Source organism: Taurulus bubalis, assembly GCF_910589615.1.
Source record: "Taurulus bubalis genome assembly, chromosome: 17".
Taxonomy (NCBI): Eukaryota; Metazoa; Chordata; class Actinopteri; order Perciformes; family Cottidae; genus Taurulus; species Taurulus bubalis.
The window spans coordinates 9,280,002-9,332,839 of record NC_136605.1 but is presented as its reverse complement, the minus strand read 5'-3'; the positions used below and the strand labels follow the sequence as shown (position 1 = coordinate 9,332,839).

The 52,838-nt window shown below is 42.0% G+C and overlaps 4 protein-coding genes across 4 annotated transcripts; 1 reads left to right on the top strand and 3 right to left on the bottom strand.

The window, feature by feature from the left end:
* Positions 1-1,865: 1,865 nt before the first annotated feature.
* On the bottom strand, positions 1,866-3,772 carry LOC306749449 (melanoregulin; the record flags this gene model as incomplete). The annotated part of the gene is made up of 5 exons (XM_079232744.1): positions 1,866-2,073; positions 2,484-2,647; positions 2,732-2,822; positions 3,288-3,450; positions 3,684-3,772. 5 exons carry the CDS (start codon positions 3,770-3,772, stop codon positions 1,888-1,890), a joined length of 693 nt encoding a protein of 230 aa, XP_079088870.1. The 3' UTR covers positions 1,866-1,887.
* Positions 3,773-7,135: 3,363 nt separating this feature from the next.
* stard3 (StAR related lipid transfer domain containing 3) lies at positions 7,136-13,839 on the bottom strand. The gene is made up of 15 exons (XM_079233385.1): positions 13,787-13,839; positions 12,674-12,914; positions 12,507-12,584; positions 12,101-12,178; positions 11,935-11,988; positions 11,476-11,593; positions 11,281-11,382; positions 11,070-11,125; positions 10,900-10,992; positions 9,602-9,664; positions 8,769-8,864; positions 8,598-8,677; positions 8,362-8,466; positions 8,164-8,257; positions 7,136-7,560 (listed from the first exon to the last, which is right to left on the bottom strand). Exons 2-15 carry the CDS (start codon positions 12,884-12,886, stop codon positions 7,438-7,440), a joined length of 1,353 nt encoding a protein of 450 aa, XP_079089511.1. The 5' UTR covers positions 12,887-12,914; positions 13,787-13,839; the 3' UTR covers positions 7,136-7,437.
* A 3,527-nt stretch (positions 13,840-17,366) lies between these two features.
* On the bottom strand, positions 17,367-33,733 carry ppp1r1b (protein phosphatase 1, regulatory (inhibitor) subunit 1B). Its single transcript, XM_079233029.1, has 5 exons — positions 33,616-33,733; positions 22,467-22,550; positions 21,654-21,729; positions 20,128-20,262; positions 17,367-18,105 (listed from the first exon to the last, which is right to left on the bottom strand). Exons 1-5 carry the CDS (start codon positions 33,727-33,729, stop codon positions 17,885-17,887), a joined length of 630 nt encoding a protein of 209 aa, XP_079089155.1. The 5' UTR covers positions 33,730-33,733; the 3' UTR covers positions 17,367-17,884.
* A 12,575-nt stretch (positions 33,734-46,308) lies between these two features.
* Positions 46,309-47,379, top strand: neurod2 (neuronal differentiation 2; the record flags this gene model as incomplete). The annotated part of the gene is made up of 1 exon (XM_079232719.1): positions 46,309-47,379. The coding sequence occupies one exon, from the start codon at positions 46,309-46,311 to the stop codon at positions 47,377-47,379; it is 1,071 nt and encodes a 356-aa protein (XP_079088845.1).
* Between the last annotated feature and the right edge of the window lie 5,459 nt (positions 47,380-52,838).

The following is a 52,838-nucleotide window of genomic DNA, read 5'->3' as shown; positions in this document are numbered from 1 at the left end:
TTATTGCTCAGTGTCAGAGAGGGGAAAGAGCAAGAGCACCGTCGGCATCCTTGTGGCCATGCCTTCGGTCATGTTTTGACACCATGGCAACCATGGAATGAAACCTAAGTCACTATACAAGGTCCCTCAATGTTAAGATAGTAAACTTGAGTAGATAGTACACAGTGTTTTTGTTAGAATTTAAGTATTCACCTGCTAAAACTGCAAGAGGACATCAAATGGCTGCACCCCCTTGCTGTTTTTGGGTGAGTCATACTATGCTAATGAAGCCAGGGGCGTGGAGGGTTTGTTTGTCCTCATCCCTCACTCTAATCGCACCAGGCCACGCCGGGCTGAGAAGAACTTTGTGTTGCATAACAGCATTGCCTCAGCTGCTGGGAAGTGACATTTAAATGAGATGTCTCCAAGACAGAGATGGGGAGTGGGAGAGAGCGGGGAGGAAGAGGAGGAGGAGGAGGAGGGCAATGAAGCCCAGCCCTGTCAGGAGGTGGTAAATAGGGCAAAATGTTGTGGAAGTGCAAGTTTGAGTAAGTCACATTTATTTTGTGACGGAAGAATACATTTGAGAGAATAAAGAGGCCTAAACAGCTCAGCAGTTACAAGGACCTGAGGCCAAAGTGAACGTTTTATTGTTTCCTGCACACAATCTTCAACTTGACACTTGTGCTTCATACTGAAAACTCAGAGTCGGGAGAGAGGGAGAGAGACACAGAGAGACACATAGAGAGAGAGAGAGAGAGAGAGAGAGAGAGAGAGAGAGAGAGAGAGAGAGAGAGACACACACACACACACACACACACACACACACACACACACACACAGACAGACAGTGTGCCAGCAAGTTGCTCGCAGCAGTGTCTCTCTTACATAACCACAGCATCAACAACATCAACTCCAACTTGCAACCCGGTCTGGTCCCAGCGGGACGCTCAGATGCCGTACAGGCAGCACCAGGCCAGGATTCAAGGTATCTCTGTTGATCAGACTGTAAGCCATGCGCTGATGACATGTCACATGAGGGCACATAAGACCAGACTGAAGACCCCCCTTGTTTCCACTGCAAAAGAATGTTGCTCTCATGCCACAGTTTCCGTGGAATCACTGCTCGGATTGCAGATAGTTATGCAATTTTTTTATGGAAGCTTGTAGAGCCCAGGAAATCCATCATAACGTGACACTCAACAGGCTTTAGAACTTTATTTCATCATTCACTGGACAACAGAACAAATACCCAAACTTCCAAATGAGATTAGAAATCTTTCACATTTTCAGTAAATTCCTGGAGGGGAAAAAACATCCTCACGCTTCACCTAAAAGTCATTCAGTCACATCCACCACCAATTTTAAGAGTTCAGCATACTGTACTAACTACCTTGTTTTTCCATCTGCTATTTTCCGAAATGTTTGAAGCCGGACTATAAAGCAGACTTCAACAAGTTAAAAGTATCATTTATAGAAACACACATTCTTGTGAAGAAAAATCTGACATACTGGATTATACTGTGATTAAATAATATAAGTGCTGATAATCATAGGACAAAACATACAGAGTCTTTACTCAAAAGAACACCCTGAAGGTTTTGCAACAGCTGAACAATGAAAAGGCTAAGAAATTGATACATTTATGTGGTGTACACCACATTTACCAGAAGATCTGCAAAGCCCTTTTAGATTTTGACCAGAGAAAACAGAATAGGACTCAAGCTGAGTAGTTGGGGTAGAACAAATAAATTGTTCAGCCTAAAGCTTCCAAGAAGCAGCAACAGACACTAGAATAAAGAGCTATGCATTTATGTCATCCAGGTCTCCAGGGTAGATAAGTACTGCCCCCTGTCTCTTGTCTGTTCCTATTGCAGCCAGTCGGTCTTCAGGTCTGTCGCTCAAGTTTCAATCGTCTCTCTCGCTCTCATCTTCTTCAGTGGCTCTTCCGTTCATGGCCTCCACCCGGGCCATCAGCAGTGGCAGGTTTATGGCAAGGCCCGGCACATCCTCGTCAGAATCCTCCTTTGGAGGATAGAAGCGCTTTGCCTTTGCCAAAAAATCTTCAGCTACATCTAGATACAGGAGACGATCCTATGAGGAGGGAGAGGAAGAAGTGGTTGCAGTTAAACTGAATGTGCTTATCGATGCAATATGGGTGTTAAAGTGGCAGTGTCCTCTACTGCACCACAGTATGTCAACCTATGTCAACCTATGTCCTCCGGTGGCTGGGATCTGAACCACTGGTAGAATCGACTGCACAAAGATAATCAGACTACATTAATAAGGCAGATAAGATAAGATAATGCCCTGACAGATACACAACTCAATAGATTTTGGGATACTTAAGTTAGTTGCACATAGACCTACTTGACATAACTGATGTTAAGGAAAGGACTCCTCATTGTGGCCTGGAGCGCAGGGACCACCCAGGATGCTTTTTTTATTTTTTTAAACCTATGCTCCAACTCACAGTGAGAGATTGGTATGAGTTCAAAGTTCACCAGGATTAGCAGATATCTTTCTGGAGGTGGCTCTCTGCTGTAAAAGAGGGACGTCTCACTGTGGAGCGTATGCAGCATGTCACGTGCTGCCGGGGCATTGCGCATACGGTCATGTGAGGCTCCAGCAGACACATTCAGCAGTGAGTCTGCCTCTGCCATGAAACCTGAAAGAAAAAAAAGAAGCCATTTCTGGTTACTCTGTATGAAGAAGCAAATATCTGTCACAGTCCTCCTCTGTCCAGCATTACCCAAGTTCTCCAGGATTATCTTCCATTTCTCTCTGACTTCTCGACGGGTATCTCTCATGGCCTCAATGTCAACACTTAGTCGGCGATAACCCTAAACAAGAAGAGGACAAAGCTTTTAACAAAACAATTTCTTTTTTGGTGTAATTTCTCTCATAGGACAGGCTCACCATTGTACTACTGCCCCAAATCTGGTTTGAATAACTGATCATAATGATTATTCACAGCTTTAGATGACTTAGCTTTAGATTGCTGTTGTTTGCACTCATTTGACTCTTATCCACCATATATGAATAGATTTTAGAATTGTTTTGCACCAGTTGGAGTCCCTTGGAGTTATTTTTCACTATGGTGCAAGTTGTTAATGGTTTCTTTTTTCATCTTCAGCTGAACATAAGTGAAAGAAGCTTTAGCTATTATATATATATATATATATATATATATATATATATATATATATATATATATATATATATATATATATATATATATATATATATATATATATATATATATATATATATCTTTAGTTATTCTGTCTACATCTTCCCTCACATACCGTGGATCCCATGCGGGTCTTGGTCCTGGCCTGCAGCAGGCCAAAAAGGACCCGGTCGTCTGGTCTCTCAGAGTGGCTCCGGTCGCCTGGCTCACTCCACAGGTTGGTCTCCTCATCACGGCGCTTCCGGACTTCCTGGTTAAAATACTCCAACGGATCCTGGCTGTGTGGTCAGCCAATACACAAGCACAGTTATCACACTTCCACACATATATAATCAGTTGTGATACACTTGACAATCACTTATTGAAACTATAAAATGCATTTCTGGGTGATTTTCTTATCTATTCCCCAGGTGAGAAGTCTAACTGATATGTGTATGATAACATTACTCATGCATTAAATGGTATGTGGTTAAGCACTTCTTTGTTTCTGGCCTGTCTAATGTCTTCTTACGGTAATAAAGGCTGCTTTTCATCATCATCGTCGTCGCTGTCCCCAGCGCAGCAGCAGCAGCAGCAGAGCTTCTTAAAGACTGAACCCATCGAGAGTCAGTGGGGAGTAGATGTTCACAACGGTTGATAATCCAGGCGTAAATCTTTGTTTCAGTTCTTTAAAATGGCAGAACAACTTCCTTTGTTCTTCAAGCGATAGTCAAGCTGATTCCAGTGGTGAGTGATATGCATAAACTCCAAAACAACTTTGTTTAAAAAAAGATTTGGCAAAGCTGTCACAACATGCGGTCCACGAGAATGAATATTATTAATCTGATTTGATTCTCAGAAGAAGAGGGTTTGGTAAAAATGCCCAAAGAAAGAGCAGCAGTTCTAAAAAGTTACAAAAACAAACGTCACTGATCCCCAAACTCTACCTAATTTTCATCTTCCCACGTCCAGGGCCCGGCCACGGCTCCACATCCAGCAGAGGTTTGCCCTTCAGATCATAAGCAAGAGTCCGGTTAGAGACAATCAGGCAGATGGCAGCCCTAGGACCGGTGCTTCTCTTCAGCCTTACATGGAGAACAATGAGACCAGTGAGACACTCGCTGGATTGATCAAAAAAAAAAAAAAAAACATATTTACAGACCCACAGCCTCAGAAGACAGTCACAACATAATCATGTGAGCTGCTCCACATCGTGTCTTTAGCATTGTGTTTCGCCTCAAGGACAACACGTGTCCTCTTCAACAGTAGCTCTGATTACACACTCTGCATCCAATATACGATGGCTTAATTGATTTAAAGATTGTTTAGTATTATTTTATTTGTATTTATTCTGTATTGCTGTGTCTCCCAGCACAGTCTCAAGAGCGTGCAACAACCCAGCAGCGGGGCCGGCATCTGCCCATTTGTGCGAGGAGGGACAGGAGGAGCAGGGCCAGAGCCACACAAAAGGACCCCAGCGTGCTCCTCGTGCTCATGTTTCTGACCAAACTGTCAGAAACAGACTGCGTAAGGATGGAATGATGACGTCCTCATGTCTAGTGAGACTGAGCTCACAGCCCAGCACCGTGCAGCTCAATTGGCATTTCCTAGAGAACATCAGAATTTTCCATTAGCGTCTCGGTCTCTTCACAGAGGAGAGCAGGTTCACAATGAGCACATGTGACAGACATGAAAGAGTCTGGAGACGCCGAGGCCAACGTTATGCTGACTGTGACGTCATTGGTTTGGCGGTGGGTCAGTGATGGTCTGGGGATGCATAACCTCCACGTGCTAGCCAACGCCTTGACTGCGGTTAGGTATGACGTTATCAGCCCCATTGTCAGACTTTATGCTTGTGCGAACAGTCCTGGGCTCCTCCTGGTGCAGGACAATGCCCAGCCTCATGTGGCCTTACTGTGTATAGGCAGTCACTGGACGATGGAAGCCATTGTACTGGCCTTCACCTTCCCCAGACCTCAATCCAGTTCAGAACCTATGGGACGTTTTGTATCGTAGCACCCAACGCCGCCAAGTAGCGCTACATACTGTCCAGGAGCTGGAGTGCATACAGGAACGATGGAGTGACAATTTGACATTCACTTAGATTTTCGGTGTGATTTAGAATCCAGCTCTTGATGGGTTGATCATTTTAGCTTTCATTGACCGTTCTTGCGGCACTTTGTTTGACGAATTACACAATGAAGATATCAATAAAGATTTTCAACTTTGAGATCGAGGTGTGATTTCAGAGTTCCCTTCATTTGTAAGTAAGACATTCTGTATCACCTGCTTTAATTCAGTCACAATTGGGGAACAATTAAATAATCTCATCGCTCATATTCATACAAATAAATAAAGAAAGAGTTCTATATTAACAAATTGGTTTGTCTGCAAGTTAAATGAAGTTTGGAAGTTGGAACACGGCCATGAGTTCATATATTTTATTAGAAATAAGACACTGGTTAAGACTAAAAAACAGTTGGTCAGTATTCCTGTGATGGATTTAAATTAACATGTGTGATGAACGATCCATAGATAGATTTAAAGTATTATAAAAAAATAGGATCAAAGAAAACAGGTACTCTATGCAGGTGTCATATACATACAGTGTAATGTGAAGGTATTATGTATGGATTTAACAGTATAAAATAAATGCAAAAAAAGAGAAAAGGCTGACATGTAATGTTACTGTGAATAAGGCATCAAATTTCTTTCATTTTAAATTATCTCAGTACAGTATGTAGCTAAAAATAATCCTCAAAGGTTATCCAGTTAAACCTCAATAGCCACTTGTTTTGGACTTCATAATCAAGAATACTAATCAGACTGTGATCACAGCATTCCCAAATACCTGGGCTTTCAAAGTAAAATGCCTCAAAGCCATGTTGTGATTGTGATGTGGTGAATGACCACGTCATAGTCACAACCTCACAATTACACACATAGTTATGCTCCTTCAGCGTGTGAACAGTTCAACAGAGTTGTTTCGTCACGCTCTTTAGCTCAACTCTTAGTAGTTTGAACCAACAGCCAGACCTCAGTCTTCTGCCAGTTTAAAACATTTGCAACAGGAAGGGCACTTGGAGCGTGATTCTTGTTGCAATGTTGAATGTGAGAAATAATGTGCGTCTGCCCTGTGATTCGCATCCGCTCCAAGAAGTACTGGATTCATCCTTGGCGTATGCTACCCTTCCACCGAGTTTCATGTCAATTCTGTAATCCTGATGACAAACAAACCGAACAGAAAACACAACCTCCTTGGCAGATGTAATGATACATCTTGATTTTCTGGGAGGTACAGACTTTGAAACAAAGCCAACTCTTAAGAGAGAAGCGGCATTTCTAATTGTCTAAAAACAACATCATGCTGCATGATGTAAGAAATGGTCGAAAAAACGTATTCAGGATAAAAAAAAAACGGCCTGAGTCAATGTAAATCATATCAGTATATGAATAACTTTTGATGACAAATAAAGAGGCATCTATTTTACCATAAGGCCACTGAAGGTCATCAGCACCAAAGACAACAAAGTACACGGCAACCTAAATAATGAACACCATCATCTTCAGTCGTCTTCATGAGTTTGATAATTCATTTGCAACACAGATTAAGTAACAGCTACCTGGTCTAATGCTCATTAGACTGCAGGTGACTTCTTTCCCCATCAATCACAGTGGAGTAAAGAAGAATAAAGTGTGTCTACTTAGTAAATATGGCAGTGATGTGTGGATTTGTTATAGGGCCGGTGCACCGGAGAAACCTAATAAGATGGTGTAGTAAAAACATACAAAATAATCTCAACAATAAACAAAAGCAGCAAATCAATGGCTAACAATGTGTGCAGTAAGATACGTCTCAGAGCGATAGCTGCTTCATGCCATCGCAGCAATTCTTTTGGAACAACTGATACCAAAACAGTGAGAAATGACATCCTCAGTCAGGTCTTCTTGTTTCTGAAATGTCCACCCAGCCACAAGATGACTTGGCAGGCTCAGCTAACACAGTTCTCTCTGCACAGCGAGGGACACGGCAAAACTATTACAGGGCCACACAATATGTACGTGATCACGGCTGAAAAACAAAAAAACTGAATTTTTGTCTTTGAAATCTGAAAAACCTATTCTTCCCTTGTGACTGAAATGTGTGTTCACATGTTTCCCGCCTCCTGTGATTAGAAGTCACGGTGGCACATCCCTTCAGCCGAGGGTACCGCTACGCCCGTTTTTAGGGTCCACTTGAAGAAAACGGTCGTGACACCTCTCCACAGTGAGACGTCTCTCCTGTTTTAAGTGTGCTGGTGGGAGCGGAGGGAGGGCCGCAGCTCAGTGATGCGTTGGCGTAAATGAGACATGAATTCAAACATGGTGGCCGCCAGACTCTGATGGATGAGGTAGCGAGGCAGTCGGCCCTGACGAGACACAAAATGTGAATGTTAATTATTTACTTCGGTCACATTTTTTGAATATAATTTGATGCCTTTTTGTTTATTTGGTGTACTTTTTAGCCACGTTAGCGGCATAAATCAGTGTTTCTACACACCCATTTGACAATTATATCTTTGATAAATTTCTAGATTTCAAATAGATACCAGATTTCTATTCTGTAAATAACAGGTTTTAAAATGCAACTCTGTGACTGATGAGCATGAATGGCTTTGTAGAACTTATGTCCATTGACTTTGCGTCGCATTCCATACTTCAATTATTGTCAGGTCAAAATTTCCGTTTGCTCAGTCACATTCACATCAGCTGTTCAGCAGCTCAAAGATGCATTTGTCTCAGTGTGCGCTATAATTCAAGTGTCCATACTTGTCTTTGATATAATTCTGTTATTAGATTCTTCTGTACTTACTAATTGAGATGAGAGCAAATAGGGGGTTTAAAACATGACTGCATACGGTCACTATTTTGTGAACAACAACCTTTTTTCTAAATATACTAATCTTCAAGGCAGAAGTGATCTCATCGTGCCTCGAATGACAGAAAGTGGCAGACTGACTGCATCTTCTCACCTTCAAATCTGTGTTCAGGACCCAGATGAAGGTGCAGACGGACGGGTTGCTGCTGGATTTGAGGACCACAAAGCCTCCGGGACCGTTCTCTCCCCTGAGGCCGACAACACAAGGCCGAGCAGCAGAAAGAGGAGTTAAAGAAATTAAACTAACACAACTGCACTTTTGTCTAAATCAATACGCTGGTCATGGTCTGACCTGACGTAACGACCGATTGGAGGTTTGGTGTCGTGGTCGGTTGCCATGCCAGCAGACAGGTAGCAGTCTCGTTTGCGCTCCACTCGCCGAACATTAACAAAGTCCCTAAAGAACGAAAAATCAATCGGTCAATCAATTCCCTTTGTTTCAGATATGCATGAGAACCAGATAACAAGCCAGAATAGATAGGACAGATAAGAAACAGCCACAGCTTGGAGCCTGCGGTGCTGATGTACCTCGCAGACACGACTCCTCCTGCTGCTCCAGATGAGACGTCATATGACACCAGAGTGTTGTCGTCAACCCTCTGGAGGATCTGAGGAGAAGGCAGAAAGCACCGTCAGACTTCGGCACAATACAAAGAAAGATATTCAGAAAGACGAGTAAAAACACGTCAAAGTTGTCACCTGGCAGCCAGAGATAGTTCTGTTCCACTGGACCATCTTCTCTGGTTGCAGGATCACCTCCTGATACACCAGCTCAGCAGGACACTGCATGAAGGCCTGAGCAAAAACAAGAATACACTTAAGGTTTCTAAATGCTCCCTCTAACTTATTTTACAGAGGGATTTTGCCCCAGTTACACTTTTATTGTATAATGCCACTTGTTATGACAGTGGGAGTCACACGCCCGCAGCCTTTCTGAGCTAACTAGCTAGCTGCTGTTGGCTACGTTTACCAAAGAGGACAGTCTGTGTAGTCTTCAGAGTTTCTATCTCTGAGGAACATTTTTAGAATCAACACACTGTTCCAGAAAATAAAAATAAAGACCCAGAATCAACACACAGGTCATTTTAACACAGCAGATGTGTGTCTACGAGTAAAATTAATATCAAGCTGTGTTGTTTATCATTTACAATAATAACATCACAAGTTACAGTGGTTTAGCCGTGGGAAAACAGAACCACTTGAATACCCCTCAGCTAATGAACATGTTGTAAATAGCATTCTTACTCTGAATTCCTCTCTAGGAAATTAACCACGCTAAAGGAACACTTTCCCAGGATCTCTTGAAGCACCAGGGAGTTTCTTTAATATCAGCAGCCTCGATTATTGCATCACTCTGCCCTCTAGAGGATGTGCGAGTACAAGCGTGCCCATGAGCTACAAAGTGCACCTGATACAGTTATGGCAGAGACAGGACTGTGAGCGCTTCACTGCCATACAAGTACAGTATTGATGCTCTAAATATGATTCATTTGGACACATCTTCACAATGGAGACACAAAGTGCTGATGTACCTTCAGAATGAAAGTCTTTCCATGGAAGGGGATCTCCAGAGAGTAGACCGAGTCTCCCATATCCTGACATGAAACAAAATACGGTTAGTATCGTGATGCTAGTAAAATATTTTTTCTGGGGCAGAATATAGATCACCCTTTTTTCCAATTTCACAATTCCAAATTCATAAAAAGAAATGAGAGTTGAACAAGAAATGACCTGAACCCAGTCCTGCAGTGACCAATGTGGTGTGGTGAGAGTTTGAAATGTGTATCTCCTTCTGAGTTGCTAAAATATGGGGTTCAGTCTCCCAAATAACTCACTGAATCTTCCATCTGCTTTCTTATAATTAAACACTGTATACAAAATAGTGAATTAACTACATCACAAATATGTATGATACAACTGTCTGTAAGTTATAGTTTTAGTACTCTGAATGTACATCTTTGACTATTTCTCTCCAAACACGCTACTTAAAACTGGATCGATAAGGATTTATAACGTACATTTTAAATATATAGTATAGCTGATCGAGGATGCTAGATTTGAGAAACTATCCACTCGTATAACAAGCCCAGTGTTTCCAACTGTTTTCCAATACAGCACTAGATTCAAAAGTTGCTAAATCAAATCAGTCGGCACAGATAAAAATGATTGAACAGACGTATCACAGCCCTGAGACAGAGTGCTTTGTTTTTTTGTCCTGATATTAATCTTGATTCTGCTTAGAAGTCTGATTCGTCGCCTCAAAAAATCACCTCGTCTGGTGTAGATTGTGAACCAAGAAGGAGTCCCTTCTCATCAAGAATAGACAGACGTTAAAATATTTCTTTGCAGAGTGCTTATACTTATTGGCCCAAAAAAAAGGAAGATAAAATCATGAGATTTTGAGTTTGACGTAATGTAATCAACAAATAGAACATCAAATGTTTCTAAAACACATTACCAACCCTAGCGTGAACATATGACCTCAAACAGCAATCTTGAAACGGAACCCCTAAAATTATATATATATATATATATATATATATAAGTTTTTTTTTTGGAACCAAGATACATACAAAACAGGACATTAGGTGGACGACTATGTAAATACTATGAAATTGTAATCAAACCACTTATGTTTGGGATTTTGGTGGCTTGAACTCTTTGGGAGTCTGACACTTTGTCTCCACTGGATGAATAGACAAAGCAGCACATCATTTAGCACCGTGGTTGTGTAGTTGTGTAGTTGTGTGTGTGACCCAAACCAAAAGGGGAAGAGGAGCCACTTCTCTATTGGAAAGTCACACTTGCTGAAGCCAACTAAAACACTCACATTGTTTTTTTCAAACTTCCAGTTGTCCTCTTGGGCCAGGATCTGCTCGACCACCGACATGGCCTCCCGACCCTGACTCACGTACTCCTTCTCCTGCAACGAGAGGAGGAAAGAGATGATCACCATGATCCGGTGAGAAGTAGCACAACCCATCAGACTGATGCAGGTACCTGTGCAGTGACAGCTCTGCGTCCAAGACCCTCCTCATCCAGATCCTCTTCCGAGCCTGCAGGCACAAGTTCGGAGCCAAAAGTCAAATTGAGGCTCGAATGAGAACTGTTCCAAAGATATTGTAAAGAAGGAACCCACTGAGGGCATTGCAGAGTCTGTGCTCGAGTCGGGTCTAACAAGAACCGATCGATGGAGACGAGCAAACATCACCTGCGATGGATTCAGGCGGAGAGTAAAACTGTCCGTCTGAAACAGCACGGGGGTAGATCATCGGGGCTCGTTCACAGGCTGCGTGCACCGCTGCCAGGTAGGCTGATGGCGAAGGAGAACAATTGTTTAAAAAAAAAAAAGAGAAACATATGTTTGTGGCGTCGTGCTCAAACTCGTCAGGAATCTGTCTCTCACCTCTCTCATCATCGGCCTCCTGAGTGAGCACCTTGAAGTCAAGGAACCAGGTCTCCAGCCAGGCCACCACGAACGAAGTGATGGGTATCACATAGCCAAAGGCATTCTGGGAAAGGAGCTGCGAGGCGACAGAAACCATGTCATATAGAAGGAAGTGGTAGTTGAATTTAATGTTGGTTTACTTCCAATTGATGGATATAAAAAAGGTGAGAGTGCTTTAAAAAGGCCGTTGATACTCTGTGCGACATAAACCAATAAAGTCATAAAGCAGCTCATCGTCCAGACAGACAGCATTTATTACTGGCATATAAGCAGAAGTGAAACGGCCTTTGTGGTTTTGACGGATTTGCTCGCACCACACCCCCGCACACACGCACACACGCACACACACACACACACACACACACACACACACACACACACACACACACACCATTGTATCTGGAGGGGGACACTCACAGTAGATACGATGACCTTAACAACGAGGAAGACGCTGGTCACTAGAGTGGTAACCTGAGGAGGAAGGAACATTTACATTTGTGTTGTAATTCATGTCCAGACCTGCTGATAAAACGTATGACATTGCTTCACTGGTGTGTGGTTCACTGTGGCTGGTCTCACTTACAGCAATAACCCACCAGTGCTTCAACCGAAATACAGCGTAGCCCACTTGTAGACACAGGAAACGAAACAAGGCGAGCAGCTGAGACGAGGAAGATGAAGGAACAGAAAAGTCAAATGACCTCCGGCACTTTGCATTGTGTGGTTCAAGCATGTTGACTTATGTTAACGTTCGCTCCTCTCATGTCAATAAATGCAGACATGTAACCTCATTCAGATACTATAAATCAGGCTATACAACAACATTAGCCTATGACGCTACAAGAGCAGGTTTAAAATGAGTATCTGCTCATTAATGACATTGAGAGGTCAATCTTTCGACACATTATCAGGATTAAACACCAACACAATGCCACTGTTCTACATTGAAACTAACTGAAATGTACACAGACTTGGATTGACCCACTTACAAAGATGTCAAAGAAGGAAGACTTGTAGTTATAAAGGACAACCTCAGTTTTCAAGCTGTCCCAGATTGAGCTGGAGATCTGCAGGAAAACAGAGCAGAGTCCACGTCAGAGTCATCACTGCTGTGTGTCGAACACCTGTCGTCTGTCGAGCCCAAACGAGAACTCACGTTCAGCTCAATAATCCACAGAAGGGAGATGAAGAGCAGGTCGAACGTCACGAAGAGACAGAAGGTGCGTCGGACGTCAGAGATGGCCTTGCGCTCTGCGGGTGGCACGAACAGGTACGGGGAAGGGAGGGACATCGACGTGGAGTAGGACGCGTTCAGGGAGGCGATGGCATGGAGGCTGCCCCCGAGCTCCCCGTAGTCTACACCTGGCATCCTGCCGTGAGACAGGAAACTCCCGCTGCTAAAGAGGGAGAAAGTTATTTTGTATTCACCAGAAAATGTGGAGAATGTGCAAGAAAAAGGGTTATTACTCATACATTGTTCACCAGATATGGATGAAAAATCCCCTTAAAAGCAGAGTATAATAGTAGTTACTCAGTTACTTCTTCATTTCCATTGTGTGCTAAACAATAACACGTGACACGTTTGAGGATTGCTCAAAACACTTATATCATCTTCATCAGAGCAACATCGTCATGAAAATGTTGGGTTTGTTTTCATTTTGAAGCTGATTTTAAATACATTTTGATGTAAAACTTCTATTCTGTTTGCCGCTACATCATCTTGACAGATGTGGTTAAAATAAACAGCTCAAGGTGTCATTGTTAGTTTAATTATCTCTATATAGAGCAGCACAGTACAAGTCTTTTTGACTCTTGAACTATTTCTCCACGATGAACTTAAAGCTAACAAGCATCATGAATTGCATGCTGTTTCAGACACAAACACTCTTCCTCCTCTCTCTTCTGTTGAATAAACAAACAACTGTCTGTACTTCAGTGTCTGTCTGACGAGCTAACAAGCTAACTCACTGCTGTCAGCCGGCGTTTCCCAGTAAAACGACACAGACAGACCACAATAACCAGGACCGCTGGTTCACTGTTGTAAACAAACACTGATCAAACGAATAATAGCTAACTGGTCCAAGATGTTAGCTGTGACGATTAGCTTCACGTCACACCGGCTAACTTACGTTCCTTTCAAGCAAGTTACACCGAGAAGTAAACAAGTGAACAGCTACAGAAAGTGTAACTATGAAACAAGGGAATGACGTCAACGCAAGCACGCATTTAATTATTTAACGAAAAGCTAAATTGAAAGCATTAAACTTACTTGATTTAGCGCATCATCATCATCGCCTCGCGATACCAGTCTTCCGGGCTGACCTTACAGAGAGTAAATGTGGCCCAAGATGAACACGTCCTTCGTTTCAACACGCCAAAGAAAATTCAATCACGTGCAGAACTACGTCCGTCTGCGCCAAACGTAATTTGGGAAAATAAAATAATTTAAAAAAAGCAACAGAAAAGTCACCATTTAAAGTCACCATTTAAAAAATCGATATATTGCCTAAAAAGCAGCAAATCTTAGTGTGTGTGTAGGAGAAACCACGTGAACAGCACACCAGTCAGTGGTTATCAACATATTAAGTACATTACATTGCATACATGTGTATAGTATTGTGTCAGTTGTCATTTAAAGATTATTACGTTGTATACCCATATACAGCCTGTGTTGGTGATATTGCATTTAATGTGGTCCTACGAATATAGCGAAGAAGAAGATTTCATGTTACATCTGCCTTTGAGCCTGTAGTTTTAATCGTGAGTACACACTGCCCTCTGGTGGATACAGTCCATAACTACGTGGCGATTGCAAGTTTTATTTTTGAATGTCTAACCGGAAGTAGTACCATATTATTACGTCTAGCTTGATGCAAATAAAGCTGTAGCTACTCGATGCGACCGCTAGAGGGCAGACAAACACATTATTCAATTGTGGATTGAAGGCTGGAACACGGACGGTTCTCTTCAACAGTAACCAGTAGAAAACATTTTAATCTGTCAAATAAAGTACATTTTTTGTTTCTTTGCAATCGATTCAGATTGGTTACTTACTCTGAAAATATGCACTGGAAATGTAAGTATTCCTGCACTAACGTATATTTGACGTATGTATGTATTGCAGTTCCCTACTGTGACCACTGGAGGGCAGTGAATAATTCTAAGTAAATAAGTCAACATAGTCTCGACCGAATTGTCTACACTACAACTAGCATCCAAGCAGATAGCGTTGTATATATAACGAACGCCGGAAACAATTTAAAATATTTTATTATTTTTGAGTCAGTCACTAGAAGTAGGTTTATTCTCTCATAGAATTCCAAACTATAGGACTTCTTTTTGCATCCGGAGGAGACGCCCCCTGCTGGTCAGTCGAGAGAACGCAGGTTTTAGGACACGCAAAGACATAAAAAATAAAAGACACAGCTTCCGGTGAGGACATTCAAAATAAAGCTTTCAAAACATACAGTTGTAGATAACGGTATGCACGGTTTTAAGGGAAATGTTACGCTCCAAAAAGACAACTCGAAACACTATCGTCGTTTGAAAGGCGAACTACCGAAGCAAGTTGGACGTATCAATACCTCAAAGCAACACGCCAAACATCACAAGACAGGACCAACACTCACGCTGTCAAGAAATGCAAGATAGTACCCTGTCTTGTACTTCCGCCTTCGTAAAAAAAAGAATATGGAATTTTGTTTTAAAAAGAAGAAGCCTAAAACAAGTTCTTAGCCAGATGTATCATATTGTAAATATAATGTTGTATTATATATCACCTGTGAACCTCAAAACTATAATCATTGGCCTACTTTGAGTTATTGTATAGGTCCTTTTGAAAGCTTTTGAACGAGTTTGAAGTTTTATAGGGGTTGATTTAATTTAGTAGAATACAATAGTGACTATATATACTGTATGTGCATTAAGATAAAGAAAGAAGAAGAATATTTTCGTGGTTAAACACATATTTTGATGACATCTTTAGACCTAACAGACCTAACTAATACATATGAGTTTATCTTCCTCTGTAGAGGGTAGAGTTATTAACTACTTTCTGGTTATTTTGCACTGGAAATTTATATTTTTAACACTGATTTGGCATGAGAATGAACTTAAGTTAAAAACCAAGTGACCGAGTGTGATAAAGTCACACAACATATCTTCCTATATATATATAAATATATATTTTATTTTTTGTTAAATGTAAAATAAACAGTTGGGTTTTTACAGTAGGAATAGAGCTAGTTTATGTCTTAATAAACAGCACCAGAGCAGTTTCAGTGTTTGTGTTTTATGGAGGACGATGTGTGCAGCAGACGTATGAATAAAAAGTCGTAGTTTCTTAATTTCGGATCAGCTTAAAGGAGAAAAGGAAAAACGTTTTATTTTGATATCATATTGTTGCACACTTTAAAACAACCACATTACATTGAGAAACAAGAGAATAGAGAAAAATGAAATAAAAATAAAGACAGACTAAGCATTAGAGTTCATATAGTCGCTTCCAGTCATCTCACTATTTGGGCCGGTCAGGGATCAAAGATTCACAGTTTTTATATACAAACTGCAGCCCAGAGGATACAAACAGGGAGGTTTATTCATCCTGTGTCACAACTGGAAACCTTCTTATACATCAAACCCTGTATATTTAGTTAAACTGGATATTAAATTAATTAGATGCTGACTAAAATTGTTGTTGACTCGAAGAAAAGAGAGACCAAGTGAACATCTGTGGCTCAAACGTCAGTAACCGTAGACAGTAGGCAGTAGAAACATTGACAACGCTCTATACTCAAACACTGGACATTAGATTAGAAAAATAGCTCTTACAACAGATCTATGTATACAATTAAAAAGATGACAATAGAAAATTGTTAACATACAAAAGGGAATGCATAAGCACGAACAAATCCGAAATAAGTCAACAGTATTGGATTTTAAATCACATTTCTTGATTCCTTAACATGTTGTCAGTTCACAATGAATCCAGTTCAAATGTGTGATGCATGGAGGCAACGATTGGGTTCTGTATTTCAAACTAATTAGAGGTAGCTTTGCCCTTTAAAGATGTATTTATAAGCATACTGTGGTATGAAATATCCACATACAAACACTCACTTGCTCATGGATTTAACACAATTACAGATAAAAAAAAAAGGCTTCATTAAAGTGATACTCCAAATATGTCTGGTATCTATCTTTTTAATTATTATTCACCTTTAGAAAATGCAACTAACCGGCAGACTAGAAGCAGATTATGATACAGAAATGGTCTGACAAATCAATTAATACTTTAATTAAAGTCGATTACGTCTGCAGATCTCCCTCAAGCAATCAAGAGGTTAAAGTTATAATCCATAAGACTTCAGTGTGTGGTAACATAACACACAGATCTGATACAGTGTTAGGAGAGTGAAAAGTAAACAGTTAGGCTGGTACCAATCAGACACAATTAAAACACAGTAATACAGGATCACACGGCATGTGTCCTGTGAGTCCTTAGTTTTTCATTGTAATCCCTCATGAGAGGCAGACTACGCCACTAACAACGAGAACTGCTGTATAGAGAAACAATTACAGAATCAAAATACATTGAAAAATGTTGACCATAACAAACTAACATAACACTGGATTTCACTTCATGAAAATATTAAGGATTACAATTTGAAAGCTTGATTGGTTGGAGTATCACTTTAAATTGTGATCAAACCTCTACCACGAGATGGCAGTGCATGTGCATTTCATCTCCACATGGAATATGCTGCAAATCAGAACAGAGACGTTTCAAAATAAAGTGTAGAATGTATCGCACACATTTAAAGACCTTCAAGTTCTTTAGAAAAGGTTGTATAATGTGTCCGAGAGAGTTTATATGTGTGCGAGTATGATTATTGTGGAACTAATACCCTCTTTAAAGGAACACGTAGCTCTGTGCAGAAGCATTAAGGTGGAGGGAGGACTGGTCTGACAGGGTATTCGGTCACGCTGACCTCTTGGCCCCTGCCTCCTCTCGGTCAAACAGAGGGACGTTGGGGCCAAAGAGGCGTCTGTAGATCATTCCTCACCTGCTCATACGGCCAAATCCTGACACGCACACTGCCTCTCTGTGCTCTCTCTTTACCTCTTTCTCTCTTTACCTTCAACCTTTAGAGGTGAAGTAGTGCAGACATCTTTGCTCACTCTCATGTTGGATTTCATGGAAGTATCTTCCTCATCCTCACTCGTCTTCACACGTCCACAAAGCAGCACAAACCCATTTGATTACCTCTTCTGAGTTCTTCAGATTTTAACCACTTGACAAAACACCTTCACTCTCCCAAGTTTACCCAACCCAACCTCTCTCTCTCTCTCTCTCTCCCTCTCTCTCTCAGTTACTCCCCCGACGGAGCTCCTCTGTTGTTTCTTTGATTCTGTTTCCCACTTCTTCTTCTTCTTCTTCTTCTTCTTCCTCTTCTTCCTCCTCTTCTTCCTCTTCCTCCTCCGGTGCTGCTTGGATCTGTTTGGCTGTCTCTCTCACGCTGGAAAACTTGACTGAGTGCTCAGTGGAAAACTTGACTGAGTGCTCAGTGGTCGCCGTCTCTTGGTGATCTGAGGAGACAAAGAATGATGTCAAAGGAAGCAGTAAAATCACCAAGTTTAACTTTTGGTAATCAACCCATATCAATATGGAGGGTCTCTAGTGGGGTAACTCTGGTGACAGATGACTGGAGGCAGGAACACATGTAGTTACAGTGGAGCTGGAACAATTAGTTCATTCATTGATTAGTTGCTTGACTAAAAAGGCAACTATTTCGAAAATGTATTAGTCATTTTTTAAAGCAAAAATGACTAAATTTTCCTGCTTTTTTAGTTTTCTATGATAATAAACAGAATATCTTTGAGTTTTGGACTGTGGGTCTGACACTGATACTTTTTTATAGACTAAACGATTCATTGAATAATGGAGAAAATGATTGGCAGATAATTGGTAATGAAAATAATCGTTAATTAGCTGAAGACCTAATCGATAGACATTCTCTCTGTCCAGGAAGATAAAGGGCCTACAATATATACAATACTTTTGTTTCTAATCATAACTGCTTATTTTGTGTTATTGAGAAAAATATAGATTGATGCAAAATCAATTCAAGAATGGGCTGTAATATATAAAACATGTAAAACAAGTAACATTTCTAAGCTGCAAACCCACTTCAGAAACCCACTGGCTGACACTGAGAAGGAGACTGTGCAAGATTACTTTTAAAGTTTATACTTCTCATAAGACTTCAATCTGACGTACAAATAAATAACTTGTTTTTCCTGTTTACAGATGAACTGTAATCAAAGCACCCGATCAGGATCTTTCAACATCATGTGTATGTACGTTGTGTTTCAGCAGGCTTCCACAAAGCAATTCATTGAGAGAAGATTGTTCTCTTGTGATACTCTGTGTTTATGCAAAAAAAAAGTGAGTACTATTTTTTGTTTTGATAGAGATGAAACTCTCACTGTTGCAGCGTATCGCCCAATCTCAGTTAAAAGGTTTTATTCTCTAAATAAAAGATAATAGAAGATGAGTCGAGGCTGCAGAACACAGAACAGAAGGAGCGAGGGCAGCTGGCTCTGTGGGCTGGGTCGTCCCGTCTGGCCTCTGACTGGCCCGTGTTGTGTCCCGGCCTTTAGTCGGCTGCAGTGTGCTCTCGGACAGATTGGGGCTTGAGACAGAGCGCTATTTGACACTGAGGATGTCTTCCAACGCTCACAGCTTCATCTGTGCAGCTGCTCCGCCCTCAGAGGATCTTACCTTACCCCGAAAACTGCAGAAGTCTTTGAGAAAAGCGTCTCTGCTCGACTAGGAGCTAATAGAGTTTTATATTACATTTGTTATGGCAGTACACCATGTCAGAGCATGTTGTGCACGGGCTACATTACTTTTGCTTTTTCAGACACCTCACGTTCAGTGGTTTTTTCATTTTTATAAAATAAAAACTTGATGGTTAGACTTTGGGACATGTGGCTGTCTCACATACCGCCTCAAAGACACCGAAATAATTAGAACATACGTCTGGTGAAGGTTTTCTCAAGTGAGAGGCAGAGAGTAATGTACCTTAATGGAAACACTCAACTTGGGCGGAGTGAAACAATTATAAAGACAGAAACTTTGACTCAAGTTTGTGGTGACATGTTATCTATCCAAAGTGTTTTTCTCACTGAGGAAGATTATCATCGAAGGGAGAAACATTTGACAAGAAGATCCTTCACATGTTCTTGAGACTCGAGGGATACTTTACAACCTGCAGCTAAAATATTTAGATGTGCGCACACCTCCTTTTAAATAAATGAATCCTGGAATCTTAATGTGAAGTGTTTGCAGACGCCACAGTTAAATAAAAAAGCGCAGACTGAAGGAACAATCTTTAGATACTCTTACACTGCATCCATCAACAGCATGTGCAGCATAAAGATGATCACTTTCATATTTAGGAAACCAATTCCCCCATATCTTCTCTTTTATTTTTTGATTTGTTTGTGTTAAAGTGCGACAGGGTGATCTTTTCTTGTGTTGTCCTTGCTGCTTTCTGTGTGCAGTGTGGCGGCTGCACCCTGTTGACAGAGAGCCCTCTCTCTCACCAGCAGCGTGGGTGGGAGATGTGTCCTCTCTCTCCTCTCCCCAGTGGTCCCCATCCTCCTCCCCTTCACAAGGGTCTTCCAAAGGGGGGTAGATACCTAGGTTCTGCATATGTGCTTCGGCCATCTTCTGCACAGCTACACACAGGTAAAAACAGCACACACACACACACACACACACACACACACACACACACACACGGGGAGACAGCCACACAAACACATGGATACAGGGATAGAGGGATCTATTGTTTTGGTTTTACCACGCTTCCACACTGTCAGTTTTTATCAAGCCTCACAGTGGTTTTTGAATACATGCCAGACAGGACGCCAATTAAACACATGCACTGACAGACAGACAGGCAGGCAGGCAACAGCATAAAAGGTATCCCACACTGATTCTTTTTTTGAGCCTCCGTTGTTTTCTATCCCTTCTCTCACCTTGTTCTCCCATCTGTTTGTTTGCACCCTCGTCTTCCCTCGACTGCCTGCCCTCCTCAGCGCTCTCGCTCGGCAGTGCTGACTCACACTCTTCTCTCTCCCTTTACACTCTCCTCTTGTTTGTGATGTTACCTCAACTCCCCCTCCCACTTCCACTGGGTCACCTTGACTTCTCTCTCTCTCACTCACACACACACACACACACACACACACACACACACACACACACACACACACACACACACACACACACACACACACACACACACACACACACACACACACACACACACACACAGTGCGGCACTGAGGGAGGTCACTTATTCTGGTTCACGGTAGGTTATGCAATTAGAAATTATTCTGAGGTAGCCCTCTCTCTTCCTCTCTCTCTCTCTCTGCGTAGGAGCTGATGAAGGACAGATTTCTGATGCAGGAACTTCCTGGCTCATTATATCATCACTCCACATGCATCACATACGCATAAATCCCCATTAAATGAAGCTGTGCTGACAAGCACTGTAATGCAGATTTTTGCTTCTTTAACGACCACATGCAACAAGCCACAGGCATAAAGTCACAAAAGAAAGTACATGTTTGTGTTCATGTATGTATTTCTATCCTGCCTATACGTGTGTGTTCCTGTGTGTGTGTGTGTGTGTGTGTGTGTGTGTGTGTGTGTGTGTGTGTGTGTTTCACAGCTGTATACACAACTAACTGTAATCCAGGATGATCCAGACTTTCCTAGACTCACACTCAGTGTCTCACAGCTGTCACGCTCTAATCTCCCTCTTTCTCCCGTTCTCTGTCAGACACAAATATACAGATCCTGTTGTTGAGTGTACAGTAAGAGCAGAAACACACCGAGACCTGCCTATGCGTATCACACATGCATGCACGGGGAATAAAATACAGGCTTTTAGTGCATATCAACCCTTTTTTTTTTTTTTATAGTTGTACGCTATCATAAGCATTGGAAAGCTAGAAGGAAATTGACTGCAGCGAAGCACGGTAAAACACAAAGCACTTAAACACAAGGATGAAGCACAACACACAACCACCACCTGTTGTAGCGAAACGGCTCACTATACCTTTGAGTGATGGAGGCTGATACACGTTTGGATTGACACGTTTTGGTTTGAGCACTCCGTTCTCTCCTACGACCCACTGTGAACAAAGAGAGAGAAACTTGACATCATTCATGTATCAGAAAAAAAAGATAACTGAAATGGATTAAACTTCACAGAAGAAGGCAAGGTGTGGCATTTTAATCCATTATACAGCGCATGTCATACATAGTTGCATAAAAGATGCCAACATTAAGAGACATGTTCAAACCCAAAATTGCCAAGTTTTTCATGGCTGCACCTTTACATCATGTAAAAACCTTCATTATTTCACACACTCCCTTTATCTCTAAGGTATATTAGCGATATGTTCGTCAGCCAGTACGTCAGTCAGTATTTGCAGGTTACTTATTTAGATGCAGCCAAAACTTTATTTTGAGTGTCTTTCAGCCACATCTTGTGGCTTTCCTCATTAGATAAGATGTATTATCCAGCTATTTCTAGGTGAAGAATGCACCTTCAGGCTCAGGGAATTTTAAATGTTTAAAAGTTTGAAATAAGATGTCTTGGGTTTGAACATGGACACAGCATGAGTTTGTGATGATTTACACATCAGAGGATCCAGAAGTGTGAAACACGTTATAGCATTAGAAAGGAAATTGCCAATTGACAGATGATATCATAGAGAAACACAGCATTCTGTTGGTAAACACTCACATTATGAACTCTAAAATTAGGGTGGGTGACGTTTTAGTTACCGGAATGGAGTGGAGGAGGACGGATGAGAATGCACAGATACCTGTGAGTGAGAGAAAAGTGTTGTGACTTCACCTTTACCTGATGGGTGGACTGATCATCATCAGGAGATGATTGGTCGGCTACTCTAAACAGTGTGGCAGGCGTTGGCCTCCTGCGTCGGATCTATAAACAAACACACACACATACACAACAGCCATTAATAAATAAATAATTCAACTAGAAAACGCTGTGTTATTAATAATGCCCAGCAGGAAGCCGTATCAATCAAGTGGAAATCATTGACAGTTCACGCTGGTGAAGCGCATGCTGGGGGCCTCGCTGACTTCGATACTGGTCAGGTCAGAGCACATGGCTCGGTCAGTAGAGTAGAGGAAGACTCATTATGTAACGTTCTGATTACAGACACAGATCCAGTCAAAAGGCATGTCGTGGAGAACAGAGGCTGAATTCATGCTTGTTGCTCAAGTTTGAAAATATCCAGCATTTCAGAAGTGTAAACACTTTTGATACAGGATTTTAAGTGAATGACCTCTTCATACAACACACAAGTGTGTGTATATATGTGTGTGTGTGTGTGTGTGAGTGTGAGTGTGAGAGTGAGAGTGAGCTCCATTTACCATCATATACACCCCCCCAAACAGACGGACCATGCAAAAGTGGATTTTAGACTCAATGAGCCCCAGCAACAGGCCCAGACACTCCCTTCCCCTGCGCTGTCCAGGCTCCCTCTCAAACACACACTTTTCCCTGGAGGCTCAAGCTCAAGCCAGTTCGCTGTTGACGGACGGACTGCAGGTCGACTTCACCTCGATAAGAAGTCACTGCGTACAGCACCTCCAACACCGGGCCCTGCCTATTGGACTGCACGCATACAGTTTGGCATTTATCTTGGCAACACTTCTGATACTGAAATCAGTTTAAGTCATACTCCACCTATACTTTGAGTATTAAACACTCACTCTCTGTAGAGTTGAAAGGAATTTAAAAAGCTTATCGCACTAACATACTAAACAGGGTTGTGCATAAGGACTGGGATTCAAGTTGTGTATTTAGCAGTATTTTGATGAAAAAAAATAACATCCTAAAATGTTTTGGCGCCTTAAAACTTGTTTTGAGAAGTCTGAATTCATTTTCTGATTATTTTCTGACATTGTATAGATTAAATTAACCAATTAATAAGATATATAGTGTAGAATAAGATAATACTTTTTAGTTGTCACTTGCTCCCCTTTACAGGTTTGTAGCAGTGGTTTGAGACATTTCTCTGGATGTGGTGCTATATATATTTATTTATTAACTGTGAAAACCGCCTCTGTTCACAATAAAGAAGCAAACTGAAAACGCTTTACACGCCACCTTTTAAGCAATGGGGTGGCATATCACTTTAATAACAACATTGAACACTGAGCAGAATGTGTGAGGCCTTTGCTTCCTTCATAAAGAACGATGTACATGCAGAAAGTTTTACCCAATTTTCAACAATTCTAAAGGATTAATAGCTGACATCTGTAAAAAAAAATACTTTTTGGAGAAAAAAAGTGTGCTGAGAGTGAAAGCAGTGCAGCTAAGTGGGCTTGGCAAGTCAGACAAGTGAGGTATTGAGAAGTGTCCTCTGTGCAGGAAGCCAACCTTGGCCATGGCATGAACCCCTGGCTGCTGTTTACGGCACAGAGAGCCTGGCTCTATTTTGCGTTAAACTGCTCCATGCAGAGAGACGTGTTTGTGTTCGGTTTCCCTCAAGGTGTGCGTCATTGCAGTGATGCACATGTTGCCAAAGCAGAGGCTTCCTGGGCCGCATGGTGGAAAGCTGCCGCTTTCAAACACGACAACACAGAGTAATCGAGCGTGGATTTCATCCTTATTTATGACACCAGACACACATTTTAATCTTGTCACGCAACTTCCAGCTGTCCCGTCTCCCCTGGATCTCTCACACTATCTGTCTTTCTCTCATTCACCTCTCATTTCCATCTCACTTGATCCTCTGCTTCCTCCATCCTGTTTACTTCCATATCCATCCTTCATTCCTTGACAGTGACATTTCCCTCGCTTCTCTCCCCCCCTCTCCTTCCATCACCAGAATCCATCGTAACTGAAATCATGTTATTATTCCTTTGTTTGCTGACTTTTCTGTCCTTTCCTTACCCCAACTGATCTCTCCCTTTCTGTCTGCACTGGCAGGGAGCATCCACAGGGCTCCCCACCTCTCCCCCTGGCAAGGTGTGGCGGCCTGGGGCTCCATGCTGCTGTGACCCCTGTTGCCTCGGCCTGCCTGACACCTGCTACCAGCCTTGCAGGGAAGCCTGAGGTGTCGCACTCAGAGACCCACAGGCGAGAGCAGACACCAGATGTTGCCATGACTAAGCCTATGCCCAAGTCCTGCAGCATTGCAGCCATTAAACTGGGAAAACCACTGGACTGGTCCTCTATAAGTTCCACATATGATATGGGGGGGTCATTCAGACAGGTGTATGTGTATTTATAAGGTTATGGTGATTAAGATATAAGAGACAGGCCAACAGATTCTTAAAAGTTCTACATTCATTTGTAGACCTGTAAAAAAGTCTCTTTTTTTTTCAAGCAAAATGCCCCCAAAACATTTTTGGGGAATCAATTGGGAATATTTGATTTCTTTTGTTTGTTTGCAAATTCCATTCCATTTCTCATTCTATCTAAAGTCCATGTCATGACCCCTGACAATTACATCTAGTAAGGTGTCAGTGAAAGAGAATGCAGAATGAAATCAGGAAAAGATTCAGAACAAGATTTCAATTTATTCATTCAATAAATAATAAATATGCGATAAATAATACATTAAAAAAATAGAAACGTGAGATAAATGGAAATTAAAATGCTGTGTGGGATAATTGAGGTCACTGAGAAGCATAATCTGTAAATCTGTTGATCCATTTACCTTAATGTGTGTGCTCACCTCCAGTGTGTCTGTGTGTGGGCGCGCGTGTGAGGATGCGTCTTCCTAATGTCATCATGTAATCATCCTGGTGGTCTTGTGAAATGCCAAGTCATGGTCTCCTAACCCAGGAAAAATAATTCAGTCCGCTTCCAGGGTAAATTGTAAAACGGGTTGTAAATTAAATGACAATAAAACTCTAAATTCAATATACATAAATGCATTTGTCTCTTTCTTTTATGTACACACAACGTGCTGGTGACAGTGATGAGGGCGGTGACGTGCTATGACTTTGGCAACGCCAGATGACATGAACACACATCGTGACCAGTAATTTTCCAGCCTTAAAACCAAGCCCACTCTCCCCGAGTTACGTAATACATATGTGACTTCCTCATTTACGCCAACACTAGGGCACAGCGTGTGAGATTACTCCCGCTACGCATTATCTCTTACCCCCTCCCTCCTCCACTTCTCTAAACCCCCTGCCCCCAATCCCCCAAACCCCCTCCTCTGCTGCCAGCCATTGTTTTTGTCCCAAGATCAGTCGAGCTGCTGTGGACTTAGCAGGCTGCTGCCGTGGCCTTTCAGCGGCTCCACAGGTGTGCGCCTGTGGGCATCCCTGAGAGGTAGCCGCCCCTCGGTAGGCATCACACAGAGATTTGGTCTCAATAAAAACATTGGCCGATGGATCATACCATAGAATGGAAATGCATCAGTTTATCTGAAGCAGATGAGTGAATTTGAATTATGCCAAACTCTGCATTGTGTGACAGATTGGGAGAGGTAGACAGAAACCTCTAGATTCATCGTGGCGTGACGTTTGGCTGGACTGAAATAGTTAACTACTTGTTTTTTTATGTAATCCCCACTTATCAAGTTATTATCAAACAGCATGCTTTAATATTCCTTCTGTCATTGGTGTGTTGATGATTTCTTTAAACCTGCATAAAGCCATTAGGAGATATGTTTTCAGACGTGCCATATTAATACAAATCTCATTATCTAAGAGTTGTATTTCTACAAGTCTGTCAAGAGTAAATGGGTGCAAGTAGCCAGGAGGGACTCTAATACTATGTGCTGTGTGGGGACATGAGTCATGAGCAAATGTTGACTTTGCACATGTGTGTATCTGTGCACAGGCATGTGTGTGTTGGCTCAGCAGTCTTGCGTAGCAGCCTGGGTGCAGATCTGCTGATGTGGGTCTGCTCCTCAGAGGCCGTCCTCTAAGCTGGTGCTCTCGTGGCCGGGCCTATAAAAAGCAGCAGCAGTAGGACAGCATAAACTAGATCGGGGGGGGTCCCTGGTGGGAGAAAGATTGGCTCTAAAACTCTGCCCCGCACCAGCGCTAACACTCGAGCATCTCAAGGGGAGTCAGCTGTGCAGACGGCCTCAACGAAAAGACAACACAGAAAGAAAAATACCTCAGATCTCCGTTCGCGCCCAGCCTAAATCTCTCGTGTCCAACAGCATGGGCCATCCTATTGAGCAGTGTGTGCCAACTCTCGCAGATAAGAGTGTGAGCATCACTCAGATCCATATGAATTCATTTCTGAGTCTCTCCCTGTTGTACCACAGGTCCGGATGGATAGATATGGATTTGTACAAGATTGATTTGTAGTTGTGGCATCTGCCCTCAGGCACATGGCACTACATCACTCAGCAATAAGCACTTGTGTATGTGCATGGCATACAGTACACTCATAAAGTTCAGCCAGGAACAAAGGGGAGGCATATGGAGTACATTTGTACAAGGAATGTAGGTCTTGTGTTGAAGTCTGTTTCTGAGTGGTGTAGCTCTGGTTTGTAAGCCTTAATATATTTTGCATTTATGTTATTGTTGGGGCAACACATACATCATTCTTCCTGATTTATGTTCGTCACCTACAGTTTTTCCATCTGAAAACTTCTCCTCCTTACAACCTCATACGTCTACTGAATACAAAGTTCCCTCTTTTTCCTTTTGAGACCATCTCTGTCCATCTCTGGCTGAGTGAAGCTCTGCTGTAGGTTTATTCCCATTCTCTGCTGTCATGATTTTTAGCTGGTTTGACCTCTGAAGAGCAACTCAATTAAAGGCATGCCCCCCTCCAGCCTTTTAAAAGGAAGAGGCAGAAGCCCATGTGGTGCTCTAAGTGCAATCTCGCAATGAGCTCAATAACACAATAAGGTGAAAAATGATCCCTCTCAGTATGAGCCCAGTGTATTTTTCTGTTTCGACATTTTTAATGCAGATAGATATTTGACAAATAAAACATATATTGTATGGACATGCTTGTTTTGTAAGTTCAATGAATGATGGAAACATTTGCACCGACCTCAAGTTCTCAAATCTCTAAAACCGTGAATGCATTTTTGCTAATAATGCAAGAGGGTGGTAGTTAATTTGAAATTCAAAAACAAATACAAAGAGAAAGATGTTGCTGCCTGTATCTTATCTGCTTCGTGTGATTGGTGGCATGTCTATATATTTAGATTGTGTTGTGGGAGGCTAAACGATAACACAAACAGTTTTTGAGCTCCAAGATGCAAAATAGTTGTATAGTTATTTATCACAATCATGCATGATCTGCCTGCTATTTTGTTTATGAGCATATCCACAATGACATTTTAGGTATTAGATGTTTTCTTTTATATGTTTTATGTTTTGCTCAAGCAATTGGACACACTGTTGGCTGTTGTCAGGATTGATCTCAATACCAGCCCACCATGCCCCTTCCTGACAAAGCTGGTAGACTAAATGTTTCCGTAACAGATACACCACCAAAGGATCAGATATATCATATATGACAAACAGCTCCGTCACACACATTCAGACTATAGTCAGTTATCCCTACCAGACAGTGGTGTCAGGCAGCTTCAACAAGGCTTCACGGAGTAACGCGCTCTTGTCGAGTTTCAAGCTGTTCCAAAGAGGGTCAAGGACGCGGCAACACAAAGTACAACCACAACTGCAGCTCAATGAGGTTGGATGTTTGTCAAATATGCACGGCGCTCTTGTTCCTATTTAAATGAACAGCATCTTTGAATTCCCATAAGTCAGAGAGTCTGCTGCTGCATGTTGCTTCTCAAAATTCTCGTAACACTCGAGCGGTGACCTTTGGCCCTACCACTCTAACTGAATAAACAGATGGGCTGGAGATAGCATCTGGAGGGGCTCTCCAATGACCCTAAAATATTAAATGTAATTACACTGCACCCACTGGCAGAATATCACACTGAGACAACCATCTCTCTTTCTCTCCTTCGCCTCAGTCTCGCTGTACCCTCAACCATTTACGTAATTAGCTGCTGGTAGCTTTTTGGTCTGTTGTTCCAGTGACTGTTTGAAGGAAGGTCTACCATCACAACACGATGGAGATGATGTGCCAATGTCTGATGAGTGACAGGAAGCCACCTGCCAGGTCGCAGTGCACACTGGAGCAACACACAGGGCGAGGTGACAACAGGGGAGATGTCAATCAAAGATTTCACAGACACAACGCCACCTCTAAAAGCCTGCAAACACTGCAGGATAATTCTGCTTTCATTGTTCATGTACTCAAATGTGGCGTTGTTGCATTGTACAGCTGACAAAGACCAGTTCCAGGGGTCAACAGGCAGGGACAAAGAAAGGACAGAGTAGCTATAGTTACTCATCTGCAACGTCACATTTACCCACAGGTGATAAATTAAAAACAGGTTACTGTTGATGGTTGCTATGCAGCTCACACTCCTTGCCTGGATGCAAAAAGCATGAAACTCATCAAAGTGTAACATTTCTACAACACTAAGATTGTAATCAAGATGTGTTGGCATTAATTTATCATCTGATTGCGTAAATTCCATATATTAGTTATGTGTGTCAGGACAGCACAGCATGTGTGACTGGACTATTTGTGCATAGCATTATTTCGGCTTTAGGCCATTCCCCCCCTCCCATAACACATGGTATGCTCCTGTGTAAGCTCATTAAGTTGCAGGCAGATAAACACAAACAAAATGTCTCAACCTCCGTGACGAAAATCTGAGATTACAACAGGCACAGCAGCAATAACATAATGCCATGTCTTCTCTGTGTTGATGAAACAGCGATCGAGACCAATCCCATTTGTTTTGAGTCACGCCTCATTGCTCCCTCAATATGCTTACATCAGTCTGATCATCCTGTGGCTCTTTGCCGAGAGAAAAGGACTCCGGCTCCTTACATTGAAAGTAAAATGGAGAGGGAGGATGGCAGCTCAAAAGTGCAGTTTGGGGTCCAGATCCTGACATAGTTGTAATAAACATACTGATGTCTGGCAACATTTGGTTTAAGTCAGCTCCTGATCCTGTCCAGCTCTTATTCCCCACCCCCATTTCTCTCCCTGCTGCTGTGCCACTGTTGCATTTCTAATCCTCATCACAGATATGATTGCAGCTGTTGTAGCTAAAAGCCAGGGTTAAACAAATATAGAGAATAGAGAAAGAAGTATGTGGATGTGCAGTTAGAGATGAATGAATGCACATTAAGGAGCTGCATCTCTTCATATCCTGACTGCAGCCAGACTTGATTTGATTTACGATGAACCCTGAAGCGACAAGTGAGTGACTGAGTGGGATAATGACACCAACTGACAACAGAATATGTGTTGACTATAACTTGGAAGACTAAGGGGGCTGTGTTGCATCATTGGGGACCTTCATCAGGTTCTGGACAGTGCCTGTGGTGCATTTTCAACTCACTGTGTACAGTATCAGCAGGCGGCAAATCCCTCCACCTATGCTCAATATTTATGCTTTATTAACTGTTTACATGTTACACACATCCCTGCACACATAGGAGCCAAAAGAAGATAATATATTGTTCAACTAATATAATCATTGGGACGACATGATATAGAGCATATAATGTAAATTATTACATTAAATGAACAGGCTTATGTGCACATGAGCTACAATGCTAAAACTGAGTGGAAAAGGAACATGAAAGGAAACTTTGTGCTAAACTGCTGTAGACAGATACAAACCATGAAAATATGTAGAATCATTAACTAATCAAAATGCCTGGACTGTCAAAAACAGGGAAGAACAAACACGTCACACCTCCACAGTGACATACCTGTCCTCATAAAAGGGAAAGATCACTGTACCGTCTTGCCCCGTCTTAGCATGCTTTGGGCCATTCAACAAGATATTCTTCTGGCCAGTGCATGTTGACAGTCCCTCAGACTGCTAATGTTTACCCACAAACACATGCTGCGTCAAAGGTCGCTGTTTGACGTTTAACCCAGAGCCTGAACTGGGGAGGGTTGGAGATGGGGGGGATAGGGAGAGTGGGTGGCTATATCATGCCCTCCGTAACCTCTTTAGGTTTGAAATAAATTAATATAGAGATGTTTGCCATTGGAAGGCTTTCGACTGATGATCTTTCCTGCCCATAGAGAGGAGTCTGCTTGTTGAATCCACTGGGAGGAAAATTGATGGAAATCAGGGATGCAGCAACTGCACCATGACCCTAATCCCTGTCCATGGAGGATATTACCCTACATCCCATAAGCAAGTTACTTATGCATGTGTTTTCTACACATTGTTGCAAGCAATCACACCTTAGCTCATGATCTCTCAAAGATTAAGGACATTTTCATTTTCAAATACTGTAGGATATAGGAGGATTTCAAGAAGATCATTGGAGGGGGGTAAATGTAGATATATTCTGAGATGCCAGGAATGGAGTTGGGAAACAAAGAAGGAAATTCCTGAAAAGCTCTGGTCAAGGAGCTTAAGACTTGTTAGAAGATATTTAATTGGGAGTGCTTTCTTTTACCGCGTGTCAGTGAAGTGAGAAAATGTCACTTAACATGCAAATTGTATTCAAGTCACAGGTTGTCTTGGACAAAGCAACATTCCGAGGTTGGTAGAAATGTGATCACATTGAAGTCAGTGGATTATCCTGAGTAACCTGGACATTGTTAATGATCCATTATCCTACAATAAGGCCTACTAACGATGCAAGCAACATATGTCTCAAAACTTGACTAAATATAACCAAGACAATCTGCATGGCCAAACACCAACAGAGAGAATTCTTTATAGAGTATATTCCTTCTGAGTAATAAACATGTGAGAATTGCTCGATAAGAATATCTTACACCTTTGAGCTGCTGCTTTCTCCCACAATGTGCAATATTTCACTGAGTGGGAGGTATGGAAGCGTCTCTCACATTAACACCCGACCCATCAAAGTGCATTCACACACACATATACACAAACATGTAACAGTATTGATGTAAACAACCTATCAGACAAACAAAGCTGTCCATTAAAGTCGACCTTTCAGATGCAAACTGAGGGGGATCTTTGGGGGATATACTTATGGAGCCTGTCTCCATAGTAACAAAGCCCCGGGAAGTTTAGTCAACAGCAGTTTTGGGAGTTTATATACCATCGGAAAGAACAGTAAGGACTCACCGGTTGTGTAATAAGTTCGGAAGAATGGTATAGTCATTGCAACTCAGCAAAGACGGACTTGTGGGCGACCGTAATTGCTTTGGGATTGGAAGGGAATTAAATGAGTGTCGTTGCCGTATTCCTGCCCACCCACATGTCCCTGGAGAATCCCATCAGCTCCGGGTAGATGCTATCTGCTTTAAAGCACACATAAACATGCCCTATGGTTTCCTGCATTCCCCTTGGGCGCATTTGTTGCTTTGTTTTAACAATCAGCATTCATCCACCTGGAGACATAAACAAACTCAAAATAGAGCATCATCATCGGCCATCCTGAGGTTTCATACTATTGAAACATCTATGCTATAGGTGAATATACTCGTGTCCCAAACAGAAGTACCAAGCTGACACACACGCACACGCACACACACACATCTTAAAGGTAAAGGCCAGGGCCGGCCTGCTGTAGTAGAGCCAGCCAACAAGCCTATATATAGCCGATCACTGTTTGACCATAAGCTGATTGAGCAATAAGGTCCCCAAAACAGAAGGGAGTGAGATAATTTTTTTAAATAAATGAAGCTCACATATGGTACATTGATATCCTGTGGTTTCTTGGAAGAGAAGATAAGAATCAGATCGTGATGGCAGGGCATGAGAGATAGAGAAAATAAGAGGGGGTGGAGGAGAGCAAGTGTTTATGTGTAAATGTGAGTGGAAGTCTTGTGAAGTGTTGCAACACATTTCCATTTCAGCAAGTAATTTAGTCTATTATTCATTATTACTTGTTTTGCGACTATTTTTCATAAAAGCTGGTGGCAAGAAAGTCACACTTGTTTCAAGAAAGCATGGAAAAAAGATTTGCTTTGGAAAAGTGCGATTACCATACTTTCTGGCAAACAACAAATTGAACATCTGATGATCAGTCAGGAGAAGGGTGCAGGCCACTCGAGTTCATCAAAAGCCACTTTATCCAATGCAAGCTGTGAAACAGGGACAGTTACTGAGGGATCTGACCCTCGACAGGTGAACTCAGAGATTAGGTTGTGTGTCTTTCTCTCTCTGCTTTGCTTCATATAACCTTTCACATCTCTCTTGCTTTTCTGCACCACCTCTCCTCGAGCTCTCCGGAGGAATGAGGCATTGGCCTCGATCTACCTCGGCACCAAACAGTTCCTGCTTTGGCCCACTTTCCCCTGCTCTAAAATAAGAGCCACCAGCACAAATGAGCAGAAACATTTCACAAAATGATACAGGCCATGCTGAATCAGTCATGAGACTTTTCAGGCAACAAAGCACGGCAGAAGCATGCATTGTACTAACACAACACATGCAGAGAGAGGGACAGCAGCCAAATACAAAAAAAAGGAATTATTAACACTGGCAGCTGCGCGATCAACCAAATGTCAAGCACTTGATGTTGCTGTTTTTGTTGCAAAAGAGCTTCATATGCAAGATAATGACTTTTGTGTCAATGTCACATTTTAAACAGGTCAAGAAGAGACAGCAAAGCACTAATCTCATGAGGAAACCGCAAAAGGGAAATGTCACCATAATTTCTCAAACATGTGGCAGACATACCCAGCAAACCTGCATGAGCAACTTCAGAAATACAACGGCGGAGCGGGAAGGATTATGCAGAGTCAAGATATCTGAAAGTGGAGAAATGTGGCCAGTAATGGCACAGCACTTCATAGTTGCACTAAGAAAGGATACCCCTCTCTTTGAATGGTGATGGGTGGAAGGCAGAGGGGACATTAGACAATGAGACATTCAGATGTTAAACCCTTTCAATTGAAATCAAACACAAAAACAATGCAAAGCTAAAGCTAAAACAGAATCCTCAGAAACATAAAATTGATTTTTTTCTTTCTGGGTCAAACACCAATCTGTCCACCGCCTGCTCACCATCTCCACTTGCCGAGGGTCCAGATTGGTGGGCACAGAGGTCGGCATTGCAAAATGGATCTTCTTCCTCTCCTTGGCCTCCCCATCGACCTCGGTCGAAACAGAGGGCTCCATGTTTCTGGATTCTGGGTGTCTGACTCCCAGTGGAGGAGAGGAGGGGTTGTGCTGAATATCACTATAACCTCCCTGGAGGATCCTCCCACTGCTGGGTAGCCCAACTCCTGAAGACTTGTCTCCTCTCTCCTGCCCCACTCCTTCTCACCCTGACGTCCTTCTACTCTTAGAAAAACACTAAACTGAACACAATCTCTCTTTTTCACCTACTGTCCTCTATACCTCTCGTGCTCCTCTTTCTCCCCTTCTTTAGGACCTGTGCAGCTGAAGTGAATGAAGCGTCCTCAGATGTGGCTTTGGGGGAGAGAAGTGGGTGGGGAGGTGGTGGAGGGGAGGGGCCAAGTTCCAAAGAAGGAGGAGATATCATGAGCGAGGGGATAGGCCAGAGCAAATAGGGGAGGAGAGGAAAGAGGATCTAACAGGAGGGTAGAGGGGAAGCGGCAGTATTTTTTCTAACTATCTAAGCTGAGTTTGATTTGTAATCAGAAAAAAAATAATCTCATCACATCAGCTGAGCCTCTTTTGGCCTCTATTTGTGAATGAGAGATTTATGCTGAGCTAGGGAGGGAGCAGGGAGTGCAAGGAGGGATAAACAAGAAGTGAGATGTGTGGAGTGCAGGGGCGAATGTACGAGGGGACCCAACAGCTATGAGCATGTGATTTATTAGACTGGGTGCAGTTATAAATTATGTTATTACAGATGATTTTCAATGTAACAGTGAAATGCTTGGGCTGTCAATTTATCTTCCATCATGTAGAGAAGCATCAATAACACGAGACAACCCCGGAATTGTTTTTGTTTTAACCTGAAAACAGCTGTTTTGATCTAATGAGATATTTAATAATAATAAAACAACAGAGGAAATAGGACGTTAAGACCTTTGAATGTACAAAATACAGACAGACAATGATGGATGTAGAGAGGGAAACTGTTGATGGCAACGTACAGGGTATAGAGAGAGAAGGGCATATTCCAGTGCTATTATTAGGGCCTTGATGTTATTTCACTCGCATGGCAGAGGGATTTGAGGGACAGTGAGGAGCGGTGGATTTGGCCTCAGGGCAGAGTTGAGCTTTGGCATAGGCTGGAATGAAGGAGATAGCTGGAGTGGTGGAGGAGGAGAAGTGAGGTGGCTGGAGGGGCTTAGTGGGCAGAACAGAGAAGAAGGTCAAGGTGGATATGGTGCCCTGGGAGTGTAACTGGTGGTTATGGAGTCCAGAAACAGATTCAACTGAGTGTTTATCCCGCCGGTTACAGCAAGCCGAACATGCCAGCATGTTATTTATTCACTGTTTAAGTGTGGGGAAGGACGTGGGGTTTTGATTTTAAAGGGCTTGTCTGCATGTTTTACCGCTACAAAGCCACTCCTGTTTGAAGGCCAAGCACCACCTCTGCATGCCTGCAGGTGGCAACTCATTATTGCTTCTATGAAAGGTTGTGGCTCATGACAAGCTAGAAAAAATACAGACTGTGTAAGTAGCTGCTGAATGTTTTTGAAGAAATTAAACCTTTTTCAGTCACCTGCTGCCACTAGATTTCTTTTTTTGCCAGAATGGTTGCAAAACTTCAGCAATAATTGTGCAACAAACCATGAGGAATGTGTAATAGGCTCTGTTCACCAGCTCACCTCAAGTCTAGCGTTCAATGAAACAAGTGATTGAGTCATTTTCAAATAATTAACTAATACATTGATTGTTTTATTGAAATGCCTGGCCAAAAGGGATGATAATAGCAGTATATTACAAACAGAGGAGCACCCCAGTGCTGTTGTTGTCCATCTAAACAAATAAGATATGTATACAGGACTGATCTGATCTGTGCAAATATGCTGAACACTTTATGTTTGTTTGAAGGCACCACACATAGAGAGCTGAGATATAAACATCATGGGAGTGAGCTGGTCAGGTGGGCAGGTCCGCACTGATTCATGCCAGCAAGACAGAAGGCTGAATATCAGGAGAGGTCTCCTTCCTCCCTTTTCTCTCTGTAGTTGCTGAGAACCTGAAGTGGAGTTACAGCCACGGTATTAAAAAAGATTGAGAACTGGCTAAAAAAACATGGTATTATTGGCAGCAATTGCAAAGAAATCTGATTTAGGCCGTGACTGCAAATATGTAATGTACTAGGCAAAAACTAAACCCACATCCCTGATGGGTCTGGTCAGAAGTGCTCTGTTGCTCCCAATCACTGCAAAGTCACAATGTTCTCGGGTGCACTTGTACATCATTGAAGGAAGTTGATACGTTAAACATGGTATAAAGCTGGTGTTTTGTCACTCTTTAAAACAATCCTTTATGTCATCTTTTTTCCTGCCGAATTCCTTTTCCAAATATAAAAAATATGTTATTGGCATGCGCTGTATATGGGTCCTGTGTACTATCTGCTTCAGGCTCATTAACATTTCTGTATTTGTAAATTAAGTTACTTTTCTATTCTGTTCTGAACAAGTTTGCTGTGCAACCCAAATGAGCAATCCTGGGAGAACAAGCCAACACAAAACTGGAAAGAACAAGAAAATAGTCAAACACAGACTAAACAAGCAAGTCCAAGTCTGGCACAGGAGGATCAACTTTGATCTGAGATTCCAATATAAAATAAAGCATTTAATCTCTGAAAATAATCACAATTCTGGCAAAATAAAATGTATCCCTCAGCCTTGGTTTGTGGATTTATTGAAGAAAGTAAAGATGTTTATAAAGAAAAAAGGATAAATCAATTACATCGATTACAAAAAAGAAAATGAGGACAAAATCACATGATGTAATTGGTCAGAAAAGGGCATGCTACTATAAACATGACTTTAACACTGTTGTTTGCGCATGAGAAAATACTTAAACTGATTGATGCACATACAATTCTAGCTCATGTGGAGACATCATAATACATACATCATAATAAATGTTTTTTTCTTCTTCTTTTTATTCAGACGACACTCTTCTTGTTGGATTCTTGGACAAATCCAACAATATCCTGGTGGCTGTGCAAATTGTCAGGTAAGCTTGTAAATCTATGAACACAAGAGTGTCAGAGCAGCCAAGCATTTTAAATTCCTCAGGCCGTCTGTCATTTTAATAAAATTACTCCACATTGCCGACACACTGACAAGTTGAACAAATTGCTCTAATTGGAAACCAAAATGGATATTCTTTGTGAACTCATTTGTGCCTAAATGGATTAACAAAGAAAATCACCTCAAAGAAACCACTTTCATGTTCTGTGTTTACCTCAGCTGATCTTAATACTTCCAATGTCCTGAAGCTGCCACTTTATATTCATTTGTTAATGTTTGATCTGGTATTTGTTTTTTGTTATGTAACCAGCGCTAGCCTCTCTACAATGTTTGTCGGTTTGAATTCCCCCGGGAGAGCCTGCATTTGTTTGTTCCTCTAATTAAGCCTGACATGTCACTTACTCTACGTTGTGTTGTCAGATATTGGTTAAACTCATCTATATATTGCCCGGCCCACATGTTTTCTATTTTTATTACGCTTCCTCATGTTTATACATTTTGTGACGGGCATGCCATTAAATCCCTGTGTTGGCAGAACCAGAGGAAAAACCTCAGAAGGATGGATCACACTTGCAGCCTGAGAACTCCAAGCGTGATAATAACTCCAGCATCAAGCAAGGACATGCTGTACAAAATGTGTGCCACACACACACACACACACACACACACACACACGCACACACACACACACACACACACACACACACACACACACACACACACACACACACACACACACACACACACACTACACTGGATACACTCCAAGAAAGTTCCAGACAGATTAGGAACAAGTGTGTAATTCTATCTACTCCTAAACGCGGCATCTTCAGCCGTGTGACAGTCGGTGGAGCAAAGCTAACAAAAACCTCCTTGTTATGAAACTGATTCACAGGCCTTTCAGACGCCCTCTGATACCTGACCTGCTCTAAAGACCAAATGCATTCTGGGTATGCATTATGAATGTAATATAGCCACAAAAAAAGAGAGAGAGAGAAAAAAGAAACAAGCAGCAGAAATAACAGATGAAGATAATAATATAACAAACATTGTTACTCAGGTTCACTCACAATCCCCTCTCTTTCACGCTATCTAATTCTACCTGCCAGGTGCTCCAGCAGTAATAAGCTGATACATTCACAGGGGATTTAAGGGACGAACATCACTGTAAAAGGTGAAATATTCAATTAATCAGGATCACAGGACGGCTTTGTACCATCGTAGCAGGTGTCCTGGTAATTCTATTGAGGGGCAAAGAGAGGCACTGCCTGTCATTCAACGCTTGGCTCCTCACTCCCCCGCCTCAATCCAGTTATATAACATAACATACCATATCACAATAAACAGGTACTGCTCGCATGAATAGTCACAGTCATATACACCTGCATTGCTGGGCAGTTTCAATACCAGCTTTAGTTAGTAGTGTCGGTGATGAAGGATGCATGTACACCCTCTGCTGTCCTGTTGGTGTAACTACGACTTACAATGGCACGTTGGATCCCGATATTATATTTTATTTTGTTCTCTGTGTGCCCATCTCGAAGTCAGACATAGCGACAGACATGTACTTCATACAATTTGCATGTTATTGATCTTCCTGTTGTGATTATTTGTTCCCAGGGATTTTTTATTTCACACTTTTCGATTGATAATAAAGGAGGGTCTCTTCAACCACTATCACTTCTGTGGAAGTCCTAGCCCAAAATGATGTGCTGAGCAGTGTACACGAAAATATGTCAGAAAACAAAGGGATAGACAGAGGATTACCTCCCCAGCTTGTTGTCATTGCAGTTTCAGACGTACAGGAACCAACATCCATCTGGAATGTGTTGGGACAACACAGCGCATGATGGGACATTAAGAATCTAGAGACGCAATCACAGGAATAGAAGACATAACAAAAGAAGCTTAGAAGGACGAGAAATAAGAAGCCTAGTTTATGGTGTGGATCTAGGTCTTTTTCGCAGCAGCCATTTTGATCTGCAGGGTAAACACAGGTTGATTAATTATTATGATCAATCATTCATTATGGTCGATTTAGTGTGTTATAGTGTAACTTGTGCCATGTGACAGTCGGTAGAGCGCAAAAGTTAACAAAAACCATCTCCATAGAGTTTCTGCCTTTCTCTGTTCAAGTACAAGAAACATAATGATGCATTACTCTTTAACCCTTAATATGCTAAAACTATTTTTTTTAAACAGAGTTTTGCCAACTAAAAATTAAGTGGCATTTTGTATTTAGTCAATACACTGAGCTCATACCTGGTGACGTATGTGAAAAATAAAAGGTGATAATTATGAATATATTCCAGTAGGTGGCAGCCTTTGGATACATTTGGCTCTTAAAAAGGCTCATCCCACATTGACTGCATGGCTTTCCTAATGGGGTTTGAAATTGAAACTGAGGTGCTCATTTAGGATGGAAGCAAATTTAAAACATGTCACTATGAGGGACATTGAATTGATGTACCAATCACTATCAAGAAGATGTGGCAGCATGCAAACCAAGACACGATGCAGAGAACGGCTTCTGGTACCAAAGAAGATGAAGGACACACTGAATAAGCGTGAGATTATTGGAAAGGTGAGGATGGTTATTTACAAACTTTGTGTTGGAGATTTCAGTTAGGTAAAAAAAAATAAAAACACCACACAGAAAAAACCAACAGGAAAAATTACAACAGAAGTATGAGTATTTGTGTGAGTGACAATATATGTATGGGTGGGTGTGAACAGTAAAGTAGGGTGGGGTGTTGGAGATGTAGCAGGTGGAAGACATGGGGAAGGCAGAGACAGAGGAGGACGTGGCAGTGGGGCAGTGATTTAATTAGCACCCTCTACCCCCTCCAGCCCTTCACTCATAGCATCAATAATGCATGGCCCCTTGTTTCTACTGCCATAATTAATCCTCTCTTACTATAATTAAAAGCCAAAAATCCCACAAGATGGTTCAGCTTGGCCAGGCACGGGTTGGGTTGGCACGGGAACTGATGAAAAACTCCAGAGCTTCACACACACCCTGTGGACCGACAGATCGACAGACAGACATGTTGACAGAGAGATCAATAGTCGACCCAACTCCAACACAAGCAGAGTGAATGAGGCATGAAGGCAAGCTGAAAATACATGGGAAATGCGACACGCAGACAAATTAGATGAATGAATTTGACAGACTAACGACGTGAACCGCTCCTTGGAAATGTGCTTTGGTGTGTCGTGTTTGTGAATGAGGGAGAAAGTGTGGAAAGAGCGAGCCAAGCACAAATCTCCCATCTCCAGTTCCACTCCCTAGAAAGAACGACAAACGTAGGAGGATGTGTACACACATGCACACACTCTACACACATACTTACACAGGCATCTTGCTCCCAGATGAGGTTTGTATCCACAGCAGCCAAGACAGACGAGAGGGAAAGGTGGAGCTTTCTGATGCTGCAATTAGGACCTGACTGTCTGGGCAAGCAAACAAGAATGAATATTTCAGTCCGGAGATCTCCATGGGTACCTATGGTGGGGGCCTGGCACACCTACAGGCACGCACACACACACACACACACACACACACACACACACACACACACACACACACACACACACACACACACACACACAGACACCCACTCACACACATACAGATACACAACTTACCACAACTGCCAGAATTATTCACCTCCCAAACACAGATGCCACAATTATCACATCAGTATCACTGTGTAAATGATGCCAACTGTTATGCTCATTGAACTATTGTACACGATTTACAATATCAGTATAAATATGCATCAGACAGGAGCAGTCATAGTATGCTGATGGCTTCTCCCCTGTGAAAATAGGTGCAACGAGCAGCCAAGCTTGGCCACATGCCAAGAAAGAACACAGTTGGTAGAGCAGAGGTCATATATCTTATATGCAACCTAAATGTATTCTCCTCTCCCTTCCTTTCTCGCTTCCCCTTTCAGAAAGAGAGTACTCACTGCGCTCAGTCACCTCTTCGGGCTCGCCAGCATTTTTAAGCGTCGCTTCACTTCAGATGCTCCAGGGTGCTCACACCCTTTTCACAGCAGAGTCCCAGTCACACACAGGACTTGTACAATAGGAGCACTCCCTCTGGTGTGGGTTCATTGTCGATGCTCCGTGCAGCCCTCCTCCTGCCCCGCTGTCCTCGGCCCCATCTCCACTTGATTTATCGCTCTAAAATACCACTGCACTAATTAGTCAAGTAATTAATTAATAGGCATTTGCATTTGTGCATATGCAATTAGGGGGCTGGAGAGAGGAGAGTGCAGATGGGGTCCGGGAGTCTGGTGGGGGTGGGAGGGTGTGTGTGTGTGTGTGTGTGTGTGTGTGTGTGTGTGTGTGTGTGTGTGTGTGTGTGTGTGTGTGTGTGCGTGCTGAATTTCATATTTGTAACAGCAGAAGTTCAGGTCATCATCTCACATGTCTAAGAAAAGGTGGAAGGACAATACAAAGATGACAACTGTTCTGAGGTGTGGCTAGATGACTTTGAAAGGCTATTGGGTGTCATTAAGGATAGAGGAAAAAGAGTGATGGAGATTTTGACATCTTAAAGCGAAAGGGCTTCAATTTTGCATTTTGATTGCAGGCATTTAGCCTATGAAAATGCACAGCAGGTGGCCCGTACTTACGACTAATCCACAAACAAACCGGATGCAAAGTCATTCTAAAATATCATAATTCCAAACAAGCTCTCCTCCGGCATTGAAATATCAGATCAAAGCCTCCATGATTGGATTCGCCTCTAGCCCAGCGCTGGCTAAAGTCACACTGTTGACATTTAGCATTTATTTTGGCAAGGTGACCTGAAGGTTGTTTTGGACTTGTTGAGAAGCAGCCCTTCTATTCGCCTCCCTCAGTGCAGCTGAGGTAGGATAGGGCACCGATTTGGCTGGGTGGTGGAGCTCGATGCCCCCTGCCCCCCTTCAGACACACACACACACACACATAGACACACACACAGACACACACACACACACACATGCACACACACACGCACACACACACGCACACACAAACACAAACACTGACACAATCATCTCACCATGGTTTGGGGTAGTGCCAGGTTACCATCCCCTCATCCCATAAGGGATGAGAGACATTAGTGAATGTATGGCATCACGGCTCCCTAGTCACAGCTGCCACACTATACTGGTGAGCCCAGCGATGACCCTGCAACCCCCCCAAACGCTCCCCCAAATGCTGAGGAGCTGTAGAGGTGATCTAGACCCAAGGACATGATGAGCTTCTATCAGCTATTTCTCAACCTCCAGGTCCCTGTTCCCTAAATCCAGTGGGTGTCCTTGTGCCAAGTTGGACTTGATGGTCATCGAGCTCATTTCTCCCACATTAACTCCACTAATGGCTGCTAAATAGAGAAATCTTGGAGCTGGGACAGACACAATGCAGCAAAGCAGACACAAACTGAAGGGACCAGGATGCTGGTGGCGAGGAATTCTTGCATCTACACCACTGATGTGCCAACATGCCTCCTCCTAAATCTTGGGCACCTCTGCCAGCTCCTGCCAGCACCAAGCCCCTGTCATCTCCAGCTAAACCCCCACCCGGCCTTCCACTCCTCATCTTTCATACATCCCTATTGGCCCTGTACACCTGGGTCTCACTCTCTCTCTCACCTCTCACTGTGCCTCTTTCCCTCTCTCTCTCTGATGCTTGCCCCCGCAGGCTCCCCTCATTCGGCATTGCAGGCTGGAAACACCAGCAGCAGCTCTGGCAAACCTCACACATTCAGACACAGCTACCAGTGAACATTTGATCTTCCCATTAACCCCATGAGCACCAATCTACACGCACCATGCATGCAGCAGAATCCTATACCTTCCAATCGAACTCATTTGCAGCTTTGACAAGTGGGTCATCTGCATCCGGTGTTGTGCCCACAAGAGTCAGAACAAATCAAAATTGGTTTTGGTTGTTGTTCCTCTGAATACATTGAAGCATAATTTGATCCAATTAAGTAAATAAATAAACAATATGCCTTCTGTTCCACGGCCTTAATGCACTTACAATGCATCCCCATCCCCCTACTCCCACCCTGCTTCTGAACCAGGGATGTGATGGAGGGTAAACCCTGCAACTAAACCCTTTTACCCACCCATCATTTGATTTATGTAATTATTATATATTAGTATTATATATTATAATAGGCTCCATGCAGAATAATTGTATTACCTTAAACTTGCACATGATAAAACAGTCTTTGAAGGACTATTTTAATTGCTTGTATGATTTTAAAGCACAACTTGGCTTTTACTATAGCCACTTAGTCTATAAAACTCCTTATGGGCGACCCTGAGTCTAGGTATGTTGACCTTATCACAATTGATCTTGCATTTACCTCCTATAACATCACTTTAATATGTGCTATCTGCGCCGCTCTTCTCTAAATTGGATTAAACATTGACGAGTGAGTTTGGCAGGTGAATGAGAAAATTCACAGGTTTGATGAAAAAATAGTCTACATCCCTTGAAGCAGCAGCACAGGTCAACAATGATGATTTTTGTTGTTCCACCATTTTATTTTCTCCCTCTCTCTTCTGTTTTTCCTCCTTTTTTCTGGCTGTGTGAGCTCTAGCGCGGTGACAGATGGCGAAGCCCTCCTCCTCCTCCTCCACCTCCTCCTTCTCTCTCTCTCTCTCTCTCTCTCTCTCTCTCTCTCTCCCTCTCTCTATGTCTCTCTTCCCCCGCAGGCAAATCTCTCCGAATGCGGGCGCATGTCAATCACCGAGCTCTCATGTGATGGCTCTTGCCGGTGACGTGCCAGCCATATGGGCGCTGGCATCACAGCCTTAGCTGGTATGTAACCCCGTCCGTCCCCAGTAGCTCACGGTTGCCACACGCGCACTCACACACACATGCTCACTTACTCACTCACACATATACACACAGGCACGCCAAGACGCACGTTCGCTCCGCAAGCTCCGGTTATTCGAGTGCGCGCGCTGGGAGAGAAGCACCCCTAAACAACCCATCAGCGCCAGTGAAAGAGAGCCGCGCGCTGCCTGCGCCTATACACTGATACGGAGCGTTGGTTCGCTCGCTCGTCCCTGAAGATGGTCTGAAACTCAAGCGCGTGTTTTTTTCTTTCTCCTTCCGATACCCTGTGAAGAGCTCGAGCCGAGGTAAGTTGGAACATAAACAACAACATTAGCAAACAAGAATGTATGAAAATGTATTAAAAATAAATCTTGGATGCTTAAGTGCCCGTCCAAAATGGAGGGAGAGATTAATCGAAAACATAGATTAACAGATTAATGAAAAGGTGTCGTCAATGGTTTACAGTTCTACTTTAAATAGCCAGTTTTGGTGACTTAAAGCATTTTTATCTTTTACATTTTGTAACACAAAACGCTAATGAATCTTATGGAAGTCTAATGTATTTAGTCGCCTTGTCTATGACTTTGCTCTGATATATCCTATCGATCCATGACGTGTAGTCTGTTTAAATCGGGTGATGGCACACTTTGAAATCCAATAAACTTGTAAAAAAATGTATATATATATATATATATATATATATATATATATATATATATATATATATATATATATATATATATATATATATGATGGCAGCACCATCTTTGTTGTTTTATTAGATGTCAGTCCGAGCGCGCTTGCTCAAATACCTCCTCACTCCCCCGCTCTACCTCGGCGTGCCCTTCAACTTTTGACATCAAAATCTACCTGGTTTATAAAAAGCTAAAATCAAATACCACGTTCGAGTCAAAAGGCAAGCGTCCCCAGCTTCATTTACAAGAGAGTAGCCCCTTTCAACAGCGCAAAGCCTGTAAATAGATCGTATCGGACACTAATTTGATTAAGAGATTCCTGCGTCTGGACCCTGAAACCGAGAAACAAAAGACAATAAGTATGCACGATAAGAATTTCTCTGCAAGATGTGGACATCATGTGGCCTCAGAGGACGTCCTCAAGCTTAATAGAAGATTTATTGATGATTTTGTCGATGATTTCCACGTTCAATCTCGGAGCAAATGAAAGGGTGGGACAACGCCATTGACTGTGACGGGCAGTGTGCATAATGATTTATCTCTGTTTGTCTTGTATTATCTTCAACAACCTATCTCGACATTACGTTTTTCAAACCACAGTTGTTGCTGTAACAGTGGCGCTATTGCAGGTTTTTTTGTTGCGAGATTGGATAGTCTAATTTTGTTTCGCGAGTTATGTTTTTTATATTTAACGAGGGCTAAAAGGATACAAGCAAATCCCATCTGTAAAAGGTTATCGCTGACTAAAAAGCTTTGAAATCGTGCACTCGTGCATACTGAATTATGTGTGAAATCTATTTCGTGTACGCTGCATGGTCTGTTAATTAAACGTTGTTGTGTTTTTTTCTTCTTCTAATTGAGCAAACCTCCTGAGCCTGAGATTTAAAAACTAGATTTTGCCCCTGGCACACCCCTCGAGATAATTAACCAACCATCACAGCCTGCCTACTATGGGCTGCAAGTATATCTGCTGCTGCACTATAATAATAGATGGGAAGTGAAACATGTCATGAGGAAGCCAATGGAGGCTCATTGAATCTCTCAAAGATAACCTCATCTCTCTGTAGCCGTTTCTTTTTCTGGGAAGAGACTGCACTTACCAATCAAGTGGTAGGCCGATCCATTTATTTTTCCCTTTAGATAGGCTATTAATGAGCATGCTTAGTTAATTGTGAATAGTTCATTGCTGGATATTAGTTAAATTACGGTTCGTTTTAACCGAGCACAGATTTTTTATTTTTTTTTCCGAAATATATTTGAAGTATTCTTCTTCTGGATAATGTATTATTATTGTTAGTATTATTATTATTATTATTATTATTATTATTATTATTATTATTATTATTATTATCATCATCACTATTTATTATTATAGCTGCAATAACATAAAGGGTTACCTTTCCTTTTGGTTCTTGAGTTAAGATATGTCTGTAAGCCTTAGTTTAATAATCAATGCGTGACTTTAAACGGAACTACCGCCTATCATTTAAATAAAATCCCGTTTGCATCCTCTGGGCAGAGGTGTATGGTGTGGATGAATAGTGCTGGAATGCAGCCAGGATTGTATATGGGCGTCAGGAGGAGTGAAAGTGGGGGCCCCCATGGGACCTGTAATGTGGCCCCTGCCGCTGGGACCCGCTGCGAGAGGACGCGACAGGGCACTGGATGACAGCAGGGATTTAAATGGGAATCCGTCTGGCTGTAACTCAGCGCAAAGCTTTAAGAGCGGATTTCTATCCTTTTTATTTTTCACAAATTTATACTATTTGTCCTTCAGGCCAAAATAAAGACACGGGTATATTTTATAACAAAAAAAAAATTATAATGAGTTTTAGTGATCTTGCACTTTGACATCTATATGCTATATAGCTCCAATATTTGGGTATTTATAAGAGCGCAATATAGAGTTTCTGATAAGAGTTATGATAGAAATGTCATCGTTTTTTTATTGTACATTCACAGTACACGGTCATTGTGAGGTTCCATTTTCGATTTCCTTTTCTCTCTTCTCCAGAGCTACAATGTTGACGAGGCTTTTCAGTGACCCCTCGCTGCTGCCCGATGTGCAGAAATACTCGGGCTGGGCGGACAGCGAGGACGAGGGCACCAAAGTCAAAGATGAGGATCGGGATAACCAGGACGACACGGCTGGATCTGAGCTGAGAGACGACAGCCAGACGCAATCTGAGCCCGGCGAGGAAGACGACGAGGACGACGATTTGGAGGAAGAGGAGGACGGAGAGGATGTAGAGGGGGACATGCCCAAGAAAAGAGGCCCCAAGAAGCGCAAAATGACTCCGGCCCGTGTCGAGCGCTCCAGGGTGCGGCGGGTGAAGGCCAACACAAGGGAGAGGACCCGCATGCACGACCTGAACTCTGCGCTCGACAATCTGCGTAAAGTGGTGCCCTGCTATTCAAAAACGCAAAAACTTTCCAAAATCGAGACGCTGCGGTTGGCCAAAAATTATATCTGGGCCCTGTCGGAGATATTGCGATCTGGGAAAAGGCCCGACCTTGTGGCCTACGTCCAGACGCTGTGCAAGGGACTCTCCCAGCCGACGACCAACCTGGTGGCGGGATGCCTGCAGCTGAACTCCCGTAATTTCCTCACCGAGCAGCAGTGTCAAGACGGGGGGAGGTACGGGTCCGGCTCCTACCCCATGCATTCCTACCCATACCAGTGTGCGCGTCTCTCCAGCCCCCACTGCCCGCCGGGCTCGGGCTCGAACTCGCATCCGCTGAGAACGCACGGCTACTCAACGTACGACTCTGTGTACGGTGGGAGCGGATCCCCGGAGTATAACAGCCCCGAGTATGAGGGGCCCCATAGCCCGCCCCTGTGTGTCAATGGCAACTTTTCTCTGAAGCACCAAGGCTCTGCGTCCCCCGACCACGAGAAGGGCTACCACTACTCTATGCATTACTCCGGCCTGCCTGGCTCCAGACCCACTGGGCCCCACAATCTGGTGTTTGGCTCCTCGGGGGCCCGGAGCGGCATTCACTCTGAAAACGTCCCGCCTTACCACGACATGCACTTACAACACGAACGGGCCCCCGTGTATGATGAACTCAACGCGTTTTTTCACAATTAAAACGAGAAGCCCGTCGTGCGTCCCCTGCAATCAACAATCTAACCACGGCACACTTTTTAAAGAGCTTACCCGCCAGGATTTAGGCATTCTGGAGAGATGTTTCACTCGTTGTCATTAGTGTTTTCTGTTCCTTTTTTCCGTCTTAACTTTTTCTTTTGCTATAGTCGGAGATGTAGTGGAGGGTAATCCATCTAACCCACAATCGTATCCTGTGCAACAGAATCTGTCCAGCTTTTCAAGCTGAAATAAATGAGATTTGATGAACAAATCACATCACGGCCTGTGATGACAATATTAATGCTATTTTAAAATGTGATTTGTGTTTGTATCGATGGTTGTTTGCATTTTGATGACTGTAAGTTGTTTATTTACCACTACGTCACTGGCGACAGCTACACCTTGACATTGGCGGTGATTTTCTAATCTTGTGAAAATTAGAAATAAATCAATGAACAAGCTAATGCAAATCACATTTACTTGCCTGTACGTGCGATATTTGGGGTGGGGGGTGGGGGGGGGGGGGGGGGGGGCTGTGGTTTTTGGAAATTATGAAATATAAGGAAATGCAAAGGGAAATACTGAACCGACAACAATAAGTGCTATTGGGTTGTTTTAGAAAAGTCTGTTCTCCAGCAAATCAATCGCTTGGCATCTATGCAAAACCCAACGAGACCAGAGAGAGAGAGAGAGAGAGGGGCAACAAGGCCCAGAAAGACACTGTATGTTTCATCAGCACTGTTGCCAAACACACACACACACACACACACACACACACACACACACACACGCGCACGCACACGCACGCACACACACACACACACACACACACACACACACACACACACACACACACACACACACTCACTGGAATGAACACCCAACGAATCTGACAATAGGGCAGGCCAAAAAAATAATGAATAAATAAATAATCAAAATAAAATGAAATCAGACGTTTTTTTATTTAATTTTTATTTTGTAATTCTTATTTATTCATATTAGCCTTATTCCTCTAGTTGAGCCATTGTACTGTTTATACATTTTGGTTCAACATTTTGGTTTTCATTTTTAATGCTGTGTTGAATAGGTTATTATTATGATTACTATTATTATCATTCTTCTTATTGCACGTATTTATTGTGTTGTTTTTTGTAATTAACGTTAATATTCAATGGAAATGAAGGGATCCCATGTGCTGCTGAGCATTTCTTTCATAAAATTCAAGACTTTCAACTTTGTATTCAACCAACTGTGTGGTAAATAAAATGACAATAAATGAGTCTGTGCAACTTGAATCCTTTTTTGTCATCCATCAAAAAGCCTTGGCATCTTATTAAACATACAACAATGTATAACTTTCCAATAAGCATTTACTCACACTCAATGGAAGATAAATCATCATTTTCACATCGAAATTAAATCGGACATTTTTATTGGAAGGATATTAGGGTTAAATAAAACATAAACCTGTAGCAGGCTGAACAGTTAAATGAGGCTGAGCATGCCTGGTGCCACAACCTGCTGGAGTTCCTCGCATAGCCTCGGGGCCTCTCATAAACTGGGACAGGAGGAAGAGGGGCAATGTTGCCATTCCTCTCGATTGAGTAAACGAGTGCCAATACGTTATTTTTGTCCAGCAGACAGCTGAAATTTACAAAACAATCTTTCAAAAGTACGCAACGATTTAAATTACAGGACGAAAGGACATTTGATTCAGTGACTTGATAATACAAGCTGATTAGAGTCTGGACATATATACAAACAGTGCAGGTGAGCTGATCCCATTCAAAGTCATCAGGGTTATAATGGCGGTCTCGCTTCGCCATTAAGACAAAACATGAGGAAGAAATCTGCTTCAGCACCGCGGAGAGCTCCTGGAGAGGTTGAGCTGATTCAGAGGTTGAGCATCAAATTGTATTTTTACCAATCAAATTGGTAAAAATACAAATAATCCATGTATAGTGATACTATTGCTAAACATAATGATATTGTGAGTGACATCACAATGCTTTAGACGCCAGTGAACACTATTTAGAAGTTTGCTTTAGGTTGTATCGATACATCTGCACTTTCTGCAGGTCTGTTGGTTTCGCACAGGTGTTGTCATTGCGCAAGAAATCAAATGTCGCATCAAGACACGAAGAACATAATAAAAAGACACCCTCATTGTTTTATTAAAACGCCTCATATATTCAGAGGTCTGTGTTGATTTAACGTCGGCCTACTTGTTGATAACGGTCTTTATTTTACATTTAACTTTTTTATTCTGTCAATACATGAAATGAATTTAGCGTTATTGCCATGAAAGAAGGCAATACAGCTTTGACGCCACTGACAAAATGTAAATATTCAGTATTTTATCTTTGATTTCCATTTTTCAATAATGCATTAAACATCAGATATGAATTATGAAGTCGACCCCCTTTTTAGCTTCACCTTTTGTAACGTTTAACACACATCTCATATTTATGTCACACATTTATTTGGATGGTACTTTACAAATGAATTTATAAAAAAGATATCCGGTTCTCTTTAAATCAATTACACCTATTTATTAAATCTCTGTGAACATAACTCTCATACATCTATTAACTTACCAAAGGGAAGGTTAAATATGTAACATTCATATTAAATATTTTCTTTTTCTTCTTTTTCTTTTATTTTAATGGAGGCCACACAGTCACACACACGCGAGCTGTGCAAGGGGCAGCCGTTGCCACCCCGCCTGAGTTTGGAGCGCTGCCCCGGGACCCATATGCTTCCCAAAATGTCCTGGGTGCTTTCTGCTGTAAGGACACAGATAGGCTTGTGATGGTGACCAATATAAATACAAATATCAAAACCAAAAACAAAACCTGCAATATCTTAACTCTATTCTTTCCCATTTTATTCCAAAATAAAACAGCGTGGGCATCAGCTGTGGGTTTCGGCCCTGGAAGCCAATTGCGTAGTTTTTATATTTTATTTTCAAAATGTATAAATAGCCTACAAGTGTAAAGTGAAAAATACAAGACAGGGAATTTCTGGAGCAACTAACAAATTGCTAATCGCTTTCCTTTTACACAGGAATGTAATCAAAGTAATCTGAGTTTGGATGGTAAAGGAAGAATATTGACATAACATGAAGTCACTTCTTGTGACAAACATTGATACAAAATAGTTAGATTTGAGTTTAGTTTCGGTTGAATATTTCCACACTTGTTCAACACTAGAGTGCAAGATGAAGTACATGATATGATCATTTGAAACAAAAGATACACACATTTAGAAATATTTATTAATAAAAGATATGGTCTGTGGCATGCTCTTTTACCACCTGCTAATCCCCCTCAACAACTTGTAAACCACTTAAAGATGAATACACTTATTTGTCAAGGACATACTTTTCCATTTAACAAATCTATTTGGTGAAGGTTGCGTTTACAACACTGTAGGATAATGCTCCTGAAAACTCTGTTCTGTGCTTTACAAAAAGGAAAACAATATTAACAAAGATATGTATACATCTACAATATCGCCATGGCAGGACGTTTGGACTATACTTTGACATAATCTTAAAAAAATCTTAAAATCAGGGTCAATACATTTTGTCATGGTGTTGTTTTTTACATTAATTAATATCTGTACTTGAGGTTCAATATAAAACCACTATCTTAAATTACAACATGTTCCTTTTGGCAGGCGCTTCTACCTGTGAGTGAATTACTTTAGAGTCCCGGGTGGTAATCAAAACCGCAGTTCAGGCTGTTTTCAAACCGACCAATCAAAGGCTTGTGTTACACTTTTGTGTTAGTTTAAGGCCTCTGCATTCTTTTTGGCCTCATCAGCAAAACAATAATTAATTATATATATATATATATATATATATATATATATATATATATATATATATATATATATATATATATATATATATATATATATATATATATATATACGAGTTTCATGCATTTCTGAAGGAGCCAGCCCAAAAGAGAGGCCAGCGAGCAATGGGAGAGGGCATCTATCAAAATACTCCCCGAGCCCCCCCCCCCCCCCCCACACCACCTCCTCCTCATCTTCCTCCACAGTCCGGCGAGAGTGTGTGTGTGTGAGAGAGAGAGAGAGAGAGAGAGAGAGAGAGAGAGAGAGAGAGAGAGAGAGAGAGAGAGAGAGAGAGAGGCTGGCAGGCTTGCGAAAGAGAGCCGTGCCAAGTCCCTTAATGTTCCCCAGCAGCAGCACCAGGAGCTCCGGAGAGGACAACCCAGTGTGTGCGCCAGTGTGCCAGTTCACCGGGCCAAAGTGGCACTGCTGGGAGGAGTCGATGTTTCTTTCCTAATTTTTGCAGCATCTGTTCATTATCCAGGACGTTTAAAAACGAGAGCGCTCATCCTGAGTAACTCTTCGCCACACGCACGCACTCATATACACACAGATACACCGCAGTAAGGCATTTTTGTGAAGAGTTGGCCTATGAATATGCATATACTTCCCTCTAATGTTATGTCGTACATGAGTTCATTGAAAAAAGGTTATGTTGCATCTTAAGAAACGGTGTTTTTTCAGTCCTCACATTTGCAACAAAGATACTAACGTTGCGCACACACACCACATTTGAAAGAAAAATGCCATCATTTTGATGACGTTTTATTCAAATTTTGCTGTTATTTAAGAAGTTTGCTAAATGTTTTCTAGTGTGAGGGAGAGGTTGTGACATGTCATCGCACCATAAAAGAGTGTTTGTCACATTATCAAATATACTAAAACGATCGTTACAAAGATATGCCACACACTTATTCAAAGGGGATATCATATTATTGTTTATTGATAATACCAAACATGAAGGAATTCACAGGTGTTTTGTAAATTACATCACCAGCTGAAGGATGTAGGCAGATCACACAATTTTTCACATTTCCACAAACGAATTATTTCCCTATTTTGTATCGGAGAAATTCATCATCTCATACTTTACTTGCCATAATTGTGCAAATAAAAGTCTAACTATTCATTTGCATTTCCAGTCAGTCTTAAGAAATACAATATTAAAAAAAACTTCCAATGACACTCTGTGCTGCACTCAGGATGAAAAGTGAGTGAATGAATCTCGCTGTTTAAATTATCATGTTCATGCCCACTCTTTTTCTCACTCAACTTGGTAAGGAAAAAAATCAAGAGTGTTTGTCCGACATAACAGTCAATAGTGCGATTATCAAAATGTCACAAGTATTATGGTGTGAACTCCAATTAACGTCTAGCTAAAATAATAACCGAGTGTTTTTGCAAAATGCAGATATCAAATCATAATACAAAATATGTGGTGAATAAAGGCCTTTAGGATTTCAAGCAGAGGCGGGAAAGAGAAGTGAAGAGATTGTGAGTATATATGCGATCCGACAGTGATAATACAAAATAAAAAAACATGAAGCAATGCAGTTGAAATGGACACAGATTATCTATGTTTTTTTTTTAAATACAACACA

Bases quoted from the DNA above. Each gene is read 5' to 3' on its own strand.
- stard3 (XM_079233385.1), bottom strand. From the start codon at position 12,886: ATGCCAGGTGTAGACTACGGGGAGCTCGGGGGCAGCCTCCATGCCATC. The intron at 10,993-11,069 runs GTACCTGCATCA...CTCTCGTTGCAG, and splicing joins GCAGAGCTGTCACTGCACAG to GAGAAGGAGTACGTGAGTCA. The intron at 8,678-8,768 runs GTGACAACTTTG...CCTTCTCCTCAG, and splicing joins GAACTATCTCTGGCTGCCAG to ATCCTCCAGAGGGTTGACGA.
- ppp1r1b (XM_079233029.1), bottom strand. From the start codon at position 33,729: ATGGAGCCCTCTGTTTCGACCGAGGTCGATGGGGAGGCCAAGGAGAGG. The intron at 22,551-33,615 runs GTGAGCAGGCGG...GTTTGTTTATAG, and splicing joins ACCCTCGGCAAGTGGAGATG to ATCCGACGCAGGAGGCCAAC. The intron at 21,730-22,466 runs GTAAAGGTGAAG...CTTTGTTCACAG, and splicing joins ATGATCAGTCCACCCATCAG to TGGGTCGTAGGAGAGAACGG.